The sequence below is a fragment of the Dendropsophus ebraccatus genome, chromosome 1 (assembly GCF_027789765.1).
Source record: "Dendropsophus ebraccatus isolate aDenEbr1 chromosome 1, aDenEbr1.pat, whole genome shotgun sequence".
Classification (NCBI taxonomy): Eukaryota; Metazoa; Chordata; class Amphibia; order Anura; family Hylidae; genus Dendropsophus; species Dendropsophus ebraccatus.
The window spans coordinates 171,318,296-171,383,648 of record NC_091454.1 but is presented as its reverse complement, the minus strand read 5'-3'; the positions used below and the strand labels follow the sequence as shown (position 1 = coordinate 171,383,648).

Below are 65,353 nucleotides of genomic sequence, written 5' to 3'. Positions count from 1 at the left end.
AATTAAGCTTCCTTCTGTATAAGTAGTTTATGGAAAACTGTTACCCAAGAAACATGTGAGCTTTAAACCAGAGGCAGGTGAGTGCTTAGTACTGTATTAACCCTGTACTGGCTGCAGTGTCACTGTCCTCAGGAATCCCGGCTGCATCTTATTGCTGTGTTCTGTTGCCCTGTTCCTTGTCTACAAAATAGAATAACATCCTATAGCAGACTAGTGGCACCAATTTAAGATCATGGGCTCTAATACAAAATCAGTAGCAGGTCTCTAACTATAATGTGTCAGTGTTATACAGTGTACACCACATCTCCAATAATGCATTTTTCTTGTGTTCCCCGAAACACTGCATGTTTTGAAGGTTTTCTGGTCAAAGATGACGGGTGTCCTATCCATACGATAGACCTTTAATGGCTAAAGTGGTGGGGATGAAACCTGACACCCCTGCCAGTCAGCCATTCTGCAGGGCTGCCATAGCTGAATCAACCATGTGATGGGCCTGGAGGAATTGCCATTTACTGCGTAGTGGCCGTGCCTGGTTACTGCAGGTTAATGGGAGTTGAGAAGTAGTAACTAGTATGGCCACTATACAGTGAATGGAGCCAACTCCAACCATCTCTATTCCCAGCATAGATTAAACCATAGCGGCTCGCAGAACACCTATTAATGGTCTATTCTACAAAATAAGCCTCGGAAAACGAAGAGAAAAGTAGCTTATCTCCATGAGGACAAAAAGATCAGTTCAAAACCAACATGCCCAATATTTCTCTGTAGAGTTGGGAGACCTCCCTAGAAACTTAGCCATTCCTACATAAATCAGTTGCTTCACCTGACTTTTTTCTAATGTGTATAGTGGATTTTAGGGTCTGTTTGCGATCGTCAGATTCGCTGGCAAAATCTGCATGCTACTTTTTCTAGCCAAAAAACGTGAGCACTAGCCCCACTGAATAACCAGAAGATCTGCCACCCATCTAAGGCAGAAATAAAAGTGCAAGTTCCGGATTTCTTCCATCGGATCCTCTACTAAATAAGGCTGACATATGTGAACATGCCCATAAAGCAAAATAGCCCATTAACCACAAATTAAAAGATTGTCACAAACCAGATTTCGTTGTTACTGTGGTAAAACCCGTCACTGAAATGAAAAATGTAAAAGCTTCAGTCAGGCATACAATGCGGACCAGGCAGACTTCCAGCTTTCCAGCCAAATGATCTGCTTATTCTGGGACAACAGCCGGCAGCTTCATGTAATTAAAGGGCAAAGTCAGGAATCTTGTTCTGTAATTTCACAGAGATTTGGAAACAAAATAGACCATTCAGTAGCACAGAGCAGCTTTGTTACTTGTCTGCTCCTCTGGGATTTGTCTGCTTTTGTTCAACCCTCACTTGTCTATTTGCTTAACCTCTGAAGGTGTGACACAGATCAGCAGCTCCAGCAGCAAGAAACTAAGGGACATCAGTGATTGGACAATGCAGATCTGGAGGAGATTGTAAGAACCCCCAAAGCTTTGGAGACGACACTAATATGTCAACAGGTCTACATGTGGGATAGAATATAGTCGTGTGTAAACCATGAAACCAGATGGTTCTGTGATGGACAGGAAAATGAAAAGAATCACTCAGCTGTAGTCTAAATTCTCCCTAACCATAAACTCTCAGATTACCTGAATTTAACTGTTTATTTTATGGCTATGTGCATGCTCAATATTTTGGTCCCTATTTTCATTTTCAATAAAATTGATGCAAAAAATAGCAGAAAATTGTACTTGTCTGTCTTTTCCTATGAACAGCTAATTTTTTGCTTTTTTAAAATTTATTTAAGATATTTTCATTATTTTGTTGCTACAGGAAATGCTATTATATCATTTGCAATCAAACCTTCTTAGAATGAAAATGTTCCAAAAAACAGACCGCTTTTACTAAAAAAAAAAAAAGCACATAATTTTGCACTTAACCTCTTAAGGACGGAGCCCAAAATGGCCTTAAGGACCGCACCAAATTTCAGGAATATGACATGTGTCACTTTATCTATTAATAACGTCGGCATGCTTTTACCTATCCGGCTGATTCTGAGATTGTTTTCTAGTGACATGTTATACTTTTTTTTTTTTTTGTAAAATTGAGTCGATACTTGTAGCTTATCTTTATGAAAAACCCCAAAATAATGTGAAAAATTGAAAAAAATTGCATTTTTTCTAGCTTTGAAATTTTGTGCTTGTAAGGAAAATGGTTATGCCACATAAATTAGATTAGCAACATGTCTACTTTATGTTGGTAGCATTTATTAAACTTGCCTTCAATTGTTTAAGACAATAGAAAGCTTCAAAGTTTAGCAGCGTTTTTCAAAATTTTCACAAGAATTTCAAAATCTGATTTTTCAAGGGACCAGTTCATGTTTGAAGTGGATTTGAGGGGACTGTATGTTATGAAGCCCCACAAAGCACCCCATTTCAGAAACTGCACCCCCCAAACTGTTCAAAATCAATTCCAGAAAGTTTTTTTTAACCCTTTAGGTGAGTCACAGAAGTGTGTAAGAAAATGGAAATTTTTAATTTTCTTAGGTTTTCTATTATGAGAGATATTTGATCACAATATAATTTCTGCTATTTCCGGAGAAATACACCACAATTTTTATTGCCCCATGTCTGCAGTTTATAGAAATGTATGATATGTGGCCCTATTGCGCTATTTGACGCAACCACAAGCCTCAGATGTAAAGGAGTGCCTAGTGAATTTTGAAGCCTCCTTACAATTGGCCAATTTTCAAAGTACCACTTCTGGTTGGCAGAGGCTCAGGGGTGCCAAAACCCAAACAAAAACCCCTAAAGGGACACCATTTAGGAAACTAGACCCCTCGAGGAATGTAACAAGGGGTATAGTGGGCATTTGGACCCCACTAGTGACAGACCCAATGTGCCGTGAAATTGAAAAATTTAATTTCTTTACACTAAAACTTGGCCTAGCCTTAAATTTTCAGGCTAACAAGGGGTTAAAAGGAAAAATAAACTCATAAAACTTGTAGAGAAATTTCCCCCGAGTACAAAAATACCCCACATTGGGACATAATGTATCATGCGGGCGCAGGACACGCCTCAAAGTAGGAGCACTATTTGCCTTTTGTAAGCTGGAGCAATTTCCCCCGATTACAGGAATACCCCACATGTGGACACAAAGTGCAAAGTCAGCGCACAGAAAGCCTCCAAAGGGAAGGAGCGCAATTTGAATTTTGAAAGCTGGATTTGGCCAGAATGAAGGACAAAGGCCATGTCGGGTTTGCAGAGTCCCTGTGATGCCAAAACATTGGAAACCCCCCACAAGTGACCCCATTATCGAAACTACACCCCTCAAGGAGTTTAACAAGGGGTGTGGTGACAATATGGGCCCCACTGGGGACAGAGACAAATGTGGAACAATGTGCCGTGAAAATGAAAATTTAAATTTTTTACCCTAAAATTGTGGTGTAACTTAGAATTTTTCATGTTCACAAGGGGTTAAAAGAAAAAACAAACCACAAATCATGTAGAGCAATTTCCCCCGAATACAGAAGTACCTCACATGTGAACACAAAGTGCAAACTCAGCGCACGGAAAGCCTCCAAAGGGTAGCAGCGCAATTTGGATTTTGGAAGCTGGATTTGGCCAGAATGGATGACGAAGGGTTCGCAGAGCCCCTGTGCTGTCAAAACATTGTAAACCCCCACAAGGGTTTGTGGGGCTTCCTGGGGCGGCGCCTTGGGGGCTTATCATCACTAAATGATGACTATGAGGAAGAAGAGAAAGGGAGAAGGAACGAAGGATCTTCCTCTTCTCCCTCACTGGTTGTCTCAGTATCGGAGGCGATCCAGGCGTATGCCTCCTCGGCCATTTTTTTGTTTTTTCTTTAGGATGCCTTCACACACACCGGATCACGCTGTGGATTCGCAGCGAAATCAGCTGCGGATCCAGTGTCAGTGTATCCCTATGAAAATACATACTCGCAGCGGGAATGACATGGCCGGATCATACATCACCTCCTCCCACTCTGGCTTGCTTCAGGGCTCCCGGCGTCTGCTTATCCCGCGCAGCCAATCAGTGTGCTGCCCCGCCACAGTCACTGATTGGCTGAGCGGGACGTCCAGCTGAGAACCTCCGAAGCAAGCTGTAGCGGGGAGGAGGTGCTGTATGCTCCGGCCAGCGGGGGTTTAACTTACATACACGCAGCGGGATGTCATTCCCGCTGCAAGTATGTATTCTCATAGGGATGAACTGACACTGGATCCGCAGCGGATTTCCCTGCGAATACACTGTGTGAAATCCGCATCGGATCCGGTGTGTGTAAAGGCATCCTTAGAGCGGTGTGTAAGTGGGGGTGGGGTGGCAGGACACGGAGTGGGGTGGCAAGACGCAGAGGGTGGGGTGGCAGGACGCAGAGGGTGGGGTGTGGCAGGACGCAGAGGCTGGCGGGACGTAGGGGTGGGTAGCAGGACGCAGGGGGTAGGGTGGCAGGACGCAGAGGCTGGCTGGACGCAGGGGGTGGGGTGGCAGGACGCAGGGGGTGGGGTGGCAGGACGCAGGGGTGTGTGGCAGGACGCAGGGGGTGTGTGGCAGGACGCAGGGGGTGTGTGGCAGGACGCAGGGGGTGGTGTGGCAGGACGCAGGGGGTGGTGTGGCAGGACGCAGGGGGTGGTGTGGCAGGACACAGGGGGTGGTGTGGCAGGACGCAGAGGGTGGGGTGGCAGGGCGCAGAGGGTGGCGGGAAGCAAGGCTGGGTAGCAGGACGCAGGGGGTGGGGTGGCAGGATGCAGGGGGTGGTGTGGCAGGACGCAGATGGTGGGTATGCAGGATGCAGATGGTGGGTATGCAGGATGCAGAGGGTGGGGTGGCAGGACGCAGAGGCTGACTTGACGCAGGGGTGGGTAGTAGGACCCAGGGGGTGGGGTGGCAGGACGCAGGGGGTTGGGGCAATATGAGGACCACAATACTGACTGAAATATACGTAGTGTGAACCCAGCCTAAGGCTGCTTTCACACTACGTATATTTCAGTCAGTATATGTATATTTCAGTCAGTATTGCAACCAAAACCAGGAGTGGATTGAATACACAAAAAGGCTCTGTTCACACAATGGTGAAATTGAGTGGATGGCCGCCATTTAATGGCAAATACTTGCTGTTATTTTAGAACAACGGCTGTTATATTGAAATAATGGCCGTTATTTACTGTTATATGGCGGCCATCCACTCAATTTCACCAGTGTGTGGACAGATCCTTTCTGTGTTTTTAATCCACTCCTGGTTTTGGTTGCAATACTGACTGAAATATACGTTTCATTCACATTAGACAATTATTACTATGAATTTTTGAAATAGTTTGTCCGACATTTTTCTCTCCCCTTCACCCCATATAAACGCTCAGCACAGCCAAGTATTTACGTGTAATGAATGAAGAGAGGGGAGGTAAGGTATGGCAAAAAGTAGGTGGATTCATGGTAGATTATGTGAATAAATTAAAATGTTTTTTAGTTTATGGTTTTGTGACCCATGTACAGGGGATGCAACTGAAAATGAGTGATCCAACAAAGACATCAGATTTTCATTGCAACACTTCAATGATTGCCATAGAATACATCTCACACATTTTTATCTACAGCAAGGATCTTTAGAATAAGCTTTGTTGCTTTATTTAGGACAAAGATTGCAAAATGCAGAATGATATACGAATCAAAAATCCACACTGCCCTCTAGTGGCAAAGATGATATCAGCAGTTTCCAGGTAACAAGACTGCAATTCATGATACCTACAGTGGTTAATCTAGGAAAAAATGTATGTAATATATCCAAAAAATGCATGGGTGAAGAACAGAACAATCTTTCAGAAGAGAATACAGAGGTGTTTTCAGGACTGGCAGGCTGGCTCCGAAAGGAAACCCCAACTATGTCTACAATGCAGCAGATTCATACTGCTTGGCATCTCTGACCTGGAACACTTACTGCAAACCCTGGATACAGAGTATCAAAAATCGCCTCGGTTCAATAGGAGTATGTGTTTCTCCTCACAACATACATCTGTAACACTGGTTCTCAATGTATGTAAAGAAAAAAGTGTGATAGATGGAGCTCTACCAGTCCACAAACACAAATTCATCCCTGGACTAGACCGCAGAGCACTTCAAGCCACCTATAAAATACTTGGCCAACAGACTTGAAGTATGAATGTACTGCACAAGGCTTGATGATTCTTCACATTACCATAGACTAGGCATGACCTTTACATATACATCAAACTTGACATCGGAATCTGCTTTACTTGGATGTCATACAAAAATGTAAAACTAACAAATACAATGCAAATACTGCAGCCTTGAGTATGTCTCTTGTGCTGTATAACTGGGCAAAGTGAATTCAGAATATACCAAACGCTGAGCACTTCAACATTAAACCATCTATGCCTATAGGTTCAAGCTGTACAAACAGCAACATCTCTTTACAGCTCTGCAGGGTCACATAAAATCTATGGACACTTCCAGTTACACAGCTGTAAAGAGATTACTAAAAATTATTTTTAAAGCTTTACAGCATAGTGGATTCAGGAACAGGAAACATAAAGGAAAGACATATACTTCTCCTTCCTGATTGACCCACTTATGGCTTTGGAATTAGGGATGGTCCGAACCTGGTTCGGGTGGGGTTTGTACCAACCCGAACCCTCGGAAATGATTCCCGCTCCGTGGAGAGGGTGGATACAGCGGGAGGACCGCCTGGAAAACTGGGATACAGCCATAACTATAGGCTGTATCCCAGTTTTCCAGGCGGTCCTCCCGCTGTATCCACCCGCTACACGGAGCGGGCAGACAGCGGGAATCTGATGCCGAGCGTTCGGGTTAATACGAACCCGAACCTCGGCAGATTCGGACCATCCCTTTGGCTCAAAAACCTGCATGTGTGTTTTCAGCATGATGAAGGTTTCATAAATAACATTTTGATGCAATTCTTTTAAAACTTCCAAGTGGTGCAGTACCTATCCACTGGCCATGCCTGGTCTGATCTGTCATCCCTATTTGAGAAAATGGAGCTGAGTGGCAATAGAGCCACACTGCCTGTGGACAACCCCTTTAAGGGTGGGTTCACACATACGCTCAGCCTATCAGTGACAGTGCACCGATTGGCTGAGCGGGATGTCAGGGAGCGGGGAGCCACAGAAGCAGGCCAGAGTGCAGATGGGTAAAATATTTACCAGGTAGTGGTGGGTTTAGGGGGACGTGACATTACATATTCGCAGCAAAATGAAAAAGCCGCTGTGAGTATGTAAACCCATACAAAATGACAGTACTGGGAATGGCAGTGGATCTCGCAGCATGAAACCCGCTGCGATACCGTATATGTGAACCCACTCTAAATGGGATATCCGGAGAGCAGAAAAGGTCCTACCTCTTCTGCTCTCCACTTCCTCCGCCAATATCTTCCTCAGACAAATGAGGAGCGGGAGCATGTTGCAGGCAATAATCAATAGCTGCTCTATGTTAGCAATGTTGCAGTGACATCGGGCAGATATTGGACATTGCGCATTGTTTTGACCCCTCTCGTCTACGGAAGTTATCAGCAGAGGTTAGCGGGAGGAGGTGGAGTGCCGGACAGCAGAGGAGGTAGGACCTGCCTTAGATGTGCAGTTTGAAACACACTCTGATGAGTCTCTCTGCGGGGGATGTGCAATAAACACATCCACAGATATGATTCTACCCCTCACACTTTCAATCCCTCTTTTTCTAAAGACTCTTTTCTGCTGTTATCTTTCCATAGCATTGGGATCACAAAGAATGGAGGTAATTTTTTTACCTTCACCCTCAGTGCAGTTTTTGTTACATTTTCTGTTTCATTATGTAAACTAACCGATTCTGTGCACTGGCAGTGGTACCACAGCACCGATGCAGTCACCCCACCTCATGAGTATTTATCCGACACACTGCAGTGATAAGCGGCTGGAGTAATGTCACTGCACTGTTAATGAGGTGGCAGCAGGTGGGTGGGTCTGTGCACTTAGGATGGAGGTCCTGCCCCCAGTGCACCGATCTATTTTACATATAAACACAGCCCTAGGCCATAGGCTGTATCCATGTTTTACAGGACTCCCTAGAGCTGCATCTAGTATACCACCAGTATTAAAATGCTGAAAGATTGGACTTGAGCATGCTCACGTTGTGCTCATCTCTAGTCTTCACTCATTATCCAAGGTTCAAGACAGCGTTCTTGAAATGATAGTTTATTGTTACAAAAGTACCTTATTAAAAGTATTTTCATCTCAAATATGATATATACAGATTTTTTTAACACTGCTTTATACAAAAAACACACGTCCAACAAAAAAACATTTACATTCACACATTTTTTTCAGACATTTACTTTTTTTTTTTTTATACTACAGAGGACATGAACATAAGTTAGAAGAAATAGAAACCTCTGCAAAAAGGAGGCTGCTATTCTCCATGCATTAGCGTTCACATACTTTTACTATGTAATTTTAAGTTACAGCATCATAACCTGGCCAAAAAAATTAGATTCTTTTCCGCAACTCCGACAACCTGAGCAATATGTCAGCACCACTGCATGTCCAGTGCCGGACCAATGTTTATCAACTTGTGAAAAGTTGTGCGGTAGTCCACCGATTTATGGTTAAATCTGGAAAATCACCATGTCATGTTATAAGCTTTTTCCGTGTATATGTTCTGCTTATTGTACGCTTAGCAGATCCTTGGCCAAAAGGGGATCCTTCCATGCTAACAGCCTGATGCGCTGACCTTTTTGGAGTGCTATTCTGGGATTCACCATCTGCAAAAATAAAAGCACAAAAAGTTACTGTAAGTAGAGAAGGTCTGAAGCGCCAAACCTAAATTATGAAAAGTGACAACATACTGAGGGCATTAGAAAATTGAACTGATTAAAATGTGGTTCTTTAATGTAAAGAGGTACTCTTCAGAGAAAAATATAATTTTTTTTAAACAAACACGTTCATGGCTTGTTAACAGAGCACTGATACTGTACTATAAGGCTAGCGCTCTACAGCAACAAGGTTTGATCCTCTGTATCATGAGTGAATGGGAAGATGTGTGCAGGCAAACAATGTCGGATATACACTGAAAATATGGCAGAGGCTTACACCCACCAGCTCGCTCTCTCTGGTATTGTCAATATTGTATTGACCTACAGAATAAAGTTATAACAACTGTTTTTGTCACTGTACAGGAAATGCCATAGAAAAAAAAAAAGTAAAAGTAAACAAAAGTAGCAAATAGTTTAACTCAACACATTACACAGTACCATAAAAAAATACAACAATACACAAAAGACAACACAAAAACACAGCTATACTGATGAAAAAAAAACAACAACATAGTGCAGTTTTTTTTTTTCGAAAACAGAAGCAGATGCTGTCACTTTCAAACAACAAAGCAGACCGATCTATGGTTTTGTGGGAAAAGTTCCAGGGTAACCAAGTCACTCGTAAATTTTTGCCCATTCTGGTGTGTTCTCTATTGGCAGGGGAGGTTTAAGCCTTGGCCAGAGAGCTCTGGTTGTCAATTAACTCACATAGAACAAAGAGGTCAGGCAGTGATTCTCTATCACGCCAACCCCTATATCCACTGACATCGTCTATCAGCAGTTGTTTAGGAGGGCCCCATACACTCTATGCAAACAGCCGTAAGCAGTTGTTATGGCCAACCAAAGTATAAGGTGTATGGGGACAGTAAGTAATTTTTAGTGGCCCTACTTAGTGACATGTGGCTATTTATGTTTAAGTGTGCCTACATAGAGCTGTCAGCCACCGAAGAGGACCACCAACAAGACTTATCCCAGAAGGTTCACACAAACCTTCTAGACTTAGCTCAGAGGTTTATATGAACAAATGACATGTTACCCTGGAACTTTTTATACAAAATACACACATACATACATACATTTATACACACACACACCCCAATACACAAAAAATATACATATAGCGCCTGCAGGTTTTCCAGAAAACATCTCAGTAAATGCCGAGGTGCTCACCTTGCATCTTTCTCTTAGATGGTGTTTTCCCCTTAAAGAGCATTGGAGAGTGTGTTAGAGCCAAAAGACCACTTGCAGACAAAGAATTTTTTACAGCTTTATTTGGTGGGGTGAAGCCTGGGGAACAAAGAAAGCAATGATTCAACGAATCTGAATGATTATGTAGACATTATGTAAACAGGAAAAGCTATGGGTTACCTGAAATAGTGAAGACTTCATCTTCGTAAAAACTTTGCTGTGAGGAGCTCATGTCCGATGACCGTGTGCTTGAAGAGACCACACATTCTTCTATATCTTCACAGGCACCACTTAATGTACAGGATCGCTTAGAACTAGGTTCATCTTTTGTGGGGGACAGGAAGTCAAAGGGTCGCTTTCTAGATTTAAAGGACATGGTACCGATTTCAGTTTTTCCTTTCCATTCTAAGACTGGTGACTGCTCAAGTAGCTTAGAAACCCCTTCTACTATGAGGTCTCCCAGGGGGGAGGCCTTATTTACGTCCTGTTCTAGACCCTCCTCTCCTGAAGGAGCACTACCTGAATACTCCTGATTCTTCTCTTGCCTAAGCACACAAGCAGATTTGACAGAAAATGCTTTTTTCTTACGGGGCCAATTGTTAATAACATCACTGCCATTTTTATCCTTGTACTTTGGTGATGGAGTCCAAGGACTTACAGCCTCAGTCTGCGATGGAGATGCGGTATTGGAGGAGCTTCTTTTTGGTGTGTAAGTCTGACAGATTAATGCCTGCAGTCCACTTTTGCCAGGCGTAGTATGGGAAGATCTAAGACAAGGAGAAGCACAAGCAGATTCTAACTTCATAGCATGCTTATTACACCATGTCTCCCCAAAAGGGCTTTCATTTCCCTTTTTACTTGAAGGCCCATTGGGTGTTCTTGGTAAAGTACCCATATCAATTGTAGAACTGGAGTCGGTTCTTTTGAAACGGAGTTTGGGTAATCCAGACGCCTGCATTTCAAGTTCAACTTCATAAACTGGAGGAGGGTTGGGTTTTCTTTGACTCTTTGGAGTTGAGAATTTTGCAGGAATCTGTGGTGTTCCAAGACGTGCCGCAGCTTCTCTCTGTCTTCTGTCCACAGTGCATCGTAATCCATACGGTGAGGTGCAAACTGCCTCCCCTCCACCCTTCGGTGTGGTTGGCAGGTGGTTCAATAGACTTACATCTGAAGACTTTCGCTTAAATAAAACCTTCATTTTCAAATCACAACTTTCTGCAGGCACAACCTTGGCTTCAGTTATGTCAATACTTTCATCAGTTTGAGAAGTGTTCACAAAAGACTCGGTACCCTCAGAGCTCTCCAAAGAGGACATATCTAACCGTTCACAATAGACAATAGGGTTGAGTTTGGTATCAGGTGACAGAACCTTGTATACAGAAGAGCTTCTGACAAGTGGAGACAAGACTTTAGCAACGTCACAGGCTTCCTGCAAACCAGATGTAGAGGGGGAACATAGTTTCAAGGGACTGCTATCTGTTTCCTTAAGGGGTTTGCTGTCCATTGACTGAACAGGGAATTCACAAGTATCTGTCTCTCCTTGAGCACAGCTTGGTTTAACATCTTTAAGGATGGATTTTCTAGGTGTTTTTAGAATCGGTTCACAAGGGGTCATAGACAAAATGTCTAACTTAGATGTCTTAGACTGTGATTGGGAACAGTCTGCAGTTTTTCTAGGGGTGAAAAAAGTAACCTTTTCAGGAGTACATTCTACTGTAAACGGTAATGCAGCAGCGGCATTGTTAGCACGTTTCTTTGGTGTTGGCGTTTCACATACTTTCTGCGGTGTTTGCAGCAAGCACCTTGTTGGTGTAACACACTGTGTGTTTGAACCCAGTAATCTAGGAGATTTCCTGGGTGTGCAAGAAAGGGGTGTCAGCTTTGCAGGTGTGTTGGTTCTTGAACTCTTCTGAGGAGTTTTCTGTGGACTTTTGAAAATGTGATCCTTTTGGGGTGTAAAAGGTTGCCCTATAGTTTTTAAAGGCGAAAGTAGGCGCAACCCTAGTGAGCCACTATTGCTAGGTGTTGTCTGAGCCAAACGCTCGCTTCTTCTTTCAGTGGATTTAGAGGGAGTCTTTTCCTGCATTTCAGCTGGCGAGAACAGCCTTCCCAAATTTTTAGCAGCACTTTTCTTCTCCACTGGAGTCTTGGAAAGAGTCTTTATTGGCTTAGGTGCACACACTGGGGTGTGCGGTGTACGAGGAGATCTTCGTAGCAATTGTATTTGAGCTGGTTGTTCAGAACATGAAATGGATTTCTGCATTTTCTTTGGAGTAAATTTCTGAGATTTTTCCAATGCCTAAAATGAAATAAATAAATAAAAAGTAAATACTAGACTGCTTTAAAACAGACCTGACAGCAGGAAACCAGGGGTGGAAATAAGCCTATGGTTAGATAGGGTTCCTTATATTGATCCAGTGGTAAGGGTTTTTTACTTACATGTAAAGGAGGCAGAAAAGCCCAGGGGGCGTTACTCAGCAGGGCAAGAGCCCAGTTAAGTTGAGCCCATGCCCTCTTGTACACCTCCTCTGTACCAGCTTCCACCTACCCCATTTGACAGTCATTAGATAAATAGATTATGGGCTAGACTTACATGGGCTTCTACAGTGCTGGAGAACGCCCTCTTGTCATTTGAGCTTTATTTACATAATAATTATAGCAACTATGGAGGGTAAAAAATGGAATCCTAATGACAAGCCTTATCTAGTCATGGGCTTATTCAAAACCCTACTTTCCTGCTTTAAAGGGGTATTTTCATGATAAACTGAAACTATCACTTTCTAATGGCTGGGGGTCCAACTACTAGGCCACTCTCTGATCTTGAAAATGAATACAAAGCAATCACAGTTCTGCTTCCCCCTTAATGTTCTTTACACAAAGACACCTCGCCGGCTTAGAAGGGGTTGAAGCACAGGTTTGTGTCCCAGAGGCAGGGCCACTAATAATGATAAAGGGGTGACATAGTCTAGACTTTGTTTATATGTTTGTAAACTTTCATAAAACATTAGTAAAAAGTAGTAATTAAACTCAAAACACACTACCTCATTGCTACCAGGATCTATTTCAGCCAACAGTTTTCTTCTTGCTCGCCGTGTTGTAGGACTAGTCAGTCCCAAAACTTCACCAAACAGCAGACGTTTAGGTGTTTTAACCTCAGGCTGAGTGGCACTGCCTAAAAATGAAATGTTGCATCCATGAACTTAAGAGTGTTTTTCAAAGGCATCCCCAAACCAGCCCAAAGCACACGCTGTACTGACCTCCACTAAGTGTCTGCTGAGTGGCAGAGTTAACTCTCTCCAGATTACGGGATTTGGGTTGTGATGCATAGAAAGAAGAGTTTCTTTTGTTTTCCAGCTGCCTAATGCGAGGGCTTCTCCGTAAATCAAGCTCTGAAGAAAGTAAAAACCGTGAAACTTACTTTGTCTTTCTATTTATTTATTTTTCATTAATTTGTCCAATTACCTGTATGGTAACTAGCACAATGCAAGAGTCAAAAAAAGAACTACATCAAAGCTTAATAGATTTTTATTACTGCATCTCCAGAGTGTTGCCAGAGGAACAAGAGATTTTAGTTTATGGATGTGTAGACTTTTATAAGGAAGTTATATGAACGAGGGGGTGCATGGTGGGCCCAGCTCATCTTGGAATGAGGTGCAACAGCAACAAGCCCAACAGATACATACATACAGTACAAGTAACAAAATGCAGATAAATGCACTCTCATATTATAGCAATTTTGAAAAAACAAGAATTACTAACCGGTAATGTCTTTTCTTTGAGCCCATGACGGCACCCCTGGAGAGGACCACCTCCTACTCCCATTGGACAGGAAACAGAACACTGGACCTTAAAAGAATCGCCTCCTCTAACCAACACCAGTTCTTTGCAAGGATCCTAGGAGCGAATCTTTTTAACAAACACAACATAGCATACCATCTGTGTCACATAATATCTGCATATATCCATATGTATATATCTACATATATACACACACACACACACACACACACTTTTTTTTTTTTTTTTTTTTTAAATAAAGTATATACATTCAAACATACATTAACTCCGTCAAGGTATGTCATATCTTTTTTCAAGGGCGGGTATTAGGCGGGGTGCCGTCATGGGCTCAAAGAAAAGACATTACCGGTTAGTAATTCTTGTTTTCTCTTCTTGCCCTATGACGGCACCCCTGGAGATTAGATTAGGAATTTCTTCCCCCGCCTAGGGAGGGACTACTGCGTGAAGCACTCTTCTACCAAACATCAAGTCCTCTGTTGAGGACAGTTGTAGCCTATAATGTCTAAAGAAGGTGTGTGGAGTGCTCCAAGTAGCAGTTCTACAGATCTGTTCTAGTGTGACAGATGCCCTCTCTGTCCAGGAAGTGGCTACTGCTCTGGTGGAGTGTGCCCCAAACCCTACGGGGATATCCCTCCCACTGGATCTATAGCATTCCCCAATAGCCTGTTTCACCCATCTGGCGATGGTCTGTGAGGTAGCTGCCTTACCCCTGTTCTTCCCCTGGAAGGATATTAAGAGATTATCAGTCTGTCTCCAATCTCTAGTGACCTCCAGATAGTGTAACAGAATACGTCTAACGTCCAATGTATGAAAGGCTGCTTCTCTGTCGTTAGATGGATTACTACAGAATGAGGGAAGAACTACCTCCTGGGACCTGTGGAAATTGGACACCACCTTGGGGAGAAAGGCGGGGTCAGGAGATAAGATAATTCTGTCGTCCCTAATTGTCATGTATGGAGGGATGATGGAGAAGGCTCTGATCTCGCTAACCCTTCGGGCTGATGTGATAGCGAGCAAGAAGGCAAGTTTCCAGGATAGCAGCTTAATAGGTAACTCTAACATTGGCTCAAATGGAGAAACGGTCAGTCCTGATAGAACTATATTTAAGTCCCATGGAGGGAGTCTGGATTTTATACTGGGAGCCAGTCTAGCAGCAGCTTTTGTGAACCTTTTGACCCATGGATGTTCAGCCAGTCTGAAATCAAATAGAGCACTAAGGGCTGATATTTGAACCTTTATAGTGCTTGGTCTCAAGTTCTTGTTAAGACCCTCCTGAAGAAAGTCCAGAATTAGTGGAATATTAGGAGGAGCAATCACATTGATTGGCTGATTCACGTATCTGCAAAAGGCCTTCCAAGTTCTCAGGTAGATTGCTGATGTAACCCTCTTTCGGCTGGCCAAGAGTGTGGATATCACTTGAGGGGATAGCCCTCTGTCAATCAAAAGTTGCCTTTCACACGCCAGGCTGTCAAGTGAAGGTTCTGCGCTGTCGGGTGAAGCACTGGTCCCTGGTGAAGGAGATCCCGTCTCTCTGGAAGCACCCAGGGGTCTGCTATCGATAATCTCCTCAACCAGGCGAACCACACCCTTCTGGGCCAGAAGGGTGCAACTAGAATGACATCTGCTTTGTCTTGCCTGATCTTGCGTATTACCCGAGAGAGAAGCCTGATTGGTGGAAAGGCGTAAAGGAGATTGCTTCCCCAGTTCTGTGCTAGTGCATCTATGGCCGTGGGGTTGTCCTTCTGAGATAGGGAATAAAACTCTCTTACTTTTCTGTTTGTCCTTGTGGCAAATAAGTCTGTCTTTGGGGTCCCCCAGAGTCTGCAGATTTGATAAAAAACCTCCTGGGATAGCTCCCATTCTCCCTGTCTTAGTTTGTTCCGGCTGAGGAAATCCGCTGTTACATTGTCCGATCCTTTCAGGTGTAGTGCTGTCAGAGAGAGAAAATGAGGTTCTGCTAACCTGAAGATATGGTGCGTGATCCTCATCAGGTCGGTTGACCTGGTTCCACCTTGATGATTTAGGTAGGCTACTGCTGCCGCATTGTCTGACAGTACCCTTACGTTTTTCCCCTGAAGTTCTGGTAGTGCCTGTATTAAAGAGAGAAAAACGGCTCTTAACTCTCGTACATTCTGGGATTCTCTGGCTTTTTCCGGGCTCCATTTTCCTTGTAGAAGAAGAGGTCCCGTATGAGCCCCCCATCCAGAAGGACTGGCATCTGTTGTAATGGTCTTTACTTCTGTAATAGTCCATGGAAGACCCTTGTCTAGATGTTCCCGTTGCTCCCACCAGGACAGGGATCTTAAGGTCTGCGGAGACAGAAGAAGAGGGAAATCTAGGGAATCAGTTACACCATCCCATTCCGACAGAATCTGATATTGGAGCCTTCTGGTGTGATATTGTGCCCACGGTACTGCCTGGATACAAGAGGTTAAAAGCCCTAACAGTGACATGGCTGACCTCATAGTAGTAAGGGGGTTATCAGAGAGTTGTCTAATTCTCGTCTGTACCTGTAAGATCTTATTCTCTGGGAGAAAGGATTTCTGAACCCTGGAGTCTAGGTAGATACCTAAGAATTTACACCGCTGGCTAGGTGTTTTGTTGGATTTCTCCTCATTGACTTCCCATCCTAGAGAGAAAAAAACTGACTCTATGAATTTAATATCTGTCTCCAGAGCTATCTGAGAATTGTTTATAATGAGAAAGTCATCAAGGTAGGGGATAATAATGATATTTCTTTCCCTGACATGCGCCATGACCTCTGCCATAACCTTGGTGAATGCTCTGGGAGCCTGGGAGATACCAAATGGCATGGCTGTGAACTGGAAATGTGAAACCTCTGAGCCCATATTTACTGCCACTCTCAGAAATCTGTAATGGTCAGGATGCATAGGAATATGGTAATAAGCATCTCTGAGATCGATGGTGGCCATAAAGCAGTTTTCCGAGAGATTCAGAATGGCTGAGGATATTGACTCCATTCTGAACCTCTCGTAAGTAAGGACTCTGTTCAGTGGCTTGAGATTAATTATCGTTCTATATGAACCATTGGGCTTTTTCACAAGAAACAAAGTGGAGTAGAACCCCACTCCCCTTTGCTCCCTGGGAACTGGAACAAGTACTCTTTTACTTAAAAGGGAATGAATCTCAGCTAGAAGAGCCGTGTGTTTGTCAGGGTCTGATGATAGGTCAGTACTACAAATCTTACCCCTGGGGAGGATGAAAAGGAGATTTTAAGGCCAAATTTTATTGTATCCAACACAAAAGTGCTACCAGAAATTGTACACCACTGCGAAAAATAACAAGCTAAACGCCCTCCCACAGGGACCTCATGTCATTGAGGGGCCTTCTTGTCAGAAGAGGGAAAGAGAAAACCCTTATTCTTCTTCTGAGGTCGCCAATCCTTTCTACTACTGACATTTCCACCCCTAGGTCTCCTACCTCTTCCCCTGAATGGTCTACTGGTCTGTTGGGGTATAAGGGGAAATCCCTTCTTTCTGTCAGAGGCTTTCTCTAGGATAGATTCCAGGGCTGACCCGAATAGAAGCTTCCCTTCACATGGGACTCCACATAACTTGGCCTTTGATGTGGTATCACCTTTCCACTCTTTTACCCATATAGATCTTCGGGCTGAGTTTGAAAGGGCCGCTGATCGTGCTGACAATTTTAAGGCATCTGCCGATGCTTCTGCAATAAATGACACTGCATTGTCAATTGTAGTAAATGCCTGGTTAAACTCCTGGCTTGGATTACTTTCCTTGACTTTATCTTTAAGTTCAGTCATCCACATTTTCAGTGATCTGGCCACTGAAGTAGTCGCAATCAAAGGCTTGAATGCGGATGTAGAGGCCTCCCAAGACTTTTTTAAGTAGATGTCGGCTCTCTTATCTAGAGGGTCTTTAAGCACTGCTGTGTCCTCAAAGGGTAGTGTGTTCTTTTTTGAGATCTTCGCCACTGGATGATCTATCTTGGGAGCCCCTTCCCAGGATTCACAGTCTTCCTGACTGAAAGGATATTTCCTTTTGTACTAAAAATAAGAAAAGGTTTAGAATCAATATAAGTGTTATACTACACAGTATACCTCCAAGATGGATGGATGTAACACCAGACTTACGGCCCGAGGGATAAAGAACTTCCGATCTGGATTGGCCCACTCGTGACAAATAAGAGTCTTAATACTCTGGTGTACTGGAAACACTAGTCTCTTCTTTGGAGCTAACCCCTCAAACATTATGTCCTGTACGGATCTTGGTTGAGGAGTATCGGCTATCTCCATGGTTAATCTGACATTCTTAATAAGAGAGTCTATGGATTCAATCGGCAACAGGGACCCCGCCGATTCTTCCCCTGAGGCCTCCTCTGGTTCAGAGACTAGTTCGCCCTGATAGTCCACCCCAACTGATAGATCCTGATCTTCCTCATTTATTGGAGAAGGATCCATCTGCTGACTCGGTCCCGCAACCACAAGTGGCTGAGAGTCAGGAGGGGGGTTTACGCTGACTTCAGGCGTCTCAGAGGAAGTAGAGCGAGAGGGTTAAGGAGGCCTGCAGAAATACAACAATAAGCACCTTGGTAGGGGGAGTCTAAAGCGAAATTAAATAATGTAACAAGATACTTCTACCTACCCTGATTTCTCGCCTAACCATGTCTCTGATGTTTCTAATGAAGGATGGTCCTTGATCTTCTAATACTCGGTTCATGCACCCCCCACACAAGGTCTTATTGTATGAACTACTAAGCCTCTTTCTGCAGACCGGACACTCTTTAATCTTAGTACGCTCCTTTTTAGAGGATCCCTCCTAAATATAAACCATAACATCCTGATAAGATAGTGTACTTAATATGTATATGGGGAGAACCCCTCTTACCACACCATACCGCTGGATTATCTGTAGCAGAGGTCTGGGATTGTTCAGCGCCTTGGGACTCCATCTGACCCAGGATTGGCCTTAGGTCCCCACAGCTGGCACAGCAAAAGCACAGCAACCGACTTTCTAGCAGCAGGCTCCTTATGCAGGTGCAAGGCACTCTGAGCTCTCTGCTGTTTCTTTAAATATGGCGCCAAACGCACCTAGGGCCGGCTGACCCCGCCTCCGCCGCGGCGCTGATGCGGCACACCCTCCCGCCGTCCTCCCCGGCAAGCCGTGGCCTGGGCCTATTGATCAAGGCCTATAGGGACATCCCCCCTCCGGAAGCCCGTCCGGCGTCATCACGGTTTCCGGGAGCGCGCCGCGACACGTGGGGACGCTGCGTCAGACGTCGTTACGTCATTGCGTCACCCTGTTCGCGTGTGCGCATCCCTGCCACCGCTACTCGCTAGGAAGGACGCCAGAGGGGCCGGGAGACGCGCGGGGCCCGATCAAGTGGAGGTACTGGACGGGCCTCAGTCTTTAGGTACGGACGCCTCGGGAGCCGGTAAGCCTTTCTGCCGGAGATCCCCAGCCCTATGAAGGTCCTCCTGGAGGAGACATCCTCCATGTCCTGCTCCCATGGGACAGGAAACAGTAACTGGTGTTGGTGAGAGGAGGCGATTCTTTTAAGGTCCAGTGTTCTGTTTCCTGTCCAATGGGAGTAGGAGGTGGTCCTCTCCAGGGGTGCCGTCATAGGGCGAGAAGAGAAAAATATATATTTTTTTTATTACCAAAAGCAGAACAACAAACATTAAAATAAAGATAATGTCTAGTCCTAACAGACCCAGGTGTTTCCCCACAATTTGTGGGATCACACACACCAGTATCATAACCTAACCTGGTGTATGCACACCTAAACTTCAAGCGTTTTACGCTTTCCCCATAGCTATGTCTTACTCAGGAGTAAATAAATATTTATTGCTGAAAAAGCTTTGGGAACGTAGCGGAACACATGGGGTTTAAGTAAGGTGGGTTTGCTCATCAATGGCTGAATATAGGTTGCTAGGATAAACTGGCATATAATGTCTAGTTATCTTTGAAATGTAGATATTCTAGAGCAGGGATGGGGAACCTTTGGCTTTAGCTTTGGCTGTCCAGGCATGATGGGAATTGTAGTTTTAAAACAGCTGGAGGGCCTGAGTTTGACACGTCTGTTCTAGAGAAATTATTTGCGTTTATCCTTTATGATGCTTATTTGTGTGTGATCCTGGAGATTGTGGCGATACACCTGGGTCTGTTAGGACTATACATTAGGTCCTATTTTAAAGGTTTTTAAATATTTGTTGATGTTGTGATTTTGGTAATAAAGAATATATATTTTTTATGATTGCTATAATATGTGTGCGCATTTATCTGCTTTTTTACATCACTTGTACAGTAGTAGACTTCTATTAAGGGCATGTTAGATTAACTAACTTTTAAATCACTTTAGTGCTAACAGAAAAAAGCAGGTACCTCTTAAAACCTTTTCTGGAGATTCTTCAACAACACTGACATTCGACATAGATTCACTTTGTCTAAAAAAAAAAAATGATAATGAGTTTACAAACATAATGTGTAGAAGTAGTAAAGGATAAACTTGATTGTATGTTGGATTGTAACGTAGAAATTTAAAGAAGCAGACCGTGATAGCTCAAAACTGCAGACAGGTCATACAGCTGTCAGGGATGGGAGTCTATACATACCCAATGTCTGTCATGCAGCTTACATGACCTAGATAAGTGTGGTTACAGGTCCAGTGTCCCCTCTCGGCTATAACTGATAGCTCGAGGATCCCAACTAGGAGATCGCTCTTACTATCAGTCATAACTGAGAAGACACCTAAGGTGATCCCTCTCCTGGAATCTGCTGTGGCTTGGACCTTGAATGTTTGTTTACCTTGGTCACAGAAGCTGCAAATAACCAAAACAACAGTTATGTAAAGACTCCTATCCCCGAATGCTGTATGACCCGTCATGAGAAGTAAAAATAAGGGGAGGGGAAGGAAAAGAAAAACACACAAAACCACCTATTATGCAAAACACTCACCGGCCTTTAATCTGCCTGTAAAGCAGTCTGTTTGCCATTTGTTTGTGCGCTGGTGTTTCAGTCACTTTCTTTGTCAGTAGCTTATAATGATCTAATCAAAGTAAAAGAAACAGACAAAATAAGTTATGCAAATCTATGACTATCGTTGGGGCAACAAAAAAAAAAAACAAAACAGAATCATCTTAACTGGTGAATATGTACATGCGCAGAAGTCAGTTCACATACGTGCAAAAGTGAAATGAAAGTTGTAAATTAAGCTGTTCTAGATCCCTCCTACAATGAATGCCAACATTGCCTTGCAGACCCCCTGCAACTTATGGGGTCCATTGGTGTTTCACTGTGGTGTCCAACAATTTGACATTAAAGGAGAAGTCCGGCGAAAATTATTTTTTTATATGTTATTACTGATGGAAAGTTATACAATTTTCTAATGTACATTAATTATGGGAAATGCTCCTATACTGCTATTTCCCTTAATTTAGTGTATCAGGAAGTGTTAGAATTCTCTCAGAAGCAGTGACGTCACGACGAAAGGTGTAATTCCTATGCAGTGTCCAGCAGGGGGCGCACTATATATAGAAGTCAATGAGTACCATTGACTTCTATATATAGTGCGCCGCTGCTGGACACTCCATTAGAATTACAATGGATGTGTATGTAATGTAATATGCAGTGTTTTTGATTGAATACATTTATGAAATACTTTGGGGAGCAAGTGTCCTTGCTCCCCAAAGTATTCCATAAATGTAAGCAATCAGTACATCACAGTACCGAACGCCCGCCGCTGCCGCCGCTGTGGACTACTCTCAACTACTACTCTCCCCACCTGCTCATAGCATGTGCAGGTGATGGGAGAGTAGTAGCCGGGTTATATGGCTGAGATCGCCGCCGCGATGCCGTGCAGGGGGAGCCGCTCATCACTGCAGCTATCATCCCCCTCCTGCTGCTTCCTTACTCTATGTGATAGCTGACTTCCTTCCCGGCCGCCGGCACGTGTGAACGGAGAGCGGCGGCCCGGCAGGAAGTCAGCTATCACATAGAGTAAGGAAGCAGCAGGAGGGGGATGATAGCTGCAGTGATGAGCGGCTCCCCCTGCGTGGCATTGCGGCGGCGATCTCAGCCATATAACCCGGCTACTACTCTTCCATCACCTGCACATGCTATGAGCAGGTGGGGAGAGTAGTAGTTGAGAGTAGTCCACAGCGGCGGGCGTTCGGTACTGTGATGTACTGATTGCTTACATTTATGGAATACTTTGGGGAGCAAGGACACTTGCTCCCCAAAGTATTTCATAAATGTATTCAATCAAAAACACTGCATATTACATTACATACACATCCATTGTAATTCCAATGGAGTGTCCAGCAGGGGCGCACTATATATATATATAAAAGTCAATGGTACTCATTGACTTCTATATATATTGCCCCCCTTGCTGGACACTCCATAGGAAATACACCTTTCGTCGTGACGTCACTGCTTCTGAGAGAATTCTAACACTTCCTGGTACACTAAATTAAGGGAAATAGCAGTATAGGAGCATTTCCCATAATTAATGTACATTAGAAAATTGTATAACTTTCCATCAGTAATAACATATAAAAAAATAATTTTCTCCGGACTTCTCCTTTAAGAACAGTGCTGCATGATTCTTGCCATGAAATGTGATCGAACTGACATAAAACTAGACCAACATTGATAAGTGGATGAATTATGATTCCATCATATTACTCCCTTCCTCCTCCAGCACTTGGGACAAGTGTCCCGATTCTAAAACAAAACAGATGGCCTTACCAGGGTTTTTCAGGATTTTTGTAATTTTTGTGGCATATCCCCAGTATAGGCTATCAATAAAAATTTTACAGATGAACGAGCTGTGAATTTGGAAGTGAAAAAAATACAGCACAAAAAGTTTGTAACAAGTCACCTTTAGTGCCATCGTGACTCTTGCTACGCTTATGCTTCAGGCCCTCCACTGCTGATACAGATTGGCTTCGTGGCATCTTACTGCCCCTTCTTGTAGGCGAACGATTCTCTTGGACAAACAGATTTCTTCTTACTTTTGTAGCTGAAATAGAAAAAAAAAAAGTCTCAAAATTCTTGTACTAATAGAGTACATGATGCTAACTTAAGGGGGTTCTTAGACCCATAAAACTGACAGCATCTAAATCCTTAAAGCCTGGTCCACAACATCTCCCCACAAACCTACAAAAAAAATTCCTCTAACAGTGGGACAGCATGTCGGACACTGACACTAGTCACCAGCATGACAACAAATGGGGTAGAGTTTATCCTATTGAACAGAAATATTGAAGAGGTTCTTCAGAGGAAGGGAAAAAATAAAATCTTAAAAGGGGTTTTCAGTTTTTCCTGTGGATAGCGGATAAGTATGAATTTGCGGGGGATCTGAACTCCCTGTCCTAACTCCTTTGTTATGAATGGAGCTGTGGGTTGGGGCGTGACCCGCAGATTCATTCATTCTCTATGGATCCACTGGAGAGACTAGTATGCAGCACTCAGCTCTTTCCAGCGGCTCGATAGAGAATGAATGGAGCTGCAGGTCAAGCTTTAACCCACAGCTCCATTCATAACAAATGAGCCAGAGTGCCGATTTAGAGATTCCTGTGGGGGGCACAAAGGTTGGAACCCCAAAGATCTCATACGTGTCCCCAATCTTTCTAGTGCTTATGTGTCCCAGAGATACATAGTATAATGCTTTCCAGACAGGATCTGTGCTCTGCTGCCACCCCTATACATGTCGTGAACTGTCCAGAACAGGAGTTCTTGTTTTAAAAAAAGTATCGTAATTTACAAATCTAAATAAAGGTTACACATTAAAGATAGACATCCATATACTACTGTCCCTAGCAAAATGAACAATGATAGGAAACTTTAGGGGATAAATAGTAAAGCATGACTACTTACTTTCACCATCTTTCTGGGCCTGTGCTGGTAAAGGCATCTTTAATTTCTCCACCATTACAACAAGATTAGAGCTTGAGCTCTCCTAAAATTTTAAAATATACACAAATACTTTCAGAAACCAACTTTACAGAACCAACACCTTACTTTGTGGACAACTTCAACTCATCAGGTTTCATCATTTTTTTTTATACTTAAAAGGTAATCGGTAAGGTCTCATGGTCTCTCACACTGACCAAAGCACCTTACGGAAGCAGAGTGTGGCAATTTGTTGCTGTCCTCGACTTAGACTTGCACTCATCAGGGACAAATCTCCATTTAAAATGAGCTAGGGCAAAACAAAATGTGTAGTGACTTGAGAATATGAATAATCCACAGGGACGTTAAACAAATTTTTTTTTTTTTTTAAAGGGGTGTTCTGGAAAATGTAGTTTCTATGTAACTGTGTGTAGGGTGTAATTAAAGGGGACCTGTAAGCCAGGGGACTGCTGCAAAACCCACATTACCCCAGGATAAAGCGTTGGTAACTTACCCCCTCCTATCAGTGACGCTCGGGATGTCGGTCCTATTGCCAAGAAATCCGTCGCGTCACCGCCAGGAGAGTGTAAGTATCCAACGCTTTATCAAGGGGTGGGTTGGGTTTTGCAGTAATCCCCTGGCTGACCGGTTCCCTTTAAAAAACAACATTATACATACTGTCCATTTTTCACCCGCCATGCTGACAATTTCCATGTTAATCCCCCTCCAAACTGCACCACCTTCCCAGCCAATCAAGGTGAGGGTCTGAAATAGCAAGCACAGCAGGGGTTTAACTGCGCCCTGAGCACAAATAGAGAAATGACTTCTCTAGAATAGCCTTTTAAGTATGGAACAACAGGACAAGATTTACTCTTAAAATAGGCCAGTCGCTCCATATAATGCTTATTTTGTGAGGTGTTTTATACCAGTAGAGCATGAAGCAACAAGAATAGCAGGAATAAGACCATCACATAGGAAGCGTCAGCTTTGGCCAGTTTGCCTTTACCAGCAGCATAGCACACACAAAACATAATTCCTAAAAGAAATTAGGTCTGCAAGTCCTTACCCTGTTAAGTGGTTTCTTTGGAAGTTCAATCTGCTTCATACTCTGTGAAGACTCTGCAATACTTCTGTGTCTCGTCATAGTGCTTGTTCTTTGGAATTAAACGTGACAAAATATCGTCCGTGTTTTATTACAGAATTTGTTAATATATCTGAAGTCATACTGCCTTGTATAGAAGCCTACCTCCTTTTCTTGGCGGATCTAGTTCGAAGCTCTTCAAGCTGATCTTCTTCATTTACTGCTTTAGGCACACTGGGCACCCTTAATATAGATGGCTGAGAGCACATGGGAGTATGCCCATCTTGTATAAATGAATCATCTCCATCTGCAGGTAGAACCAATTTCAACTCTTCAGGAATCTGTGTCCCGAGACTAAAATATATGTCTGCCAAGATTTTGGGTACGCTTCCTTTGTACCTAGATGTATTAAACAAATAAGGTATCATGCACTGGACTAGCAGTAAGTACATTGGAATTTAGATTACTTGGGCATTACAATTTATGCCCACCACTGGACACAAGGTCAGAAACTGTAAATACATTGCATTATTTATCCAGTCTATAGCCTCATTTATTATATATATATATATATATATATATATATATATATATATATATATATATATATATATATATATATATATATATATGCAGTCTTCACGCTAGAAATCTCCAAGCATTGTTTACTAGCTCAAAGTCTGCATACAACTTGTTCTGGTAACCTGCATTCTGGGTAGTTTAGCCATCAGTGCAGACATAGTAATCCCATGATCTGTCTTTAGGAGCCTAGCCTTAAATGGGTCTAATAAGTGTTTTATCTGTTTTCAACAATAACCAGAATAATTACAAATGCGGCTCTACATCACCATGCAGAAAAGATGACAATAATAATACAGTGGTACTTTGGTTTAAGAGTAACTTGGATTGAGAGCATTTTGCAAGAAGAGCTTACAGTTTTTCAAAATTGTAACTTGTTTTAAGAGCATTGCTTTGGTTTAAGAGCTCCCTGTACTGGGTGGGAGGGGGAGTGACATGGTCTGCATAGCGGGGTCTACAGCCCTGTACTCTGACCCAGGAAATCTCCCTCACCTTCCATATCATAGCAGATCTGTCAGCGCTTGTGTTTCCTATCCTCTCCATTCCTACTATAATGTGCCTGCACTTACACTCAGCTATACACACTGCTGCTATAATTTGCCTGCACTCACACTCAGCCATTCACACTACTGTATAGAAAAGTTTGTCACTGTCCTCCTGCACAGCTTTGTTATTCTCCCTTCCTGATTGGCCCATGCTGAACACATGCCACTAATAATAAAAATATTATATTATTTGTATAGCACCAACAGATTCCACCGCACTTTTTTTATACATACAGTACAGAGGTTACATAATACACAGTTAAAAAATTTGAATAAAAATAAAAGAAAATAAAAATACAAAGTGTAAACGAGACCTGCTCGTTGGAGCTTACAGACTACAACTTGGGTCAACACCAGGCACAAGTGCCAGTAACAACGCAACATCTGATTGCAAGTAAAACGTCAGATATAACTGAGTATTGGGTACGAGTCTGAGGTCTTTGGGTAGGGCGTTCCAGAGAACTTCCCCATTGCTGTCATGTGACCACACAGACCTTTGACAGCAGCCTTGCTTCTGTATTCAAGCCTGCTGTACTACGCTACTGCATTATGATGATCTGCACCTCCATTCTGTATCTACAAACTGCTGCTGTTTTTTCAGGTTTATGCCCTTACTATAGACCGCATGCTGACTGCTATACTGTACAGTAACTTATAATATGACACGTTTAGCTGTTTTTCATTGTTTGTTTCATCTATTCTACATGTTATTCAGAATAAAAAAATCATTATTTTTGGGGTGTGGAACCAATTTTCTGCATTTCAATGATTTCTTATGGGAACATTTGCTTTGGTTTAAGAGTGTATTTGGATTACAAGCACGGTCCTGGAATGGATTATGCTCGTAATCCAAGGCACCACTGTATTTGGAAAAAAAACTTGAATTTGCGTGCATCCGTTTTGATCTGTTTTTCCACAAAAAAAAAAAAAAAAAAAATTATATATATATATATATATATATATATATATATATATATATATATATATATATATATATATGTATATATATATATATACATATATACATATACACACATATATACACACACACACACACACAATTAATTCAGAATGAATGCAGCACTCGTGTAGCGATGAATGTGGTGCCAGGCGGTATATACCAGCGACCACCCGGTATAGGTAATAGAAATCAGAAGAATACCGCAGCGCTCATGGGATAGAATTCAACACAACGTGTTTATTTCCCCAAACCGCAACGTTTCGCTCTCCACACTGAGAGCTTTTTCTTGAAAAAGCTCTGTGTGGAGAGCGAAACGTCGCGGTTTGGGGAAATAAACACGTTGTGTTGAATTCTATCCCATGAGTGCTGCGGTATTCTCCTGATTTACACACACAAATACATATATGTGTGTGTGTGTGTGTGTGTGTGTGTGTGTGTGTGTGTATGTATATATATATATATATATATACATACATACATATACATACACACACAGATACATAAATACATGTATACATACACACACACACATATATATACATACATGTATATATATATATATTAGAGCTGGGCGATATGGCCAAAAAATAAAATCTCGATTTTTTAAAAATTTTGGACGATTCTCGATTTAAATCTCGATTTTTTTTTTCCTTTTTGCTAAATAAACAGAATAGTTTTGTCCTTGCAGCATCAGATACTATTTTAATGACATTTGAGACAACTGTATTGCTTCTCACTGTAACAGTGCTCCCCTGTTGTAGACAAGCCCCCTGTGTGCCATTCTGGGCCCCCATATAGTATAGGAGTTCTTCTTTGTGTGTTTAGTAGTGGAGGTATAGTGGATAAGGGGTGTAGTAGTAGTAGTACAGGTAAAGATGAGGGGTGTAGTAGTACAGGTACAGATGAGGGATGTAGTAGTAGTACAGGTACAGATGAGGGGTGTAGTAGTAGTACAGGTACAGATGAGGGGTGTAGTAGTAGTACAGGTACAGATGAGGGGTGTAGTAGTAGTACAGGTACAGATGAGGGGTGTAGTAGTAGTACAGGTACAGATGAGGGGTGTAGTAGTAGTACAGGTACAGATGAGGGGTGTAGTAGTAGTACAGGTATAGATGAGGGGGTGTAGTACTAGTACAGGTATAGATGAGGGGTGTAGTAGTAGTACAGGTATAGATGAGGAGTGTAGTAGTAGTAGTACAGGTACAGATGAGGGGTGTAGTAGTACAGGTACAGATGAGGGGTGTAGTAGTAGTACAGGTAAAGATGAGGGGTGTAGTAGTAGTAGTAGTACAGGTATAGATGAGGAGTGTAGTAGTAGTACAGGTACAGATGAGGGATGTAGTAGTAGTAGTACAGGTACAGATGAGGGGTGTAGTAGTACAGGTACAGATGAGGGGTGTAGTAGTAGTACAGGTAAAGATGAGGGGTGTAGTAGTAGTAGTACAGGTATAGATGAGGAGTGTAGTAGTAGTAGTACAGGTACAGATGAGGGATGTAGTAGTAGTAGTAGTACAGGTATAGATGAGGAGTGTAGTAGTAGTAGTACAGGTACAGATGAGGGGTGTAGTAGTAGTACAGGTATAGATGAGGGGTGTAGTAGTAGTACAGGTAAAGATGAGGGGTGTAGTAGTAGTACAGGTAAAGATGAGGGGTGTAGTAGTAGTACAGGTAAAGATGAGGGGTGTAGTAGTAGTACAGGTACAGATGAGGGATGTAGTAGTAGTAGTACAGGTATAGATGAGGAGTGTAGTAGTAGTAGTACAGGTACAGATGAGGGCTGTAGTAGTACAGGTATAGATGAGGGGTGTAGTAGTAGTACAGGTAAAGATGATGGGTGTAGTAGTAGTAGTACAGGTATAGATGAGGGGTGTGGTAGTAGTACAGGTATAGATGAGGGGTGTAGTAGTAGTACAGGTATAGATGAGGGGTGTGGTAGTAGTACAGGTATAGATGAGGGGTGTGGTAGTACAGGTATAGATGAGGGGTGTAGTAGTAGTAGTACAGGTACAGATGAGGGGTGTAGTAGTAGTACAGGTACAGATGGGGTGTAGTAGTAGTAGTACAGGTATAGATGAGGGGTGTAGTAGTACAGGTATACATGAGGGGTGTAGTAGTAGTACAGGTATAGATGAGGGGTGTGGTAGTAGTACAGGTATAGATGAGGGGTGTGGTAGTACAGGTATAGATGGGGTGTAGTAGTAGTAGTAGTACAGGTATAGATGAGGGGTGTAGTAGTAGTACAGGTATAGATGAGGGGTGTAGTAGTAGTACAGGTACAGATGAGGGGTGTAGTAGTACAGGTATAGATGGGCAGCTAGGGGGGGATGGAGGGGGACTGGGGGTGACTGAGGGCGACTGGGGGTGACGGAGGGCGACTGGGGGTGATGGAGGAGGAGTGGGGGTGATGGAGGAGGAGTGGGGGTGATGGAGGGCGACTGGGGGTGATGGAGGGCGACTGGGGGTGATGGAGGAGGAGTGGGGGTGATGGAGGGCGACTGGGGGTGATGGAGGGCGACTGGGGGAGATGGAGGGCGACTGGGGGAGATGGAGGGCGACTGGGGGAGATGGAGGGCGACTGGGGGAGATGGAGGGCGACTGGGGGAGATGGAGGGCGACTGGGGGAGATGGAGGGCGACTGGGGGAGATGGAGGGCGACGGGGGGAGATGGAGGGCGACTGGGGCAGCTGGGAATGATTGGGAAAGGAGTACACATAGCCCTCCTCCCCTCACCCCGGCCACACATGCAGGTCCCGGTCTCTGCAGGAGGCTGCAGGGACTGTAGTGGTGATAGCGTCGCTGCCATTACTGGAGCTGTACAGCGGGATCAGGGGTGAAGATCCTGCTGTACAGCTCCAGTAATGGCAGCGACGCTATCACCACTACAGTCCCTGCAGAGACCGGGACCTGCATGTGTGGCCGGGGTGAGGGGAGGAGGGCTATGTGTACAGCTGGGGAAGGTCGGTCGCGGCTCTGGGGGACTGCCGACCGACCTGCACCTCGCCGCACTTCCCGCCCGCCCGGCACCTCCACGCAGCGCCGCCCCCTCACTTCCCGCCGGCCGTAACCTGCACCTCATGGCCGGCCGGCACCTCCACGCAGTGCTGCCCGCCCTCCATCTCCCGCCCGGCACCTGCACCTCCCGTCCGCCCGCCCGACTGACTCTCCGCGCTTCTCTGCCCTTCTCTGCCCGCAATGATTTTTTGTGAAAATCGAATTTACGATTTTCACAAAAAATCAAATCGATTCTAACCTTCTGGGCGAATTAATCGAATTAATTCGATTAATCGCCCAGCCCTAATATATATATATATATATATATATATATATATATATATATATATATATAATATATACTTAAACTTTTGGCATACACAAAAACAAGGTTGATGCTTTGATTTTTTTTTTTTTTTTTTTAATATTGGAAGCGGATGAACACGCATCCAGTTTTTCATGTTTTTTTTGCATAAAATGGATAAGAAAAACGGATTGCAAAAATGCAGTGTCAACTTTGGGAAACACGTTACAAGATTTCTTTCAAGCAACTTTGACATTTAGCCAAGGACACAAATCCACTGTAGGTACGTACTCTGTCAAGACTCCTGCCATAAATTTGGTCAAATATGAGGGATCTTCTGTCAGTGAAATAATTCGGAGCATATCTGTAATCTAAAAATTGAAAGGAAATTAATGATTTTTCACACACAGTAAAAAGACAGAAGTACCATGGAAAGATGCACGAGCAGGGTACTCCCTATTTTACTTTCATATGGTCAAATGGGACACACATATATAGGTAATAAAAGACCTGAACAAACTGTCAGGTAAAGGTAATCTAAATGCACATGAATAAGCCTTTATGAATCTTCAATCAATTACCTCTTCAACAACTTCCTCCAGATCATCTTCATTAGTTTGTAGAGAAGGACACTGTACACACATTTCCAGTCGTAGCAAAGCCTGCATTTGACATCTAAAATAAAGCCATATGATTTACACAAGTGAGCTTTACAAGTGAACTGAGCTTTACCAATTGTCCAAGGATAAAACAGGAAATTTACTTACTCTCTAAGTTTAGCTATTTTGTTTTGGTTTTGCCCATAAAGTTGTCTTATCACCTTACTGGTTTTCAGCAAAGATTTGATTCTGTCCATGCAGTCAGTCTGTGAGATATAAGAAACATGCTTCATACAACCACATCTCCTCCAGCAATTACATATGATAAAGGAAACTAAAATCTTATATTCACCTCTAATTGTTTGCTGTTGACTGATTTCAAGAACGACTTAATGGTGGACAAAGCATTCCTGATACACGACAGCAGTGAATCATCTTCCCCAGACACCATTCTGTCATAGTCCTCGGTTAAAAAGGAATTCAACTCCTCTTCAGACTTGAAACCTAAAAATAGAAGCTTGTTACATACACTTTTACACAAAATAACTTCACACATAACATTATGTACAACAGCTGCTTTATCATACAAATACTGTTACAAACTGTACGGCAACTGAATAGGCCGCTCACCAGTGGGCTTCCTTGTCTTTACTTCAGGCTTCTCTGAAGATCTTCTCTTTGCCTGTGAGGTCTTTTCAACAGGTGCTCCTTCAGGCTGCAACTTCTGAGCCTTAGAATTTAACCTAGCAGCATTTAACATTTGCAGAGCACGGGGCATGGTTTTCATCTTCTGTCTCACAGGAGTACGAGGTAGACCTAAATAACAAAAATTGATAACTTAATGCAAACTCCTAGTCTCCTAGCTAACAATCAAGTCCTAGATGCATTCTCACATACCTTTGGAGCCAAGCAACATTACAATAGCATCTCTAAAGGCCCTATTGCAGGGGCTGAGCAAGAGAAGCAAGTGAGCGCCGACCTGTCAGATCAGCACTTGCTTGCTCCTTGTTCCCCGTTCGCTGCTGGTATTATTCTACGCACCGACAGCAAGTGGGTAAGTGTGAGGGACCCGCGGAGAGCCTGCAGGAGGGGCTCCCCGGACGATCTAGTCTGCTGCCGCTGTTCTTTTTTTCTTTTTACATGGAGCGATGGCCAGCAGAATTTTTCAACATGTTGAAAGACATTGCGCATGTCGGCTGATCGTTGTGTTTTAACACTATCTATTAAACCAATCGATTTTTGTCCGTAATGGCCGACAATCGGTGAAATACGGCCAATAATCGCTTGGTGTAATAGGGCCTTAAGAATTAAAGGGTTTGACCAAAGGCAAGCTTCATTTATAATTATAATTGCTGAGTGAAGTCATATTCACAGGAGAGTAGTGTTACAAACCAGGCACTCAAATAAATACGAGTATAAAAGATGCATACGCTTCTTTTGAATCTCCCCTTGTAGTGTTGCAGAATCATCTGTTTTTTTCTGGTAAAACTCAGATAGGTAATGTGTGACTTCTTCATGTGTTCCTGGATCACTTCTCTGGTCTTGATCAAAAGATGCTGCACTTATCAACCTGCAATAATAAACCGAAAAGGCTTTTTTGTTACAATATATACCTTAAAGGGAAAATGCTGTCAAAATGTTATAAAAGTAGGAGGATCTACAGTTTTGTAGAAAAAGTTTCAGGATATCATGTAATTTATTCATGTAATTCCCTGGGTAATCAAGTGGGGGATACTGCTCAATAACTGACAACTATATGTATAAGCATATAGAGAAAGCTGTCAATCACCACTAACTTGACTACTTCACACAAAATTTCAAAGAAAACTAACTGGGCATTTGAAAGGGCCACAAAAAAAATATCACTTAAAGGGGAACTATCACCAAAGTAAAAGGGGTTATCCAGCGCTACCAAAACAGGGCCACTTTCCCCCTACTGTTGTCTTCAGATTGGGTGGGGTTTTGAAACTCAGTTCCATTGAAGTAAATGGAGCTTAATTGCAAACCGCACCTGAACTGGAGACAACAGTAGGGGGAAAAGTGGCCATGTTTTTGTAGCACTGGATAACCCCTTTAACCACTTAAGGAGCGGGGCAATTTTGATTTATGCGTTTTCGTTTTTTCCTCCTTGTGCATAAAAGGCCATAGCAGTTGCATTTTTTTCACTTAGAAACCCACATGAGCCCTATTTTTTTGCGTCACTAATTGTACTTCCCAATGACGGGCTGAATTTTTGCATAAAGTACACTGCAAAAGCAGGAAAAAATTCAATGTGTGGTGAAATTGAAAAAACAAACAAACACATTTTGTGTATTTAGTAGATATGTGTTTTTACGCCGTTCGTCCTGGGGTAAAACTGACTTGTTATATATGTTCCACAAGTCGTTACGATTAAAACGATATATAACATGTATAACTTTTATATTATGTGACGGCCTGTAAAAAATTAAAACCATTGTTTACAAATATATGTTCCTTAAAATCGCTCCATTCCCAGGCTTATAGCGCTTTTATCCTTTGGTCTATGGGGCTGTGTGAGGTGTCATTTTTTGCGCCATGATATGTTCTTTCTATCGGTACCTTGGTTGCGCATATACAACTTTTTGATCGCTTTTTATTAACATTTTTCTGGATTTGATGCGACCAAAAATGCACAATTTTGCACTTTGGGATTTTTTTGCGCTTACGCCGTTTACCCTGTGAGATCAGGAATGTGATTAATTAATAGTTCGGGCGATTATGCACGCGCCAATACCAAACATGTTTATTTATTTATTTACTTTTATTAATAACCTGGGAAAAGGGGGGTGATTCAGACTTTTATTAGGGGAGGGGGCTTTTTATTAATAACACTTTTTTTTTTAACTTTTACACTTATACTAGAAGCCCCCCTGGGGCCTTCTAGTGTAAGTGCACTGATCTCTCAGAGATCTCTGCAGCATAGATATGCTGCAGAGATCCATGAGATAGGCACTCGTTTACTTACGGCACTCGTTTACTTACGGCTGCTGCAGCCAGAAGTAAACGAGTCCCGAGCCGGGGACGGCGCCATCTTGGAGCAGTCCCCAGCCGGCTTCAGTAACGGAGATCGCTCCTCTGGGACAACGTCCCGGAGGAGCGATCTCCCCGCTAGACACCAGGGATGACGCTGCAAACGGTAATCGGATGCAGCTGTCAACTTTGACAGCTGCATCCGATTACTGTATTAGCGGGCACGGCGATCGGACCGTGCCTGCTAATACCTGCGGTCCCGGGCTACAAGCAGCACCCGGGACAGCCGCGGTTCAGAGCGCGGCTCCGCTCTGAACGTCCTTAACGACCGCAGGGCGTAAATATACGCCCACGGTCGTTAAGGGGTTAAACAAATCTAACCAGCGTGAGGGACCACCGCTGAGGAGGAAGCTAAGAGACATACCTTCCTCCTCCTTAGCGTCCCTGGTGCTAAATGGGGCCATCAACAGGTTACATTTGGCCCCTTAAACTTCCTGGAAGCTTGAATAACCCCTTTATCTTACTAAATAATCTGCTGAAGAAAAATATAAGAAGCAGCTATTGCTAGTTAAAGAGGTAGTTAACCAAATATCTTAAGTATGTTAAAGGACTAAATAAGATTCAAGAGGGGAGTGTTTTTAGTAAAAAAAAACTGAGCTCAAGAACAAGAGGACACAGTGAGAGGTTAGTTGGGGGAAAGATCAGAAGCAATGTGAGAAAATATTATTTTACTGAAAGAACAAACTTCCAGCAGAGGTGGTTGGTAAATCTACAACAACAGAATTTAACCCCTAGACGACCCTGGACGTAGGGTTACGTCATGGAAGTCTGTCCCCAGACGACCCATGACGTAACCTTACGTCATGGGTGTTATTCCCGCTATGAAGCGCGCTCCGGAGCGGAGCGCGCTTCATAGGAGGTGGGGGCCGGCTGCAGTGAGCAGCCGGGACCTCACCGGTAATGACACGCTGCAGCGATTGCGCTGCCGCGTGTCATTAACCCCTTAAACGCCGCGCGACCGCAGCGTTTAAGTGTAAGTGACCGGGGGAGTCCCCTGTCACTTACCGATCGGGACCCCCGCAGTGTGACTGCGGGGGTCCCGATGGTTGAAACGGACTGCTGGAGGTCTCTTACCTGCCTCCGTGCGGTCCGATCGGCGATCTGCTACACTGAGCCTGCACAGGCAGGCTCAATGAGCAGATCGCCGATAACACTGATCAATGCTATGCCTATGGCATAGCATTCATCAGTGTATAAATCAAAGTAATGTATGTACAAGTCCCCCAAAGGGACTTCAAATGTGTAAAAAAAAAAAAGTTCAAAACACTATTACACTACCCCTAAACCCCTCCCCCAATAAAAGTCTAAATCACCCCCCTTTCCCATTATATAAATAAAACATATAAAAATAAATAAACAAATAAACATATAATATACCGTAGCGTGCGTAATTGTCCGATCTATTAAAATATAACAAGCGTCATTGCGAACGGTAAACGGCGTACACGAAAAGAGGGAAAAAAGTGCGCGGATTACCGATGTTATGTTACATTATATATATAAAAAAATTAATAAAAAGTGATCAAAACGTCCGATCTTCACAAATATGGTATTAATAAAAACTAGAGATCATGGCGGAAAAAATTACACCCCATACAGCCCCGTAGGTGAAAAAATAAAACCGTTATAAGCGTCACAATAGTCCCATTTTATTTATAATTAATTGCCAAAAAAAAAGGATTTCATTTAAAAAAAAAATATAACATTAGAGAATCTGCGTAAACCTGCATATGGTTGTGTTCGTACTGACCTATAGAGTAATGGTATCATGTCGCTTTTACCATATAGTGCATTACGTAGACACAGGAACCCCCCAAACGTTACCATATTGCATTCTTTTTTGCGATTTCACCAATTTATATCTTCATAAATAATATATTTGGAATTCCATCATACGTGTTATGGTAAAATGAAAGACGCCATTACAAAGTACAACTATTCCTGTAACAAATAAGCCATTACATGGCCTTGTAGATAGAAAACTGAAAGTGCTAGAGCTCTTAGAAGGGGAGGAGGGAAAAACGGAAACACTAAGATCAAAATTTGCGCAGTCCACTGGGTCATTTTGGGCCTGGTCCTCAAAGGGTTAAACACGCCTGGGATAAACATATATCTATCCTAAGATAACAAGAAAGAAAATACTAAAAGGGCAGACTAGATGGACGCAGTGGTCTTTTTCTGCCGATAATCTTCTATGTCTTCCAGTGCTTATCAGCTGATGTACATCCTGCAGGACGTGGCGTATTCTTTCCAGTCTGGAGTAGTGATGTCACGATACCAGAATTTTGAGTTCGATACCAATATTCGATTTTTTAGTTCGATACTCGATACCAGTTCGATACCTCGAAAAAAAAATACAACCCCCCCCCCTTATAAGATCAGCATCCTCCACTCCTGACATCCTCTGTGCTGCTGTGACCTCCCCATTGATCAGCACACTCCTCTCCTGACATCCTCTGTGCTGCTGTGACCTCCCCTATAGATCAGCACACTCCTCTCCTGACATCCTCTGTGCTGCTGTGACCTCCCCATAGATCAGCACACTCCTCTTCTGACATCCTCTGTACTGCTGGGACGCTGTGACCTCCCCTATATCAGACCCCTCCTCTCCTGACATCCTCTGTGCTGCTGTGACCTCCCCTATCATTCAGCACACTCCTCTCCTGACATCCTCTGTGCTGCTGTGACCTCCCCATAGATCAGCACACTCCTCTCCTGACATCCTCTGTACTGCTGGGACGCTGTGACCTCCCCTATATCAGACCCCTCCTCTCCTGACATCCTCTGTGCTGCTGTTACCTCCCCTATCGATCAGCACACTCCTTTCCTAACATCCTCTGTGCTGCTGGGACCTCCCCTATCGATCAGCCCCCTCCTCTCCTGACATCCTCTGTGCTGCTGTGTCCTCCCCTATAAGATCAGCACCCTCATCTCCTGACATCCTCTGTGCTGCTGTTACCTCCCCTATCGATCAGCACACTCCTTTCCTAACATCCTCTGTGCTGCTGGGACCTCCCCTATCGATCAGCCCCCTCCTCTCCTGACATCCTCTGTGCTGCTGTGTCCTCCCCTATAAGATCAGCACCCTCATCTCCTGACATCCTCTGTGCTGCTGGGACCCTGCGACCTCTCCTATAAGATCCGCCCCCTCTCCTGACATCCTCTGTGCTGCTGTGACCTCCATATAAGATCAGCACCCTCCTCTCCTGACATTCTCTGTGCTGCTGTGACACTGTGACCTCCCCTATAAGATCAGCCCCCTCCTCTCCTGACATCCTCTGTGCTGCTGTTACCTCCCCTATCGATCAGCACACTCCTTTCCTAACATCCTCTGTGCTGCTGGGACCTCCCCTATCGATCAGCACACTCCTCTCCTGACATCCTCTGTGCTGCTGTGTCCTCCCCTATAAGATCAGCACCCAAACATTGTGTTTATTGGGGACAGCATCGGGGGGGGGGGGGGCAGTAGTGGATTATAATGTGGGGGGATTGACGGGGTCCAGGTTGGGTGAACAGCCCAGGGCCCAGGGTTCATTTAATCCGCCACTGGGTACAGACTACAACCCCCACACTGCAGGGAGCTGGTGAAGGCTGCCAGGTCTGGACAGACAGAGGGTTACTCTGCCTGGAAGGTCAGTTCCTGTCAGAGGGCAGGGGTGTAAGGGCAGGGATGTGGGAGGCACACTAGAGGGCAGGGATGTGGGGGGCACACATCCCCTGCTCTCACTTACTGCGGTACCACTCAAAGCATGAGGTTTGTCAAAGCAGAGGGGAGGGGGTATTTGTAAAGGGAGTTTAAGGTGGAACAGACAACCTGAACCTCGGCCAGCAGGAAGATTAACCTTTGCTGCTGGCCAAGATTCAGGCTGTCTGTTCCACCTTAAATAAGCTCCCTTTACAAATCCCCCCTCCCCTCAGCTCCGGAAAGTTCCCAGCTGTCAGGCCTCCGTTCCTCCGTGCATATTCATGTGTGCACACTCAGGCCGGTCGGGAAGCGCAGCTACCGAGAGTGTGCAAACATGAATATGCATAGGAACAGCGCCGCAGATGGACAGAGAGCGAGCCGGCATCAGAGCCTCCCACTGAGAAGCGCAGCCCTAGACACTGCTCCTCACACCGGCTACATTCCAGGAGGGACAGGAGGCTGAGGTGTGACGGGCTGGGGTCATTAGCAGCGGGGGTCTGTTACACACAGTAGACGACCCCCACTGCTTCTGGAGAGGCTCAGGATGGGTCAGATGCCGCTGTCAGTTGTGACAGCGGCTTCTGCACAGTTATATAGCCGGCACTAGCGATCGCTGTGTGCCGGCTATAACTTATCCCTGCAGTGAGCGGAGGAAGGGGCGGGCGGAGGAGGAGGAAGTGACGCCAGGGGGCAGGGGGCTGGCTCTGCTAGCCGCCGGCTGTGTTCTCTGCTCTATACTTTATGTTAAGCTGCGTTATTAGGCAGCTTAATATAAAGTATCGATACCAGGAAATCCTGGTACCGAATCGTTTTTTTGCCCGAAATATCGATAGTAGTATCGATATTTCGGTGCATCGTGGATCCCTAGTCTGGAGAGCAGGGAAGGTTTTCTATGGGGCTTTGCTCCTGCTCTGGACAGTTCCTGCCATGGACAGAGGAAGCAACAGAAAGCTCTGCATCAGACTGAAAAGAAAACACCACTTCCTGCAGGACATACAACAGCTGATAAGTATGGGAAGACTTGAGATTTTTTTATAGAAGTAAATTACAAATCTCTGGCACCAGTTGATTTAAAATAATTTTTTGGGTGAACAATCCCTCTAAGTAGAACGTAGGATTAAAGATTCCTGAAGTCCTGTTTTCAAAACATCACACCATCAGCCAATATCCATGGATGTTGGCCTGAATCTGGCAGTTCTCTTACCTAAATGATTCCATCAGATTACTGCTGGCACCAGACATTCCAGATAATGGGTACCATCTTTCAATAACAGGAGATCCCCAGTGATTACTCTGAGACAGTTCTTGTTTAATCCACTCTGGCATCAAAGGTTCTGGAGAAAAAAAGTGTGAATTTATGATTTTTAAATCTGAGACAACTTTGGTACCATTTCTGCAAACACTAGCCTAGGAAGTGCATTGGTCCAAACACAAAAAATGTACCAACTTGCTTTGGGTGTGGTGTGTCAGTGTTAAGGGAACGCCTTAAATTCCCTATACCATGAAGCTCCAGAATAAAATTATACTGACACAACTGTTGCAGTTCTCTTTTCTTTTATATTCAGTGTTTCACACTTTTACAATAGAAAATTCATTCAAATAATATTCACACCCAAGTGCATAAGATACTTAAATGGACCCCGTCGTTGCTTCCGGCATGGTTGCTGTTGGAGTCCTCGTATCCTTTAATGAACAGAGACCTCCATGATGGTCAGGAGGCCAGATGGTGGCGTAATGACGCACGCGACGTTTCGGGGAGACCTTCCCCTTTCTCAAGCGTAACCATAAATGAAAACCCATCACCATTTATAACAGATCTGACGTATTCCAATTTCCGATTATGACATCACAATCTGGACTAAAAGACTGTAAAAAACTATTTCACTTATATAGACATTATACCATATTCCTTCTTATCAATAATACAATTACACACATAATTCATAATTTATAACTATTAAATGAATGGAAATTTAATGTCTACTATGGGATTTCAACCACCAGGTGGCGCCCTAGCCTAGCCTACGCAGAATTATAGAAAACATTGGAAACTGCATAGCTCATTCAACCCCTTAGGATATTGGGATTCGAGAGCACAGATCCAATAAGTTTCCTTCTGTAATAATCTCTTTTTTAAATCATTTTTATCTTCACTCCATACCTCTTCTAGTACTGTCCATCTAAGTTCACTTACCCTATGTCCTTTTTCTGAAAAATGTCTCGCTAACCCTGTTTCTCAGAATTTTCTTTTATTCACCCATTACTCTTCTGTTTCCTTTGTCCAAATCTCCTGATTGCTGACCTGTGTTCATTTATCCTCTGTTTTACCGGTCTGCTCGTTTGGCCGACGTATACATCTCCATATGGGCATTTAATTAAATATACGACATTAGATGGATTACAGGTATGCATTCCTTTCAAATGTATGGTGTACCCTTTCCTAGGATGTGATATTTTAACACCTTTGATGATGCTTGTGCAATTCTTACATTGTAGACATGGAAAAGTGCCAGATTTTTCTGTTGCCAAAACGGGCGGTCTGGATTTGGTTCTATCACCATGTCTGCTCTCACCAGACTATTGGAGATAGACTTCCCTTTTCTATATATAAATTTCGGTTTCTCATTAAACAATTTACCAAACTTATCGTCATATTGCTAAATAGGCCAATGTTTTAAAATAGTTTTCTTTATTATGTTGGCATGGGCATCGTATTTAGAACAAAATGCTATCCTCTAATTGTTGGCCTCATTTTTATTCTTCCTCTTCAGCAATTGTTCCCTTGATATCTCTCTTACCTCTCTAGCTGTTTCTACTACCTTCTTCCTGTCGTATCCCGTTTACGAATTTCTCAATCATTACTTCACTCTGTTTATCATAGTCCTCTGTACTACAAGCCGACAGAAACAATTTATTACACAGATCGAGCTGTTGGCTTGTAGTACAGAGGACTATGATAAACAGAGTGAAGTAATGATTGAGAAATTTGTAAACGGGATACGACAGGAAGAAGGTAGTAGAAACAGCTAGAGAGGTAAGAGATATCAAGGGAACAATTGCTGAAGAGGAAGAATAAAAATGAGGCCAACAATTAGAGGATAGCATTTTGTTCTAAATACGATGCCCATGCCAACTTAATAAAGAAAACTATTTTAAAACATTGGCCTATTTTGCAATATGACGATAAGTTTGGTAAATTGTTTAATGAGAAACCGAAATTTATATATAGAAAAGGGAAGTCTATCTCCAATAGTCTGGTGAGAGCAGACATGGTGATAGAACCAAATCCAGACCGGCTGTTTTGGCAACAGAAAGAACTGGCACTTTTCCATGTCTACAATGTAAGAATTGCACAAGCATAATCAAAGGTGTTAAAATATCACATCCTAGGAAAGGGTACACCATACATTTGAAAGGAATGCATACCTGTAATTCATATAATGTCGTATATTTAATTAAATGCCCATGTGGAGATGTATACGTCGGCCAAACGAGCAGACCGGTAAAACAGAGGATAAATGAACACAGGTCAGCAATCAGGAGATTTGGACAAAGGAAACAGGAGAGTAATGAGGAGAATAAAAGAAAATTCTGAGAAACAGGGTTAGCGAGACATTTTTCAGAAAAAGGACATAGGGTAAGTGAACTTAGATGGACAGTACTAGAAGAGGTATGGAGTGAAGATAAAAATGATTTAAAAAAAAAAAATTATTACAGAAGGAAACTTATTGGATCTGTGCTCTCGAATCCCAATATCCTAAGGGGTTGAATGAGCTATGCAGTTTCCAATGTTTCCTATAATTCTGCGTAGGCTAGGCTAGGGCGCCACCTTGTGGTTGAAATCCCATAGTAGACATTAAATTTCCATTCATTTAAAAGTTATAAATTATGAATTATGTGTGTAATTGTATTATTGATAAGAAGGAATATGGTATAATGTCTATATTATGTTTAAGGCTGAAATTACAGGTAGTATTTTGATCAGTATTATTAGCCAAACCACTGTAGCGGACACTGTACCCTCTCAGCTGGAATTTGAGACATGTAGCCGAGCTGTTTTGTGGGTTGTATTTTGGGTGCAATAAAGGAAAACATAAGGATGCCAATGCTGCCTTTAATCATCATCATGACTCAAATATTTACTGGCTTCTGTTTGATGATTTTGTAAAGTCACCTGCATACATGGTATATTGGCAATGTAAGGCACGTACTGCATAAACTCTGAACTTATACTTTTTTAGAGGTGTTGTGTAATATTCAGGGAAACAAATGCACATCTGACCAAAGCGTGATTACTGAATATGAAGCAATTAAAAAAATAATTACCAGGAGATGTAGTGTTTTCTTTGACACTAAAGACATGGCTAAGAACAGAATTTACAATATCAGGGAGATCAGAAGTGATGTCTTGATCAATTTCTTCAATAGTATCCTCCTGAAGTCTGTCAAACTCATATGATGGATGACTGCAGATCACATGGAGAACTGCGGCATCTTCAGAAATAGGGGACAGGATGCCAGTTCTGGGCAGCAAATTATCAGCAGTGGACACATCAGCAACCTGGTGGAGGAAGAGGGATTATAAGCAGGAAGAAAAAAAATCTGAATGACACAACAGAACAGAGGTGCTATTACAAGTGGCAGATTTGTAATGTGTCTGTAGTACTTAATTCAGGAAAGAATTTAATTGTAATTATTTAAACCTTTAAGGACAGAGCAAATTCTTTTTGCACGTTTGCTTTTTCCTCCTCTTGTTTTAAAGGCCATACTGCTTGCATTTTTTCACCTACAGACCCACATGAGCCCTTATTATTTGCAAAACAATTGTACTTTGCTTGTTATGTTCCTCAAGTCAGTAAGATTACATTACCATGATATTTAACCCCTTCAGCACACGGCTAATTTTCGTTTTTGCGCTCTTTTTTTCCCCTCCTCGTGTTTAAAAGCGCTTGCATTTTTTCACCTACAGACCCACATGAGCCCTTATTTCTTGCGCCACTAAATGTACTTTGCAATGGCAGACCTAATTTTTCCATGCAATATGCTGTGAAACCAGAAAAAAAATTATTCATGCAGTGAAATTGACAAAAAAAAAAAAAAGGAATTTGTTTTAATTTTTGGGGGATTTTGTGTTTACGCCATTCGTTCTATGGTAAAATTGACATGTTATGTATGTTCAAGTTAATACGATTACAACGATATGTAATTTATATACCTTTTATTTTATCTGACTGCTTTTATAAAAATAAAACCTTTTTAAAAAAACTAAATGTGTTTAAAGGGGGTTTAAAGCGTTATAAGGATGGGAATAGAGCAATTTTAAAGGGGTAGTGCGGCGCTAAACAATTATTCACTAAATAACACACATTACAAAGTTATACAACTTTGTAATGTATGTTATGTTAGTGAATCGCCCCCTTCCCCGTGTTTCCCCCCCCCACACACACCAGACCCGGAAGTGTAGTGCTCTATACATACCTGCCTCTTGCCGACCCCGTCCGCCATCTTCTGCCAATGAGGTCATCTTCGGCCGGACCGCTCCGACCGTCCCTAGTGCCGGCCGCCCTCTGCCGCGTCATCAGCTGCGATTGGCTGAGCACAGTTATGCTCAGCCAATCGCGGCTGAGTAGCTGATGAGGCGGCAGAGGGGGGGCGGCACTAGGGACAGTTGGAGCGGTTCGGCCGTCCGTCCGAAGATGACATCATTGGCACAAGATGGCGGACCGGGGTCGGCAAGAGGCAGGTATGTATAGAGCACCACACTTCCGGGTCTGGTGTGTGGGGGGGGGGGGGAAACACGGGGAAGGGGGCGATTCACTAACATAACATACATTACAAAGTTGTATAACTTTGTAATGTGTGTTATTTAGTGAATAATTGTTTAGCGCCGCACTACCCCTTTAAAATTGCTCTATTCCCATCCTTATAACGCTTTAATCCTTTGGTCTATGGGGCCGAGTTGTGTCATTTTTTGCGCCATGATCTGTACTTTCTTTTGGTACCTTGGTTGCGTATATGCGACTTTTTGATCACTTTCCATTACAATTTTTCTGGATTTGATGTGAAAAAAAATTAGCAATTTTGCACTTTGGCAGGTTTTTGCGCTTACGCTCTTTGCGAGATCGGGAATGGGATAATTTAATAGTTCAGGCGATTACGTACACAGCGATACCAAACATGTTTGTTTATTTATAAAATGGGAAAAGAGGAGGTGATTCAAACTTTATTAGGGGAGGGAATTTTTTATTAATAAAAACACTTCTTTACTGTAACCTGTAACTTTTAGGTGACTTTCAGTATTACTGCAGTGATCTCCCATAGAGATTACTGCAGTATACTTAATACAGCAATGATCGATTAGATTATTGCTGTATTACTCTGGTCTGCAGCAGACCAGGCACATTAATTGCCGAGCCAGGATCAGCATCCGTGCAATCTCTCACCCCCCCCACCCCCCTCCCCCCCCCGCAATCGCATCGCGGAGATTCCCCCACCAGACACCAGGGAAAGGGGCACATAGGAAATTTAAATGCAGCTGTCAGTTTTGATAGCTGCATTTAAATGCATAATTAGCGGGTGCGGCGATCGGATCGTGCCCACTAATTGTCACATTCCTGGGCCACAGGTCAGTAATTCAATTATCACTTCTAGTTTTGGCTCCAAACACTACATCAGATCATGTGTAAAACCCTCCCTAGTAACCCTTGCACCTATCACATGATTAGTTGCAGGGGCTCTAAAAGGAAGACTATTGGCTGCTTCAAAGGACTTATCCAGTGCTACAAAAACATGACCTCTTTTCCCCCTCTCGTCTCCAGTTCAGGTGTGGTTTGCAATTAAGCTCCATTTACTTCCATGGAACCGAGTTTGAAACCCCACCCAATCTGGAGACAAGAGAGGGGGAAAAGTGGCCATGTTTTTGTTGCGCTGGATATCTCCTTTATGCCCTCCCATACAGAGGTTGGGAAGTGAAACAATGTCTGGTGCTTTGGTCTTGCAATTTGTACAACTGAGAAAAATGCTGTTTGATGTCCCAGCCGTCAAAAGAAATGCCCATAAGGCAGGCTTTTCTGATTAGGGGTATGGAGCTAGCTAGCGAGGATAGCTAGAGGGTATGTATTTATGTTTCATTTTCGCAGCACTTTTGCAATAAATGTGTTTAAACAGATCTGCTTAGGATTTAAACATAAAGAAACATTTTAGTTTACCAAGAAGAGTCCATTAGACAGAGCTGTATTCAGAAGCTGCTTAAAGTGCAGGGATGAAGAATGGCCACTATTTGACAAACTCTCCAGTAGCCAGCTTTCCATTGTTAGCGGCCCACACTCATTTTGATTCCAGTTTTTCATGGTGCCTTTTAAATGGACTGTCACTACATTTTTAGAACTCTTCTGACTTGTTGAAATTGGTTCCAAGCTGATGGCACATTCCCATTGTTTTACAGCACCTGGAAAAAAAAAATCAATGCATATGTTAACAGGCCTTGCTACTTATTGCAAACCAAACCTTATAAAGGTGTGCCCAGCTAGGACAGCAGGAAGTGGTGTAAACATAGGGTGGTATTACACGAAGCGATTATCGTTCGAATAATCGTTCAATCGGTCGTATTTGAACGATTATCTTTAAGTGTAATAGTAGACAACGATTAAACGACGAACGATTGGTCGCTGGTCGTTTAATAGGTTTTGAATCTATTTTTATCGTTTGTCTTTTACACATCGTTCGCACATCGTTCGTTTGAATAAGATGTCGTTAGCCGTTCCCTGTTCATTCGCAAATTGAAAGGGGAGTGTTCTTGAATTTTGTTGCTCCAATATAACCGATAATCTTTCCGTGTAGTAAAACGAACGATTATTAGGCAATCGCTATTGCGATCGTTGGAGATCGTTTATCGTTAATCGTTAATTGAAAAAAATCGCTTCGTGTAATACCACCCATATTCAAGTTCAATATTCACTCGCCCTGGTTTACGCAGTGCCAATACACCCGTCCTCCACTCATCTCCTATGTCCTGGTTTCGGTGATGTCACATCTCCATTAGAATTATACGCTCAGCCAATCATTGACACTGCTGCAACAACTGATTGGCTGCAGTTTTTGTGGTGACTTGACATGAAACAGGAGATTGGAGATCAGGAAGCCACGGCAGCAAGGAGCCGAGATGGGCGAGCATAACTTTGTTGTTTATACCACCTCCTGCTGTCCTCCAAGGTTTTTTTTTTTTATTTATTTATTTTGCTGGACAACCTCTAAAGTATAGTGACTTCTACTTTGGAGAACCATGTAAAACATTAATGCCCCTTAATCTGAATGGGCTGTGTGTAATATCAGAAATGTATGACGTTTTCAGTAGCCAGAACAAGAGTGATAAATGTAGAAAAGACAACATTTTAAAGAACTGTTCATCTCTGGTGGACTTACCCAGCATATGCCGCTGTAAGTTGTGTATTAGATTTTTTTTTTTTTTTTTTTGGCAATGACCATCATGAAGAATGAATTCTCTACTGTAAATCTATTGTGAATTTGGAACAGGAATAGGCCTCAGAATGCCCATTCTCCTCACTGTATATATACCTATACCTTATTAGAAAAGCTTCCTGCTGCATCTCTAACTCCCATCTCCCACTTGAGACCCAGCATAATGCAAGTCTATGGTGCTGGGTCTCACGCTGGAGAAAGGAGCTATGCAGATGTAGGGGGAGGCTTGTCTCATAAGGTATAGTTATATACAGTGTTTAGACGCCTACTCGAGCACCAAATTCAAAATAGATTTTCAGTAGTAAAATAGTGACGCTCAATCCAGGTGTCACACTTCAAAAATGCTAATAGTTTGATAATGGCCCTGACAGTGAAACATTTTGTGCTGGGCTGTGACCGGCTTCTGGTAAGCCCATTAAGTTCCTTTATCACAGGCTTGTGATTGGGTGAGTATTCCAACCTGGCTCATTCCTGATCACTGGCCAGTATAAACATACCAGCAATCAGCCGACAATGTTGTGCTCAGACACTGTTCGAAGGTCATGAGGACCTTAAAATTGCTGTCAGCAGTACCTCTCCCTGTGTAAACATAAAACGTTCTGCCAACAACAACTATATGTCTATGGCAAATGGGTTTGAAGGAATGATAAATGCCATGTAAAAAAATGACTTGGGCTGCATTCACACGTTCCGTGTTCAGCACGGAACACGGACGTGGAATGACTGTAATGGACTCTCTCCCGCCCAGGCAGCATCTGTGATAAGATGCTTGGAGCGGGGGAACTGTACAGATCTAATTACAGATGCTGCCCGGACGGGGGAGAGTCCGTTACAGGCATTCCATGTCCGCGTCCTGTGTGGAACACGGAACGTGTGAATGCAGCCTAAGTGCCAAAAACGTAGTACTATACACTCATTAAAGGGGTTAGCCAGTGCTCACATATTTTTAACACAGTGCTGCCATGTAAGAAAACAAACATGTTATGCTTAGCTGTCCATGCTCCCCCGAAGGCCCCCGCTGTGCTGTTACTTTCAAGGTGTGGTCGTCTTGGGAGTGACAACCGGCTCATCCTATGACTGACAGGGACAGGACAGTCCTGTGGCCAGTCATTGGCTGAGCAGGCTGTCACTCCTGAGACAAGCTTGTCTTGGAAGTAACGGTGGCTACAGAAAACCGATGTAAAAAGATTTTCACAGGCAATTTTGTGTCACACACACAAGCCACTTTTAGTCATCAAATGAAGAGCAGCACTAAACAAATTATAGATAAAAGACTGTGCACCACATACATAACAGTAGGTCATTTCTCTATGAGCATTTGTGTTTTACAGTCCACCGAGACCTGGGAATCAGCTGTGAACAAATCCATGGAACAGTTTGTAGGGTGGAAGTCCTGTAGTGTTTTCAGGCTCTCACAGACACTAAACATAGTTCCTAAGCTGAGTTATAAGCTTACTGTGTGACAGTATACACATACACAAGTATATATAGTTTATATTCTTTGTGGGTAAACAATGTAACGTTTGTAAACACCACTTGTGTCAACCTGAAGGATGCTTTATACCATCCTACAAACGTGACTCTACAAGAACAAATATTTATATACTTCCTATCTAAGGGTCCGTTCCCACAGAGCAAAACTGGCAGACTTCTCTGCTGCGGAATCCCGCCAGGCTCCCTGTCATAATGAAGATTGAACATGTTCATTCTTCAGCGCGGAGAATTCCGCCAGTTTTGCTCTGTGTGAACGGACCCTTATACTTTAAACAACAGGATGTTTACTAATTCTGCCTTGAAGAGAACCAATCAAGTCTAAAATCGCTATAAAAGGCATTAAAATTTTCAAATACATGATTGCACTGAATGCCCATACATATCACTATTCCATCTGCACCTGCCCGTTGTGCCCCAAAAAGGTACTTTGATAATCTCCTATGCCAAATGTAAATTAGGGGGAACTAGTCATTTGGGCAGTACGTCCGTTTAAATTAGTCACAGTCGTGACATGGTCTGTATACGTGGTGCAGCAGAGGGAGGCAGGCCTGGCCTCTAGTAACCACTCCCATGCCCGTATTCCACTGTATTGCGTACATTATTTAAAAAATAAACACATCTTAAAATTCAGGTCTAAACTTCCTGCCAAAAGCCCCCAATCATGCCCAATGCATGCTTTCCATAAATCCAAGTGGCACACAGTGCAAGACTAGGGCCACTTTGGTCAAGACAAGTAGCACGCAATGTTGGTGAATGGTGTTGCAATGCAATATAGCACTACAACACAAGAGTCAAAAGAATCCATCCATAATTGATTTTTGGTCACAGGTTGCAAGTTACATGAGACTATGCCACCAAAGACCTCAAAGCAATTGGGACTTGGCTATATTATTACACCAATCAGCTGTTTGGTGCCACCCTACACAGTGTAGCATTAGTGATGTGCTCCTATTTACTTGAATGGTACCTGAGCTGCAGTTACACACTGCCACACAGTGAACAGAGGCAAACTCCAATCACTGTGTAGGGTGGCACCAAACAGCTGGTCAGCACCCCACTGATTAGTTCCTGATGAGCTGTCCTGTGGTCAGGTAGAATTTACTCTGTCAGGAGGTGCTATTTTTATTTTTAACTTGGCATTATACAACCAAGGGTAATTCACTAACTGAAAGGGAGCAAGGGCTTATTCTCATGTTCTGTGAAAAACAGAACCCACAGACGGGTAAGCCCTGTAGTGGACTCTTTCCCCGGGGAAAGTGTTTGAAACTTTGCAGCACTGTAATGACAGGGCCACACTGCTGCTTCATTACAGTGCCGCAAATATTCAGACATTTACCCCGCTCCCGGCATCATATTAATACATCACGCCAAGAGGGGAAAGATTCCACTACAGGGATTACCCATCTGTGAATTCCATGTTTCATGGAAGATGGGCATAATCCCTAAGAAATTTTGAAAAACAGCTAAATAAAGGAAATACACAGAAAGACAGACTTTGCAATAGTGTCTTCAAAAGCAATAAAAGCTACAAAACAAAAACTGGGCCCTGCAGTGGTCCAATTGGCCTCTGAGCTTGCCAATAAACGTGTAAAGGTCTCTTACCAGGCGTCATGAAGGTGACTACTCCATCCTGCTGGGGAAACCAGGACCTGTACTCCAGCTCACTGCTGAGAAGTGAACATAGCACAGAGTCAAAGGGAATACTAAGAGCCATTCTGGAGGTAAATGGTTGGTCTGAAGACTGTAGTAAACATTCGGACGGTATTATTCTGCCACCAACATATTGCATTAGTTCAACCATTGTCCAGTATCCAAAATGATCACAGGTCGGCAGCACCTGGGGACAGAGGCAATATATTCAGCGTCACTTCAAACAAAGTGTGGACATTTCTATGCATTTTTACACTATCATCTCTATACTGTGTGTGAACCCAGCTGTGGAGGTACGCTACACAGAGCTGCCCTTATGTGGGGGTCCCCTTGGTCCCTTCATCTGTGCATTTGTTGTTCAACTGCGTTAGTTGTCAGTACACTAAGGCCTCATTCACACGATCCAGGCCACGATGACCAGAGGAGGATGATGGCACGGATCCCCCAATAGATGTGCCCCCCCCCCCCCCCCCCCCCCCCCCCCGGGCAGCAGAGATGACAGGAGCACAGAAGACAACTACTTGTCTATCACCCTGTGCCAGCCGGCTCACATGTTTACCAGCAGGGGGGAATAGGTGAGTAGGTGTCTCCTGCGCTCCTGTCATCTCTGCTGCCGGGCGGCAGGGGGCTGTCTGCAATCTGCACTAGGACATGTCCTATTTTTTTGCAGTGCGGATTGGATGGGGGTTGTGGCACAGATTATGTGAATGGCGGCATTCATTAGAATGGTTCCTAAACTTCACGACCACAGACAATTTTACAGGGCGTGTGAATGCAGCCTAAAAGGTTAAAGGGATAAGATAAGTAAAAAGTTAATTTTGCTGGGGAGGATGGGCAGGGAGCGGCAGCAGCAGCAGCAGGGGTGGACACTCCCCAGACAATCCCTTCATCTTTGTCATTCTGATGTTTTTATTGACATCTTGCTTGGGGTAATAAGGCTAAGATGACAGTATCCGCCAGCCCAGCGCCCTTTAACCCTATATGTATAAGATTCTGCTGTGGCAGTCTGTCATTTTTAGGAGGGTCTTTACGTTTTGGATTTGCCCTTTGTGGATATTATAGACAGTCCGTGGCACAAATCCTCAGATGTCGGCAGCGTATCGGCCAGCAGATCTCCTCATGGATTGGCCACACTGAATCACATGAGGGCTTAGTAATGGTTTGTATTCTGTGGACAGCATGTTAGCTGAATACACTGTGATCATCAGACAGGTTGGGGGTCCCCCCTGCGCACCTCAGCTAGAGACTAATATTTGTCACCCATATTGAATAACCTCCTATGGCCCCTAACCATCACCCCCAATGCTATACACATCACCAGCTTACACAGGGTTCCCCAAACTTCAGCACTACAACCCCCATCATACCCTGCCAGCCTCCAGTGTCCCCAAACTCCAGCACTACAACCCCCATCATATGCTGCCAGCCACCAGTGTCCCCCAAACTTCAGCACTACAACCCCCATCATATCCTGCCAGCCTCCAGTGTTCCCCCAAACTCCAGCACTACAACCCCCATCATATCCTGCCAGCCTCCAGTGTCCCCAAACTCCAGCACTACAACCCCCATCATAACCTGCCAGCCACCAGTGTCCCCCAAACTTCAGCACTACAACCCCCATCATATCCTGCCAGCCTCCAGTGTCCCCCCAAACTCCAGCACTACAACCCCCATCATATCCTGCCAGCCTCCAGTGTCCCCCCAAACTCCAGCACTACAACCCCCATCATAACCTGCCAGCCACCAGTGTCCCTGCAGCTGCTGTACACCGCCGATCAGTCAGGCAGCATGCTGGGAGTTGTGGTCCTGCAGGCTATCAGCTCGGTCCTCACCTGGGCCCAGTCGGCGGTGTCCAGCCAGTACAGGGTGACCCTCTTGCTGCTGATGAGGTTGTGCAGCCCCCGGGACAGCAGCCGCTCCATCACCTGCTGGAGCCCGGCCCCGTCCCCGGTGAAGTCTCCGAGCTGTTGCCGGGAGTGCGGGCAGGGGGAGAGCAGGAACACGGCGTTCCTACAGCCGGAGGCGGCCACGGTCTCGGAGGGGGAGTCGGTCTTCAGGGCGTCATCGGCCGCGATCAGGCGTCCCCCCCGGCGGCCCCGCAGCACGGCAGGCTTGGCTGGAGACGTGATGTCCGGCCGGTCCCACTGGAAGTCTGACAGGGTCTCCATGAGGGCGGTGTGTGTGAGGGCGGCCCGGCAGCTCTGGGTGCTGGAGCTCCGGCTATGTCGGGCCCGCTCCCAGCACGCCTCCAGCTCCTCCTCAAACTCATCCCAGCTGCGGGGGCCCAGTTCCCGGAGGTCGGAGCGCCGCGGCGGCCTACAGCGGCCCCCAACAGAGTTCAAGAAGCGGTAACTCCAGCGGACCTGGCCCAGGCCTGCGCGGCACGTCAGGAAGTTCAGCAGCCGCAGAGACAGCAGCTTGATCCGCTCTTTTAGGGCCGAGTCCGCCGCATCAACCAGTAACACCACATTATGAGACGACGCCATTCCCGAGCCCGCTGTGCCCGCTCCGGTAACCGGTCAGTGCGCCTCAGCTACTGTCTCCGCCATTTTTCCTCTACTTCAGTCACCACCATCAAACCGGCCGCGCGTTAGGGGAACGTAAGCGCTGATTGGCTGCGGAAGTCTTATGTTCGAACCTGATTGGTCAGACCGAGAGTGGAGTTAAAACGCGAGAACAGGAAAAATACACATGACTGAAGTGTTCGTCTAAGCGTGATGATTGGTCAGAGAGTCTGACACTCTTCACCGTGCTGCTCTCTGATTGGCTGATGCTCATATTTAAACATTTAAAGGGGTCTACTGGTGTCTAGATGGGGCAGTACTGATTTTATGCTACGGGAATGGTGACGTGTGTATGTATGCGGAACATCATAGATATGAGGCCGGGGTGTTTGCTGGAATACTGCCCGATTAAGACGTGCCAGTGCCGAAGAAGGATCTACTAGGGCTGGTTGGCTGAAATGGCTACGAGAGTTGTAAGAAACTCCTTTGGGGTCAGGCTGGCATAGCTTCTGATAAGAGGGCACTGCTATAAGTATTGCTGCAGTCCACCTAAACTTATGGTGCTTTTACACAGACAGATTTATCTGACAGATTTTGGAAGCCAAACCCAGGAATTGATTAGAAAAGAGGCAAAATTTCAGTCTTTCCTTTATGATCTGTTCCCTGTTTATAGTCTGCTCCTGGCTTTGGCTTCACAAATCTGTCAGATAAATCTCTGTGTAAATGCACCATTAGTACGTTATATTGTCTGGTCAGATTCTTTAAAGGGGTTGTCCGGCGATAAAAAATTATTCACAGAATAACACACATTACAAAGTTATACAACTTTGTAATGTATGTTATGTCTGTGAATGGCCCCCTTCCCCGTGTCCCACCACCCCCACCCGTGTACCCGGAAGTGTGGTGCGCTATACATTACCTGTCACGTGCCGACCACAGTCTCCGATCGTCAGCAGTGACGTCTTCTTCGGGAGGCCGGCGGATCTTCCCGAGTGCCGGCCGCCCTCTGCAGCGTCATCCGAAGCTCAGCCGCGATTGGCTGAGCATAACTGTGCTCAGCCAATCGCGGCTGAGCAGCTGATGACGTGGCCGCGTCATCAGCCGCTCAGCCGCGATTGGCTGAGCACAGTTATGCTCAGCCAATCGCGGCTGAGCTTCGGATGACGCTGCAGAGGGTGGCCGGCACTCGGGAAGATCCGCCAAGCTCCCGAAGAAGACGTCACTGCTGACAATCGGAGACCGTGGACGACACGATATGCGGTGAGTATAATGCACCACACTTCCGGGTCTAGCGTGGGTGGGGGGAAACACGGGGAAGGGGGCCATTCACAGACATAACATACATTACAAAGTTGTATAACTTTGTAATGTGTGTTATTCTGTGAATAATTTTTTATCGCCGGACAAACCCTTTAACCTCTTACGGAGCCAATTTTTGTTTGTGTTTGTGTTCTTTCCTCCTTGTGTTTAAAAGGCTATAGCACTTGCATTTTTCCACCTAGAACCCACATGAGCCCTTATTTCAATTCAAAGTGTGGTGAAATTGAACAAAAAGATGCATTTCTTTTATTTGGGGGGTATTTGTTTTTATGCCGTTCGCCCTGGGGTAAAACTGACTTGTTATATATGTTCCTCAAGTTGTTACGATTACAACGATATATAACATGTATAACTTTTTCTTGTATCTGATGGCTTGTAAAAAATTCAAACCATTGTTAACAAACATACATTCCTTAAAGGACAACTCCCACAAAAATTTTTTTTTGCTCATTTAACACACATTACAAAGTTATATAACTTTGTAATGTGGTTAAATACCCGGCCTGGCCCCCTTCCCCCACTTTCGGACCCCCGACCCCCCACCCCGGAAGTTAAGGAATGTATACATTACCTATTACGATCGTCACGGTCCTCTTCTCCGGGGCGGCATCTGGTGACGACGACGTCAGAGCCGAGGGGCGGTCCGGGTCTTCTTCCTCCTCGGCGTCTTCATGCAAAGTGAATGGGGATGAAAAGGCTGCTGGTGCACATGCGCACCAGCAGCCTTTTCATTGGCTGGAGCGCATCACATGGCTTCCAGCTTGCTCAGCCCTGATTGGCTGAGCTTGCTGGAAGCCATGTGATGCGCTCCAGCCAATGAAAAGGCTGCCGGTGCGCAAGCGCACTGGCAGCCTTTTCCATCCCCTGGACCCGGAAGTCGGAGACATCGCTGGATGGCGGACGGCGGCGACGGAGAGGCGGACGGCGGGCGAATCGAGTGGAGATCGTCACCGGAGAGATGGTGAGTATGGTGTCTGTGTGTGTCTGTGTTTTTTTTTTTTGGGGGGTCCCGCGGGAGTTGTCCTTTAAAATCGCTCCATTCCCAGGCTTATAGCGCTTTTATCCTTTGGTCTATGGGGCTGAGGGAGGTGTCATTTTTGCACCATGATGTGTTTGCACCATGATGTGTTCTTTCTATCGGTACCTTAATTGCGCATATACGACTTTTTGATTGCTTTTTATTACATTTTTTCTGGATTTGATGCGACCAAAAATGCACAATTTTTCACTTTGGGATTTTTTGCGCTTACGCCGTTTACCGTGCGAGATCAGGAATGTGATTAATAGTTCGGGCGATTACGCACGCGGCAATAGCAAACATGTTTATTTACTTTTATTTAAAACATGGGAAAAGGGGGTTGATTCAAACTTTATTAGGGGAGGGGGCTTACTTTATTAGGGGAGGGGGCTTTTTTAGGGGAGGGGGCTTTTTATTAATATATAATTTATTATTATTATTTATTATTATTATTTATAATTTTTTTTTTTTCAATACTTATACTAGAAGCCCCCCTGGGGGACTTCTAGTATAAGTGCACTGATCTCTCATTGAGATCTTTGCTGTATACTTATACAGCAAAGATCAATGAGATCGGCAGCCGAAAGCATCTAAGTGCCGAGCCTGGGTCAGCGCCATTTTGTCGAAGACCCCGGCCGAAGCAGGATGACACCAGGGAAGTGCTGCATACAGTAATCGGATCCAGTTTATACCATTTTCAAGTGGTAACCAAGAGCCTCATTATTTTTATGGAAGTTTTTTTTGGCAGTTGGGGGGGCTGCTTTTAACTATTTTCATGTCTGTAGTGAGTCTATCTTTCCATTGTGGTGAGCTGTTGCATTTTTCTGTGTTTGACACTTTGACAGCTGCATCCGATTACTGAATTAGCGGGCACAGCTATCAGACCGTGCCCGCTAATAGCCGCGGTCCCGGGCTACACGCGGCAACCGGGATCGCGGCGGTACAGAGCGGGGTCGCCGCGCGGCCCCACTCTGAACATCTGTTGCGGACGGATGACGTACCGGTACGTTATGCGTCCTTAAGAGGTTAAAGGAGAAGTCTAGTGAAAATTTTTATTAAAGTGTTGTATTACCCCCCAAAAGTTATATAAATCACCAATATACACTTATTATGGGAAATGTTTATAAAGTGCTTTTTTCCCCTGCACTTACTACTGCATCAAGGCTTCACTTCCTGGATAAAATGGTGATGTCATGACCCGACTCCCAGAGCTGTGCGGGCTGTGGCTGCTGGAGAGGATGATGGCAGAGGGATGCTCAGTGCCCTGTGTCCCCCTGCCATCATCCTCTCCAGCAGCCACAGCCCGCACAGCTCTGGGAGTCGGGTCGTGACATCACCATTTTATCCAGGAAGTGAAGCCTTGATGCAGTAGTAAGTGCAAGGAAAAAAACTTTATAAGAATTTCCTGTAATAAGTGTATATTGGGGATTTGTATAACTTTTGGGGGGTAATCCAATACTTTAATAAAAATTTTCACTGGACTTCTCCTTTTAAGTATCTTTTAAAGGGTGCTTTAAAAACAAACATGAAAGCATACTCGCCTGTCCTGATCTCCCACAGTTGCTATATCTGTTTTCTGTTCCCACTTCCTCTTTATATTTTAAGGAATATGAACACTAAGGAAATGATGCAGATTCTGTTGCTCGACCCCCTATTAATTTTTGGTGGTGTTCATTTGATGGAAAAGACAGGTGATAAAGCCATTTATTTATGTTATTTTTATTACCTGTCACTGTAAGACAGGTACACTATGCACTAATGGTACCCTCCTACATCAAAGCCCTTCAGTAGGGTTAAATTTCTCCCGACATGGGGACTCTGAGTTGATTCATAGAAAAACCCATCTCAATGTTCACAGGTAGTGTGTTTTAAATAAAATAAAAAGTACAGCCATTTTTATGATGTTCCATCAATTGATCTTGAGAAAGTGATGGTTTACAATTCAGTATCCTCTCTTACAAACATAAATCTGAAATTTGTCAACAACTGTCTATTTTTTTCCCTTAGATATTTGCCACCTAAAAGAAACAATCAATTGTCTTGTTTTCATCTCTAATAATGTCTAAATCTGAGTATCAAAACTTTATTTAGACAATTTTATCGAACAGATTTTTGAAGCCAAAGACAGGAATGGGTTTGAAAAGAGGAGAAATCTCAGTCCTTCCTTTATGACCTGTTCTCTTCTTATAGTCCGTTCCTGACCTATCAGATAAATCGCTGTGTAAAAGCACCCTCAGTGTCAGCAATTTGAATCATGAATTACAGCTGACAGGTAGGGGAACTCCAGGTAGAGGGAGAAAAAAAACTTTTACAGAAGCATATAGCATTACTTACCTATCTATCCCAGTTTTAAAACTACCAAAAATCCATTTCCTGGTTGAGCAGTTCTACACAGAACTACAGGTTCACGAATGCAATGCTTTCCCTCAGCTGTTCATCACACTCCCCCCACCCTGCCCATTCCCCACCCCAGAGCTGCTGCAGAACATCTAGGCTGTGTTAACTCATTGCAGTTTCATTGTGTTACTGAATTATTTGCAGTACTTTATTATTTCATTGTAGTCCCACACAGCACACAGTTACTACCTATAACACCACACAGCACGCTGTATTCTCTACCTGTGACACCACACAGCGCGCTGTATTCTCTACCTGTGACACCACACAGTATTCTCTACCTGTGACACCACACAGCATGCTGTATTCTCTACCTGTAACACCACACAGCACGCTGTATTCTCTACCTGTAACACCACACAGCACACTGTATTCTCTACCTGTAACACCACACAGCACACTGTATTCTCTACCTGTAACACCACACAGCATGCTGTATTCTCTACCTGTAACACCACACAGCACACTGTATTCTCTACATGTAACACCACACAGCATGCTGTATTCTCTACCTGTAACACCACACCGCACGCTGTATTCTCTACCTGTAACACCACACAGCACACTGTATTCTCTCCCTGTGACACCACACAGCGCGCTGTACTCTCTACCTGTGACACTACACAGCACGCTGCATTCTCTACCTGTAACGCTGATATTGGAATAAAGTAAAGAATCTTTTAAAAAAAAAAAAATTCTTTTCATCTCCACGCACATATTATGATTGTGAGGGATGGAAATAGTTAAACATAGATTGTATGTAGGATGGTGTTTGTAGAAGTTGTTGATACACCTTGGAAGAGGATAAAAATTGTTTGTTGTTGAATGTGTGTATGTTATTGTTTGTAAACACTCATTGTTCAGACACCTTGAAGAGAACAATTGAGGCCATGAGCTCCAATGATACTATTGTTGTAGCATCTTAGAGTCTAGATAATAAGTTACAAGTCCAAATAACATTTTGCTTAATTAATCTTAGCCACTGACATGATGGGTAATTGACACTTCAATGAGAACAAGAATTAATATGTATGTAACATCAAACCAATAGGAACTTGGTCTCTGCCCATGTCCTTCTTGGTTGGATGCCAACTTTTTTCTATATGTATAAATATGGTGTTTAGTCCAATAAACAATGAGCTTGATTCACAGAATCTTGTGTCTGTGTCATGTCTCCCAAGCTTGTAAAAATATTAATAATTTGGAGTCCCGCTAGGACTGGCAGTGGGTACTTTCCCCCACATGATCAAGCATCTTTTATCTTTGAGGTTGAGCCCCACAATAAGGACTTTATCTGATATTATCTTATATGGGATATACTGTTTATGCCTTGTTTCCCTCTCGCCCTATGACTGCACCCATGGAGAGATCCACCTCCCGCTCCTCTGGACAGGAAACAGTTCACTGGATCCATAAAAGAAGAGACCGCCCCTTCATCGCCAGTTCTGTTTCCTGTCCTTTGGAGCAGGAGGTGGTTCTCCCACCTCTCCAAAGGATCCAGCATAAGAAGAGGGGAATGGGGCAACTGGCTTACTTACCTTATTGCCGGCATCCCGGCGGCATAAGTCTTCTAACGGAGCAGCTGCTAAGACTGGCTCTCTCCCCAGCACCTGTCAGAAAGACGACCTCCAGATCCTCCTTGGGTCAGCGGTCCGACGTCCTCCGGTAAGCGGGTGGTCCTGGCAGCGGCACTTCCGGGTTGCGGGACGCGCGTGTCGGCATGCACGTGGTGACGCTGTTACTGCTTCCAGGGAGGGGTTCCGGCAGGGCCGTGCTCTTCCGGACCACAGGCTTGGGGCCTATCGCTGCAGCGATCTGGAGAGGGTGTGCTGGCGCGCGGTGGAGGGGAGGAGCCAGCCATTCCTTGGCGCCGAATTCAAAAGGAGCCCAGCAGTCATCGAGGATGGCGTCCACGCTGAGCAGGTATTCCAGCAGGCTTCTGCCTGTGCACTCTGCATTTTCAGCACGTTCCCCGCTGCCAATCTCTGCATACAGCATGCTCTGTTGCAAACTCTGCAGACATATCTACTTCCATTATGGAGGAGCGCGCAGATAATCCTGAGACCCCTTCTGAGACTCAACCGGTATGACAGGGGCTAACTTGGTACCCTCACAATATTTATAATGGTTTGAATAAGTGTGTACACATAGTATGTATATTTTTTTTCTTATAGGCACCAAAAACATCCCATACTAAGACCAGAAAATGTCCTGTGTGTGACAGAAAGCTGAGTAGTCACAATAAGACATTATGCAGCCCCTGTCGTAATAGATTCCTGGAGGAAGAAACACCATCCTTCATGAAGGACATTAAAGAGCTTATTAGAGGGGAAATTAAATCATCCCTTCCAGTGGCGGATTAAATGTACCCTGGGCCCCGGGCTGTCCACCCAACCTGCCCAGTCAATCTGCCCACATTATGATCCGCTACTGCCCCCCCCCCCCACTGTCCCCAAAAAACACTGCCTGCCTCCCCTCCCTGCTGACCCCAATAAACATAATGTTTGGTCCCTTGCTGCTACCCCCAGTAAGCATTGTCCACCCCACTTCCGCTGCCCCCAATAAACATATTGCCAACTCACCCTGATGTTGCCCCCCCCACCCCCAAGGTCACAGCAGCACAGAGGATGTCAGGAGAGGGGGGGCTGATCTTATAGAGGAGGTCACAGGGTCACAGCAGCACAGAGGATGTCAGGAGAGGAGGGGGCTGATCTTATAGGGGAGGTCACAGCAGCACAGAGGAGTTCAGGAGAGGAGGGGGCTGATCTTATAGGGGAGGTCACAGCAGCACAGAGGATGTCAGGAGAGGAGGGTGGTGATCTTATAGGGGAGGTCACAGCAGCACAGAGGATGTCAGGAGAGGAGGGTGCTGATCTATAGGGGAGTTCCCAGCAGCACAGAGGATGTCAGGAGAGGAGGCTGCTGGTCTTATAGGGGAGGTCCCAGCAGCACAGAGGATGTCAAGAAAGGAGGGTGCTGATCTATAGGGGAGGTCACAGCAGCACAGAGGGTGTCAGGAGAGGAGGGTGCTGATCTATAGGGGAGGTCACAGCAGCACAGAGGATGTCAGGAGAGGAGGGTGCTGGTCTATAGGGGAGGTCACAGCAGCACAGAGGATGTCAGGAGAGGAGGGTGCTAATCCTATAGGATATGGTCCCCCTTTATAGATGGTCTCCCTCTTTCCCCCTTTATAGATGGTCCCCCTCTTTTCCCCTTTATAGATGGTCCCCCTCTTTTCCCCTTTATAGATGGTCCCCCTCTTTGTTCCCCTTTATAGATGGTCCCCTTCTCTCCCCCATTATAGATGGTCCCCCTCTCTCCCCCCTTATAGATGGTCCCCCTCTTTTTTTTCTTTATAGATGGTCCCCCTCTTTTCCCCTTTATAGATGGTCCCCCTCTTTTTTCCCCTTTATAGATGGTCCCCCTCTTTTTTCCCCTTTATAGATGGTCCCCCTCTTTCCCCCTTTATAGATGGTTCCCCTCTTTCCCCCCTTTATAAATGTCCCCCTCTTTTTTCCCCTTTATAGATGGCCCCCCCCCCTTGCACAGCAGTCAGTAAATAAAAATAAAAAAACACAACTCACCTGCCATCCGTTCCCCCGTCGATCCTCTCGGCTCCTGGTCTGTCCCCGGCTGCCTCCGGCTGATGTGCGGCTGCCGGGGGTGTCTCGTCCTATCCCCAGCAGCGCGCGCATCACACAGCTCACTGTGCCGCCTGGGCCCTGACTTCCGGTACAGAGCGTCTCTAACGTGCGCTCTTAATACCGGAAGTCAGGGCTTAGGTGGCACAGTGAGCTGTGTGATGCGCGCTCTGCCGGGGATAGGACGAGACACCCCCGGCAGCCGCACATCAGCCGGAGGCAGCCGGGGACTCCTGTGACCGCAAGCGAAATAATGCTTGCGGTCACAAGAGTGCAGTGGCGGGCCGGGCCGCTGCGGCGTGGGCGGATTATAATGTGGGCGGCGCGGCATGGGCCCCCCGGAGCCTCGGGTCCCGGGCGGCCGCCCAAACCGCCCACATTATAATCCGCCACTGATCCCTTCCCTCACAGGCCCTAGTCCCCGTGGAGACGGGAGAGTCCTCCAGGTCTGAGCCTATGTCTGGTCCCAGTACTGAGGAGGATCCTGTGTCCGAGACAGAGGACTTTGGTGAGGTCGTTGAGATTGATAATGAATCTCACCAGTCTGAACCTTCGGCTTCCAACATAGAGGAGGTTGATCCGTTAGTCAGTGCAGTTAGACGCACTATGGAACTAGAGGACAGTCCTGTGTCCAGGACCGTACAGGACAGAATGTTTCAGGGCCTTACCCTAAAGAAGAGAAAAGTATTCCCTATTCACCATACTATTAAAGACCTGATTAAAAAAGAGTGGAACAACCCAGACAGAAAGTTCTTCGTGCCTAGGGCAATGAAGCGTAGATATCCCTTCAATGAGGAGGAGACAGCTGTTTGGGATAGAGCCCCTAAAGTTGATGCACCTTTAGCTAAGATATCTAAGAAGGGGGTCTTACCTTTTGATGACTCTGTTCTTTTGTCCATAGGATCCTTTAGAGTAGCAGAGGTCTACCTTAAAAAAGGTTGGGAAGCAGCAGCTGCTGCCTCTTTTAAGCCTCTTGTTGCGGCCACATCTGTAACCAGGTCTATGGACATTTGGATAGAGCAACTGACCACAAAAATTAAAGACGATGCCCCTAAGTAAGAGTTATTGGCTGCCATCCCCAATATTAGTCAGGGAGCCAAGTTCCTATCGGAAGCCTTAGCAGCTACCCTAAAACTAAACGCCAAATTTGCTGCCTTATTTAACTCTGCAAGGCGTACAGTTTGGCTCAGGGACTGGAAAGGGGACATTACTTCTAAGGCAAAGCTATGTGCCGTACCCTGTGAGGGTGAATTTCTTTTCGGTTCCACCATTGATGCAGTCCTTGAGAAAGAAGGGGTTTAAAGTTGTACCCCAACCTCCCAAAAGTAATTATAGGGGCAGAGGTAGGGGTGGTCAGCGGGGAGGCTCTTCAGGTAGAAGGGAATGGAGGACCTCTAGAAAGAGTAAAGGTTATTTGTTCAACACTGCTGATTCTGCCAAGAAGCCCAATCCCCAATGACGCCAGGCCCCAGTGTGTGGTCGCCTTTCTCTATATAGTCAGGAGTGGGATAAGATATCTGCCAGCAAGAATATTTTGAATACAATAAAGTATGGTTTGAAAATTTCTTTTGTGTCCCCTCCAGGCAATAGATTTGTCACCACTCAATTCCGGGATCCAGAGCGTCAACAGGCCATGGAACTTGAGGTGCAATCTCTCTTGGATAAACAGGTATTAGTCGCTGTACCGGCGGAGGAGAGGGGAGCAGGCTTTTACTCCACTCTCTTCCTGGTCAGGAAGCCAAATGGTACTTTTCGTACCATAATTAATTTAAAGCCTCTCAACAAATTCCTTACCTATGAAAAATTCAGAATGTAATCTATATCTTCAGCCATTCTGAATCTTTCTAGAGATTGCTCCATGGTGACCCTTGACCTCAGGGATGCGTACTATCACATCCCAGTTCACCCAGAACACCAGAGATTCCTCAGGGTTGCAGTTTGGTTCAAAGGCTCCTTCCTCCACTTACAGTTCAGAGCCATGCCTTTCGGTATTTCACAGGCCCCCAGAATATTCACAAAGGTTATGGCAGAGGTGATGGCACATGTAAGGGAACAGGATATCATCATTGTTCCATACTTAGATGATTTTCTCCTGGTGGTTGATTCTCCTGAGATCTTACAATCTCAAGTCGCACAGGTGGAAATCATCTTTAAAAAATTAGGATGGGAAATAAATCAGTCAGGACTCCTTCTCACACCTGCCAATTCCTAGGGCTTCTCCTAAATTCCCGGGTTCAGAAATGTTTCCTACCTTCTAGTAAAGTGACCGAGTTACTGACTAGAATAGAGCACCTCATGTACAGTCAGAGCACTACACTCAGAGAGGCCATGTCGGTTCTAGGTCTGATGACCTCCTGCATTCCCGCAGTCCCCTTGACCCAGTATCATTCCCGAACACTGCAGACACAGATCCTCTCTCAGTGGTATAGATCTACAGACTCCTTAGACTCTCTATGTGTTCTCTCTAGACAGGCAGTACGTTCCCTAAATTGGTGGACCCAGAGAGAAAATCTGGAAAGGGGGTTTCCTGGGTAAGCTCAGACAAAGTCATCCTAACTACCGATGCCAGCCCTCGGGGCTGGGGAGCCCACACAACAGACATCATACTCCAGGGGTTATGGAAGCCAGAGGAAGCCGCCCTACCCCTCCTAAGAGACAGACATGTAAAGATCCAGTCAGACAACTCATCGGTAGTAGCGTACATAAATCACCAAGGGGGCACAAGATCCAGAGAGCTAATGAGAGTCGCTCACTTCATCTTCAGACTGGTAGAACCTCATCTTTCCTCCCTCACAGCACTACATCTAAAGGGTTCAGAGAATATAAAAGCAGACTACCTGAGCAGACACCAGCTAAACCAGGGGGAGTGGAGCTTGTCAGTAGAGGTGTTTCAACAGATCTGTGCCAGATGGGGTCTTCAAGTAATAGATCTCTTCGCTTCCAAAGCGAACAAGAAGGTAGAGAGGTTCTTCTCCCTGAGCCCATCAGACAACCCGATAGGGATAGATGCGCTAGCTCATCCTTGGAATTAAGGACTCCTGTATGCCTTCTCTCCGTTCAGGATGATCCCCAGAGTTCTCAGGAAGGTCAGGCAGGACAAAGATCTGGTTATCATGATAGCGCCATTCTGGCCCAGGAGGGTGTGGTTCTCTTGGTTGAGGGTCATGTCCGTTACAGATCCCTGGGTACTGCCAGAGACTCCGGATCTTCTCAGTCAAGGTCATCACCACCCTCCTAGCCAGTAAAAAGAGAGTCACATCAGAAATATATCTTAGAACTTGGAGAGCATTTTGTAGGTTTTTTAATAAACCCATTAATGTATTAGTTCCACCAGATATCCCAATAGTACTAGATTTCCTACAGGAAGGTCTAAATAAGAGGTTAAGGCCTAGTACTATTAGGGTCCAGATTTCAGCTCTCAGCTCCCTCTTTGACTTTAAAGGAGACCTGTCACCCCCCGCGTCGGGGTGACAGGCTCCCGACCCCCAGCTAGATCCCCTTATAGTTACCGCATGTCGCTGAGTCCTGCTGCCGTAGCCGGTCCCGGGAAAGATATATCCCGGTGAGAAGCCGGCGCGCGCGCTGTGGAGATGGGTCCGGCGTCCATAGAGAATGAATGGAGCCGTGCGCGCGCAGCAGAGATGAGTCCGGCTCCATCCATTCTCTATGGACGCCGGACCCATCTCCACAGCGCGCGCGCCGGCTTCTCGCCGGGATATCTCCGTCCCGGGACCGGCTCCGGCAGCGGGACTCGGCGACATGCGGTAACTATAAGGGGATCTAGCTGGGGGTCGAGAGCCTGTCACCCCGGCGCGGGGGGTGACAGGTCCTCTTTAAGCTGGTGGAACATCCCTGGGTGAAGAGGTTCATGAAGGCAGCAGATAGAATCTTCCCTTCCATCAAGCCTAAACTCCCACCGTGGGATTTGAATCTAGTTCTCTCCCAGTTACCAGAACCTCCATTCGAACCGTTATCAGATCTCTCCATTAAGACTATCTCTCAGAAGTTAGCCTTCCTTCTAGCTATTACCTCTGCCAGGAGGGTAGGAGAAATATCAGCATTTTCCATTCAGCAACCCTATATGTCCATTAGAGAGGATAGGGTGATATTATCTCCAGACCCAGCCTTCCTTCCCAAGGTGGTTTCTAATTTCCACAGATCCCAGGAAGTGGTACTCCCCTCATTCTGTCCCAACCCCTCTAATGAGGGGGAGTCTAGGTTTCACTGTTTAGATGTCAGGAGATGTCTTATCCATTATCTACAGAATACAGAACAGTGGAGGCTTTCCAATAGTCTTTTAATACTCTTTCAGGGAAAGAATAGAGGGAAGGCTGCATCTGCCCAGATGATAGCTAAGTGGATTAGGAACACCATTTCTTCTGCCTATCTAGCCGAAGGTATCGAAGTCCCGTCAGGGTTCGGGGCTCACTCCACCCGATCAGTAGCCACATCCTGGGCGGAGAGAGCCTCAGTATCTATTGAGCAGATATGCAGAGCCGCTACATGGAGCTCCCCCCATACCTTTTTTAAGCACTATAGGCTCCAACTATCCTCTCAAGATGACTTAATCTTTGGGAGAAGGGTATTGCAGGCAGTGGTCCCATCCTAGGCGTAATTCCTATTCTAGTCTCCATGGGTGCCGTCATAGGGCGAGAGGGAAAACATAAATTACTATCCGGTAATTGCTTTTCCTCGAAGCCCATGACGGCACCCGCCTAATACCCTCCCTAATATATTAGATATTGGTCTTACACTGGCTAGTGAGACCTTGTATTAACATAGTCATATAAGATGTATTATATGATATTAAGTAGTAGTTTTGTTATTTAAAAAAAAAAAAAAAAGGCATTTATATAAAAAAATAAATAAATAAATGTGTGTGTGTGTGTATATATGTATATATATATATATATATATATATATATATATACTTTATTTTCGAAAAGAAGATTTAGATATGCTCCTAAGATTCCTTGATGACGAACTGGCGATGAAGGTGCGGTCTCTTTTTGCATCATTTAATTGTGTTACTGCATACTTTTTGTGAATACGCTGCAGTACTGCATTGACACTCCAACATGTGTGATTACAGCCCTGATTTCACTGCAGACTTCTGCACAATCAGCAAAGTTACAGCAGCTGCTTCTGGCTGGTCAGAGATGGTGAATCACTCAGGGGATTGGGGGATCCAGCCAAGCCTCCTGTGACATCACCCCCTGCCCCCTGTCTGCATCATCAGCCTGTGCTCAGCAAACACACAATGTGAGACAGAGGCATGGACTATTTGGCCCACCCCTCCATTGGCAGTGATGGAGGGAGGGGCCATGCTGGCATGCCCCTTCTAAAC

At 44.6% G+C, this 65,353-nt stretch overlaps 1 protein-coding gene across 2 annotated transcripts; it reads right to left on the bottom strand.

Moving 5' to 3' along the window:
* Nucleotides 1-8,260: 8,260 nt before the first annotated feature.
* On the bottom strand, nt 8,261-51,743 carry TICRR (TOPBP1 interacting checkpoint and replication regulator). 2 transcript variants are annotated; one of them, XM_069984705.1, is made up of 23 exons: nt 50,959-51,743; nt 49,079-49,313; nt 44,713-44,951; nt 41,831-42,065; nt 38,709-38,838; nt 32,199-32,338; nt 31,399-31,584; nt 31,121-31,272; nt 30,937-31,034; nt 30,751-30,844; nt 30,461-30,540; nt 24,955-25,188; nt 24,775-24,862; nt 24,387-24,473; nt 23,694-23,775; nt 22,696-22,836; nt 20,769-20,859; nt 20,196-20,257; nt 13,290-13,421; nt 13,074-13,204; nt 10,213-12,331; nt 10,015-10,131; nt 8,261-8,793 (listed from the first exon to the last, which is right to left on the bottom strand). In XM_069984705.1, the coding sequence occupies exons 1-23, from the start codon at nt 51,610-51,612 to the stop codon at nt 8,660-8,662; spliced, it is 5,661 nt and encodes a 1,886-aa protein (XP_069840806.1). In that variant the 5' UTR covers nt 51,613-51,743; the 3' UTR covers nt 8,261-8,659. The 2 variants fall into 2 exon arrangements, with proteins under 2 accessions (XP_069840806.1, XP_069840813.1); XM_069984712.1 differs by lacking the exon at nt 24,387-24,473.
* Between the last annotated feature and the right edge of the window lie 13,610 nt (nt 51,744-65,353).

Bases quoted from the DNA above. Each gene is read 5' to 3' on its own strand.
- TICRR (XM_069984705.1), bottom strand. From the start codon at position 51,612: ATGGCGTCGTCTCATAATGTGGTGTTACTGGTTGATGCGGCGGACTCG. The intron at 44,952-49,078 runs GTAAGAGACCTT...TTTTTTTTCCAG, and splicing joins AGTCACCTTCATGACGCCTG to GTGCTGTAAAACAATGGGAA. The intron at 31,585-32,198 runs GTATGCATCTTT...TTTGTTATTTAG, and splicing joins AGGGGAGATTCAAAAGAAGC to GTCTACCTCGTACTCCTGTG.